The sequence below is a fragment of the Anomaloglossus baeobatrachus genome, chromosome 2 (assembly GCF_048569485.1).
Source record: "Anomaloglossus baeobatrachus isolate aAnoBae1 chromosome 2, aAnoBae1.hap1, whole genome shotgun sequence".
In the NCBI taxonomy this organism is placed as follows: Eukaryota; Metazoa; Chordata; class Amphibia; order Anura; family Aromobatidae; genus Anomaloglossus; species Anomaloglossus baeobatrachus.
This window is the reverse complement of record NC_134354.1, coordinates 460,648,301-460,720,389: the sequence shown is the minus strand read 5'-3', so window position 1 is coordinate 460,720,389 and position 72,089 is coordinate 460,648,301. Positions and strand designations below refer to the sequence as shown.

Genomic DNA, 72,089 nt, shown 5'->3' with positions numbered 1-72,089 from the left:
TTAACTCATGTGGAATGAAATACTTAACAAAAAAGTGAAACAACTGAAAATATGTATTATATTCTAGGTTCTTCAAAGTAGCTACCTTTTGCTTTGATTACTGCTTTGCACACTCTTGGCATTCTCTTCATGAGCTTCAAGAGGTAGTCACCGGAAATGGTTTTCACTTCACAGGTGTGCCCTGTCAGGTTTAATAAGTGGGATTTTTTGCCTTATAAATGGGGTTGGGACCATCAGTTGTGTTGTGCAGAAGTCTGGTGGATACACAGCTGATAGTCTTACTGAATAGACTGTTAGAATTTGTATTATGGCAAGAAAAAAGCCGCTAAGCAAAGAAAAACGAGTTGCCATCATTACTTTAAGAAATGAAGATCAGTCAGTCCGAAAAATTGGGAAAACTTTGAAAGTGTCCCCAAGTGCAGTGGCAAAAACCATCAAATGCTACAAAGAAACTGGCTCACATTAGGACCGTCCCAGGAAAGGAAGACCAAAAGTCACCTCTGCTGTGGAGGATAAGTTTATCTGAGTCGCCAACCTCAGAAATCGTAGGTTAACAGCAGCTCAGATTAGAGACCAGGTCAATGCCACACAGAGTTCTAGCAGCAGACCCATCTCTAGAACAACTGTTAAGAAAAGACTTTGTGCAGCAGGCCTTCATGGTAAAACAGCTGCTAGGAAACCACTGCTAAGCACAGGCAACAAGCAGAACAGACTTGTTTGGTCTAAAGAACACAAGGAATAGACATTAGACCAGTGGAATTCTGTGCTTTGGTCTGAGGAGTCCAAATTTGAGATCTTTGGATCCAACCACCGTTTCTTTGTGCAACGCAGAAAAGGTGAACGGATGGACTCTACATACCTGGTTCCCACAGTAAAGCATGGAGGATGAGATGTGATGGTGTGGGGGTGCTTTGCTGGTGAAACTGTTGGGGATTTATTCAAAATTGAAGGCATACTGAACCAGCATGGCTACCACAGCATCTTGCAGCGGCATGCTATTCCATCCGGTTTGCGTTTAGTTGGACCATCATTTATTTTTTAACAGGACAATGACCCCAAACACACCTCCAGGCTGTGTAAGGTCTATTTGACTAAGAAGGAGAGTGATCGGGTGCTACGCCAGATGATCTGGTCTCCACAGCCACCAGACCTGAACCCAATCGAGATGGTAAGGGGTGAGCTAGACCGCAGAGTGAACGCAAAAGGGCCAACAAGTGCTAAGCATCTCTGGGAACTCCTTCAAGACTGTTGGAAGACCATTTCCGGTGACTACCTCTTGAAGCTCATCAAGAGAATGCCAAGAGTGTGCTAATCAAAGCAAAAGGTGGCTACTTTGAAGAACCTAGAATATAAGACATTTTCAGTTGTTTCACACTTTTTTGTTAAGTATTTCATTCCACATGTGTTAATTCATAGTTGTGATGCCTTCAATGTGAATCTACAATTTTTAGACTCATGAAAATAAAGAAAACTCTTTGAATGAGAAGGTGTGTCCAAACTTTTGGTCTGTACTGTACATTAGGAATTGTTTTTTTTCCAATATGTTGCAATGGCATTATTGACTACTAAAAAGACATGTATCAAAATTGCTCTAAATTGTGGATTTATAGTTTCTAATTATAAGGAAACAAAAGCCATTTTGTGGAGAGATAGTAATTTTGCTTTGAATAATTTGAATAAATTAAGGGTGTCTTTCCAAAGATTCTACATTTTTGGACAGTGCCAGAAAATATGTCCTAAGTCTCCTTTATAACTGCAACCTTTCCAGCCTAATGAGGATTGGTTTGTGAATTCTGTAACAAGTTTGCTTGGAGTAAAGTGCCATCTAGTAATCATCATTTTGTAAAAAGATTAATGGATTGTTGCTCATAAATTGGAGGCATATGTTAGTGACAAAGACTTCTGCCAGTGTTTAATTATGAAAGATGTTTTTTTTTTTCTCCCAATTAACCATATAGGATTTTTTTCAAACATAAAATCTTGAATACATTTTTTTTAAAAATACTTTTTATTTTTCAAATTCTTTTATTATTGGCGTTGCATAATAATTGGACCCTATAGCTATAGCTTCAGGTGGAGGATGTATGGAGCTAAGTAAATTCCTTACAATTTTCCTTAAAGTGGTATTCCCATCTCCAGGATCTTATCCCAATATGTAGTAGGTGTAATAATATTAATATTAGAAAAAAACAATTAAAAACGTAGTATAGTTCTCTTGATGTAGCTATGTCTCTTGCCTCATTTGCAGGGCATTGCAGGTTAGTTATTCATGATTATGACCACGACAATTAGTTAGTTGCTCGAGGTCGTAACTATGAATATCGAAGCTGCAATGCCCTGCACATGAGGTAAGAGACATGGCTACATCAGAACAACTACACTGCATTTCTAAATGGAGTTATTTTCTAAATATTATTACAACATATTGGAATAGGATCTTGGAGATGGGAATAACCCTTTAAGTGTATCAAGTAAACAAGTTTCATGAATTTAATGTTTCAGTTTGAATTGAAGAAATGGAATAATATTAACTCCATCATGAATATTTTTAATTTGTACCAAGAGGTAAATATATTTTGGTTGGAGATTAAATCCACAATTTTCAACGTAATATTTTTAATCTACTCGTTCTTAGGGATTATTTTTGAAAGTTCTGCTAATTTTTCCCAAGCTGCAAACGAAGCCATAAGAGTCTGATAATCAGCAGTAGAAGTAATCGGATTCATTATGTTTTAATAAGAGACTGTAATTGGACTTTATGTAAGATTCCATATCATCCCAAAGCAGACGAATAATTGATTTTTAAACCAATTTTGACATTGTTTAAGAGAGTTAGAGTAATAGCAGGAAATTAAATTAGGGCGTACAAATACCTCTTTTTTATTTTATTTTACAGTACTCTTAGATATTCTGGCTTTACCATGGTTTCATATGTGCTGTTCCTACCTGTTTTCTTTAAAACTGTTACCTTTAACCCCTTAACGACCGCCGATACGCCTTTTAACGGCGACAAATTGGGGTACTTCTTCCGATCCGCCGCTTTTTAACGGCGGACGGAAAAAAGGGTCTAGCGCCCCCCAGAGTCAGAACATTTCCGGGGTCTCAGCTGCCGGGGGTAGCTGAGACCCTGGAGATCATGATTCTGGCTGGTTTTTCCGGTCCCCGCTCACCTGATGACCGGTATACACCGTTTACCGATGATCAGGTTACAGTAAATGACCGCGCCGGTAAAAAATCATTTATCTCCCATCTGGCATAAACAAACATGCCAGATGGGAGATAAATCTTTTTCCCGGTTCCCTCCGGTCCCCTCGGTATCCCCAAAGTGCCCCCTCCGACCCCCAACCCCCTCCCGAAAATCCAAGATGGCCGCGCGCACCGGCGAGCACAGCAGCGCGCCGGCCGCATTTACACTTTTCTTATGGTTTCTGTCATATGTGCCATAACACATGCGACAGAAACCTGCTCCCTAGGCCCTGCCGGATCCCCCCCGGTGTTCCCCGGTGTCATACATACCTGTCGGAGTGCTGATCCCCTGCGGCCCCCTCCTCCGGCTCCTTCACAGCAGACGCCGGTCACATGTGCAGAGCGCGGCTGTCAGCTTCCTGTGTTCAGGACGCTGGCTGCTGCTGCTGCTCGGCACACTGCAGCTGTGACCCAGGGAGGGTGGGTGCAGATTCTTTGCACCCACTCTCCTCAAATGGAGGGTCTGCAATACTAGAAAATGGGGGATACGTTCCCTGAACGTGTCCCCCATATTCTAGAAGGTCCAGAGTCGACGTGGGACGTCCAAATGGATTACAGCGGATTTTTTTTTTCTTTTCTTTTCAATAAATTGGTCAATCAGGGAATGTTTTGGGGAGTGTTTTTTCAAATAAATTTTTTTTTTGTTGTCAATTTTTTTTTTTATTACTGTCAATTAGTTATGTCGGGTATCTGATAGACGCCGTGGCATAACTAATTGCTGGGCTTGATGCCAGGTGACATTACACACCTGGTATCAACCCCATTTATTACCCCGTTTGCCAACGCACCAAGGCGCGGGATGAGCGGGGGCGAAGCGCCAGAATTGGCGCATCGATTGGATGCGCCACTTCTGGGGCGGCTGCGGCCTGCTATTTTTAGGTTGGGAAGAGTCCAATAACCATGGCTCTTCCCACCCTGAGAATACCAGACCCCAGCTGTCAGCTTCACCTTGGCTGGTGATCTAATTTGGGGGGACCCTACGTTTGTTTATTTTTTTTAATTATTTATTTATAAATAATTAAAAAAAAAAAAAACAGCTTGGGGAGCCCTCCAAATTGATCACCAGCCAAGGTGAAGCTGTCAGCTGTGGTTTGCAGGCTACAGCTGTCTGCTTTACCCTAGCTGGCTATCAAAAATAGGGGGGACCCCACGTCATTTATTTTAATTATTTTTTTTCTTTTTGGGCTAAATACAAGGCTAGGCACCCTTTAGTGCCACATGAAAGGCACTAAAGGGCGCCAGCTTAGAATATGCAGGGGGGTGGGACGTTATATATGTTTGACATCTATCCATTCATCCATTGTAGCATTTTAGGCTGTGTGCCCACAATCAGGGTTTGCAGCGTTTTAGGCGCAGAGTGTTTGCCCTGCGTCCATAACGCTGCGTTTTGCAGTAGAAGCACAGTTGAAGGATTTTTAGAAATCCCGTGCCCACTGTGCTTCTTTTTTCCGCAGCATAAACCGACCTGTGGCGCAGCTTCCCGAGCCTCAGCATGTCAATTTATGCTGCGGAGATGAGTGTGCTCTGCAGGTAGCATAGAGCTCCACAGCAGCCTGAACCCAAATCGTGGGCATGGGCAGCTGCGTTCTCCTGTGGACAACACTCACATCTCTGCAGGAAGGCTGACACTGTGTACTGGACGCCGTGTCGCTGGATCATGGCCACATAGCCTAAAAGAGAGAAATTTGTTGCTACAGCAACATTTTTGTGAAGTACCTGTGGATTCAAAATGCTTACTATACTCCTGAATAAAATCCTTGAGGGGTCCAGTTTCCAAAATGGAGTCACTTGTGGGGGGTTTCTAATGTATAGGTACCCAAGAGGCCCTGCTAATGTGACATGGTGCGCTCAATTTATTTCAACTTTTCCAAAATTCAAATGGTGCTCCTTCCATTCCAAGCCCTCCCATATATCCAAACAGAGGTTTTTGGCCACATATGGGGTATCCCTGCACTCACAAGAAATTGGATAACAACCTGTGGGGTCCACGTTTTGTTGTTGCCTCTTGAAAAAGTGAGAAATGTGATACTAAAGAAACATTTTTGTGAAAAAAATGAAAATTTTCAATATGGCAACCTAAGCTTATCAAATTCTGTGAAGTATTCGTGGATTCAAAATGCTCAATATACACCTAGATAAAAGCCTTGAGGTTTCTTGATTCCAGAATGGGGTCACTTGTGGGGGGCCTCCACTGTTTAGGCACTTTAGGGGCTTTCCAAATGCGACATAGTGTCCACTAATTATTCCAGCCAAATGTTCAGTCAAATTGCACTCCTTCCCTTTCAAGACCTGCCGTGTGCCCAAACAGTTGATTTCCACCACATATAAGATATCACCAAACTCAGGAGAAATTGCAGAATACATTTCATGGTGATTTTTTTCCTGTTACCCTTGTCAAAAAAAAGCTACCTGGTTGAAGTAACAATTTTGTGGGAAAATTTTATTTTTTTATTTTCATGGTTCAACGTTATAAACTTCTGTGAAGCACCTGGGGGTTCAGGGTACTCACCAAACATCTAGATAAATTCCTTGAGAGGCCTAGTTTCCAATATGGGGTCACTTGTGGTGGTTTTTTGCTGTTTACATACCTTAGGGGTCCTCCAAATGCAACATGGTGCCCGCAATCTTTTTCAGCCAAATTTCCTTTCCAAAATTCAAATATTGCTCCTTTCGTTCCAAGCCCTCCCATTTGTCCAAACAAAGGTTTCAGACCACATGTGAGGTATCACCGCGCTCATAAAAAAGTGGGTAACAAACATTTGGGTCAAAGTTTTGGAATTACCTCTTGAAAAAGTGAGAGAATTGATGCTAAAGCAACATTTTTGAGAAAAAAATTACAATTTTCAATATGACAAAGTAACGTTATCAAAATCTGTGAAGTACCTGTGGGTCCAAAATGCTCAGTATACCCCTCGATAGAAGCCTTAAGGGGTCTAGTTTCCAAAATGGGGTCACTTGAGGGGGGTTCCTGCTGTTTAGGTACCTTAGGGGATCTGTAAAAGCAACATGGTGCCCGCAATCTGTTTCAGCCAACTTTGCTTTCCAAAATTCAAATATTGCTCCTTTCATTCCGAGCTCTCCCATTTACCCAAACAAAGTTTTCTGACCACATGTGGGGTATCGGCGCGCTCATAAGAAAGTGCGGAACAAAGTGTGAGGTCCAATTTTTGGTGTTACCTCTTGAAAAAGTAAGAAAATTAGTGCTAAAGTAACATTTTTAGGTAAAATGTTAATTTTTATTTTTTTTCATTCCATATTACTTTAGTTCCTGTGAAGCACCTGAAGGGTTAATAAACTTCTTGAATGTGGTTTTGAGTACCTTGAGGGGTGCAGGTTTTAGAATGGTGTCACTTTTGGGTATTTTCTGTCACCTAGGCCTCTCAAAGTCACATCAAATGGGATGTGGTCCCTAAAAAAATGGTTTTGTAAATTTTGTTGAAAAAATGGGAAATTGCTGATGAACTTTGAACCCTTCTAACTTCCTAACCCCAAAAAATTTTGTTTCAAAAATTGCGCTGATCTAAAGTAGACAAGTGGGAAATGTTATTTATTAACTATTTTGTGTGACATAACTCTCCGGTTTATGGGAATAAAAATTAAAAGTTTGAAACTTGCAAAATTTTTAATTTTTTTGTCAAATTTCAGATTTTTTCAGAAATAAAATAAAAAAATATCATCCTAAATTTACCTCTAACATGAAGCCCAATATGTCACGAAAAAACAATCTCAGAATCACCGGGATCCATTGAAGCGTTCCAGAGTTATAACCTTATAAAGTGACACTGGTCAAAATTGCAAAAAATGGCCTGGGCATTAAGTACAAATCTGGGTTCGTCCTTAAGGGGTTAATGTTCATATCCACTGTTATTTAATGTATGTTATTCATGCTTGTCCTCTGCTGCCACCTACTGGACAGGCTCTTCAGTTCCACTGGTTTTTTTCTTGTCCAGCCCATGGGAGTGTCTATTGCCCTGTTTGCACCTCTCTTCCTGGCATCCATTTTAGTTTTGCCAGTGTTTGTGAGAATCATATCTTCCTCATTTGGGCTACAGAAGTCAAAGTCTTTTGACCTTAGAGGCTCCAGAGAAAAGCATCAAAAGATAACCACAATGCCAGACACTTGGACCACTGTACCAATACATGTCTTCAACTTATGGAGGAAAATAAACCACCGTTGCTTTATCTCAGCGTGTGCACGTTTAGGCTATGTGTCCACGCTGCGGAAAATGCGCGGATTTTGCCGCGGATTTCTCGCGGAAAAGCCGCGGATTTTCCGAAAATCTGCAGCACCGGCACTTCCCAGCCATTTCAATGGCATTTTGGAAATGCTGTGTCCATGCTGCGGATTTTTCCGCGGCGGATTTGCCGCGGATTTTGATCTGGAAAAATCTGCAACATGTCAATTATTGTTGCGGATTTTGATCCGGATTTTGGCTATAGAATTGGGAAAAAAAAAATCTGCACCAAAATCCGCGGCAATTCCGCGGTAAATCCGCGGCAAATCCGCACCTTTGAAAAGGTGCGGATTTGCCGGGAAAGTCGCGGATTTTCATGCAGAAAAATCCGCAGCAACATTCTACCGTGGACACATAGCCTTAATCCCTCAACTCTGGAGCACTCTGGTCCTGTTTGCCTCACCAATTGGAAAACGAAGGTAAGGTTCTCACACCATCGCACAACTACATAACTTCAATTGCCTTTAAGTGGGGAAAGAACACCATATGTATTTGTACTACTGGACATATTTACTATTGGAAATAGAAAGCGCTAGACAGATGGTTATGAGTATGATTTTTGGTCCTTGGATAAAAGTATAGCGTCATAATTGTTTTAAACATTTATTAATTGAATCCAAATTTACTTAATGTTTTCTTCTGAAACTATAAATTCTGCTGAATGCTTTATCAGCATCCAGTGACAAGAAAGGATCGTTTTGACCTCCCCAAGTATTCAATAAAATATAAAGATCTCCTGGTACCATCAACTATTTGGCTGCCTTCAGAAAAAAACATCTGATCATTGTGTATAATGTGGGAGGAGTATTGTTTTAGTCTATCAGCAATTATTTTACAGTAAATTTTAATTTTCATATTAATTAATGCTATTGGCCTGTAATTAGTGACAAGATCTAAGTCAGTTTTCGGTTTTGGGATCAGTTTTAGCATCTCTGGAGGGAATTTGCCTTTTAAAGAGGCATAGTTGAAAACCTTAACTAGATCTTCTTCTTTAAATCTTTATTTTTTTATATAGTGCCAACATATTCCGCAGCGCTTTACATACATCAGGAACACTGTCCCCATTGGGGATCACGATCTAAATTCCCTATCAGTATGTTTTTAAACTGTGGGAGGAAATCGGAGAACCCGGAGGAAACCCACGCAAACACGGGAAGAACATACAAGCTCCTTGGTGGGATTCGAAACCAGGACCCCAGCGCTGCAAGGCTGCAGTGCTAACCACTGAGCCACCGTCCCACCCAACTAGATGTGGAGTGAGTAATAAAGCAAAGGTTTTGTAAAATCATTTCGAAAAACCATCTGGTCCAGGAGATTTGTTGGTTTTAAAGGGAACCAATCATCAGGATTTTCATATATAAGGTAAAGCCAGTGCTATACTGGCACCATCAGGCTGCTTATCTACATACCTGTAGTGGTCAGCTCGGATGTTGAGGCTTTCAAATACAAAGAAAGTGAAGTTTATAAATTCAGCAGCTTCTTGAGTGACAGTTGCATCTGACCAGATAATCTCTGGGTGGGTATTCATATGGATTTCCGCCCCCCCTGCTGCCTGCTCCTACTTCTATGGTAAGTATTATACAAACGATTTACTTTTTTGAAGGACCTGTGTGAGGTCATAACCATGTGATCTGGTATACAGCTTTGTTGGCTGAGGCCCGGCTCCTTCTGGTCACATGGGTATGACCTCACCACAGGTCCTTCAAAAAAGTGAATTGTTTGTATAATACTTACCATAGAGGGAGGAACAGACAGCAGGGGGGCGGGAATCCATATGAATACCCACCCAGAGATGATCTGCTCAGATGCAACTGTCACTCAAGAAGCTACTGAATATATAAACTTCACATTCTTGGATTTGAAAAACCTCTGAGCTGACCACTAAAGGTATGTAGAGAATCAGCCTGATAGTGCCAGTATAGCACTGGCTTTAGCTTATATACGAAAATCCTGATGGTTAGTTCCCTTTAAGATTCTTAATTATTTGTAAAACTTAACATTCAGAGAAAAGTGGATTTAATAAGTCTAACTGTTGTTGTTTTTTTCATTTTGATAAAATTGATTTTTTTCTAAGAAGATTTCTATTGCATTTGGATTTGGTTGGGGTGTTGATGAATCTTTATTTATATTATAAAGATTGCTATAATGTTTGGCAAAGGCTTCTGCTCTAACTTTGGGATGAGTACTATATAAACGTATAAACGATCTAACTTTTTAATTCTGTTAATTTTGTTTTTACTTGCTTGACTCTTTGAGCATGCTTGGTAGGTTTGTTGATTGACAAATAATAATTAGATATCAGTATTCTAATATATTTATCATATTCAGAAAATAAATCTCTTAGCTCTATTCTTAACTTAAGAATTTCAAGGTGAATACTTTGGGATTGAATTGGGAAGCCTTGTAGCATTTCTTATTTTGCCCTTATTTAGTCTGAGTAGTAACTATTGCCTCCTTAGCTTGTTGTTTTTACTCTCGATGAAATTTTTTTTTTTTTAAGCAAGAGAACAAGAGTCAAAAAAGTGCAGAAAAAGTATATTTTTATTTGATATAATTTTCTATATATAGTTAGGTCCAGAAATATTTGGACAGTGACACAATTTTTGCGAGTTGGGCTCTGCATGCCACCACATTGGATTTGAAATTAAACCTCTACAACAGAATTCAAGTGCAGATTGTAACGTTTAATTTGAAGGTTTGAACAAAAATATCTGATAGAAATTGTAGGAATTGTACACATTTCTTTACAAACACTCCACATTTTAGGAGGTCAAAAGTAATTGGACAAATAAACCAAACCCAAACAAAATATTTTTATTTTCAATATTTTGTTGCGAATCCTTTGGAGGCAATCACTGCCTTAAGTCTGGAACCCATGGACATCACCAAACGCTGGGTTTCCTCTTTCTTAATGCTTTGCCAGGCCTTTACAGCCGCAGCCTTCAGGTCTTGCTTGTTTGTGGGTCTTTCCGTCTTAAGTCTGGATTTGAGCAAGTGAAATGCATGCTCAATTGGGTTAAGATCTGGTGATTGACTTGGCCATTGCAGAATGTTCCACTTTTTTGCACTCATGAACTCCTGGGTAGCTTTGGCTGTATGCTTGGGGTCATTGTCCATCTGTACTATGAAGCGCCGTCCGATCAACTTTGCGGCATTTGGCTGAATCTGGGCTGAAAATATATCCCTGTACACTTCAGAATTCATCCGGCTACTCTTGTCTGCTGTTATGTCATCAATAAACACAAGTGACCCAGTGCCATTGAAATCCATGCATGCCCATGCCATCACGTTGCCTCCACCATGTTTTACAGAGGATGTGGTGTGCCTTGGATCATGTGCCGTTCCCTTTCTTCTCCAAACTTTTTTCTTCCCATCATTCTGGTACAGGTTGATCTTTGTCTCATCTGTCCATAGAATACTTTTCCAGAACTGAGCTGGCTTCATGAGGTGTTTTTCAGCAAATTTAACTCTGGCCTGTCTATTTTTGGAATTGATGAATGGTTTGCATCTAGATGTGAACCCTTTGTATTTACTTTCATGGAGTCTTCTCTTTACTGTTGACTTAGAGACAGATACACCTACTTCACTGTGAGTGTTCTGGACTTCAGTTGATGTTGTGAACGGGTTCTTCTTAACCAAAGAAAGTATGCGGCGATCATCCACCACTGTTGTCATCCGTGGACGACCAGGCCTTTTTGAGTTCCCAAGCTCACCAGTCAATTCCTTTTTTCTCAGAATGTACCCGACTGTTGATTTTGCTACTCCAAGCATGTCTGCTATCTCTCTGATGGATTTTTTTCTTTTTTTTCAGCCTCAGGATGTTCTGCTTCACCTCAATTGAGAGTTCCTTAGACCGCATGTTGTCTGGTCACAGCAACAGCTTCCAAATGCAAAACCACACACCTGTAATCAACCCCAGACCTTTTAACTACTTCATTCATTACAGGTTAACGAGGGAGACGCCTTCAGAGTTAATTGCAGCCCTTAGAGTCCCTTGTCCAATTACTTTTGGTCCCTTGAAAAAGAGGAGGCTATGCATTACAGAGCTATGATTCCTAAACCCTTTCTCCGATTTGGATGTGAAAACTCTCATATTGCAGCTGGGAGTGTGCACTTTCAGCCCATATTATATATATAATTGTATTTCTGAACATGTTTTTGTAAACAGCTAAAATAACAAAACTTGTGTCACTGTCCAAATATTTCTGGCCCTGACTGTAAGTGCAAACAGCAAAACAGGAAGATAACAACACAAGGGAGTGTGAGTCACATAAACAGGACAGCCAGAGCAGGTAGTACAGAGAAATGACCGGTCACAGTAGCATGACAATGGTGGATAACAAGGATAATACAGGCAATAAATGCATTATAAAGTGCAAGTGCATAAGCAGTAACTATCCGCATAAGCCAATCCAGGCACCCCCAATAGGTAAAAAATACCAAGTCAGATCAGTGAATCAAGCAGTTTGCTAATTCAAGATGAAGTGGCCAGTGCATTGAAAGTGACCACTGCATTTAAAGTGGCCAGTGCATAGTCCTGAGAATGTGAAAGAGGAGCTTCCCCATACCCCACCAACGTACAATTCGCCTGCTTAGGGCAAAATGCCCAAGTTCGGCTTCCTCAGGGAGGGAGAAGGCAGCGCCTATGCACTTGCCATTCCAAATTGTGAATGGGATCAAATCCTCAGATGAATTTTTTAAGAAGCACGGTAATTCTTAATAGAGGATTCTATTTCTTTTTTGAATCTTGGGGACTGAACTATGGAAGAATTACATATAAAGCTTGAGTTATCAGTAGTTCCTATATTAATTACACCAAGGACCAGTGAATGGTCTGAAAAAGATTTATCTCCTAATGTGACGCTTACAAATTTTGAAATAGTAAAGGAATCTGTAAGAATAAGATCTATATTCAAAAATGTATTATGTAAGGCTGAGTGGAGTATAAATTTTGATAGAAGAGGTATTGATGTACCTTAAAGAAACTACTAACTCCTGTTTGATTAACCAATTTTTCAGCCTGGGAAGAATTGTCTGGTTGGGGTGATAAAATCTAAAATCCCAGTTGGCACTATGTTAAAGTCGCCTAGTAGAATAAGGTTCCTTTGCTTGCATTCTTGAATGATTTTTTTTATCAAATTATTAAAAAAAAATGCATCTGTCCTTTGTTGGGGGCATACACATTTACCACCATGTATAATTGGTGATTAATATAGAAAATCAAAATATGGAATCTTCTGTCATCATCATCTTGAAGTTCAGAGACAAATTTAAATGCACATTTGGTATTAATAACATAGTTAAGCAAAATTTGTGTTTATGAAAATTCTTTCAAATCCAATGACTGATCCTTACATTTTCTTATTCATTGATTTGAAAAAAAAAACACTTCTATTTTTAACCATCAAAAATGGATTTTGCACAAAACAGACATGAAATTACATAAAAGGGAGATGAACAAGAAAAATCTTAATTGTAGCTAAAATTTACACAATATTATATATATTAATTCTTGCGCCTTTTCCTTTTCTCTTCTAAGGTTCCATAGATACCTTTTTTCTTATAGAAGGCCTGCGGATCTTCTCTGTGAAACATCCAGCAGTAGTCCCACATCATGCTTATGTTCCAAATACCTTGGAATCATCGTTCCATCTGCTTGATATCTGATGAAATATTTCTTCTTGCTCTTTGCTAACAGCACCAAGGTTTTCAGGAAAGTAGTCCAAAGTAGTGTTCAAGTTCGGTTCGGTTCGTCAAACGGCTGCTCAGTTCGGCGAACACCTTCCAACCCCATTGAAAACAATGAGAGGCAAACACAAACACATACAAAACACATGGAAAACACCTTCTAAGGTGTCCAAAAGGTGACAACTCACAAGACACCATAAACACATAAAAAAGTGACAAGGACATATACTCATGCGAAAACAAAAGAGCTGGACGAGTAAAAAGAGGAGGAGACACAGATATAGGCATGTCATGCCCTTCTAAAATCATGTAAAACACAGCAAGGGGACTCCAACCAGAATCTCCCTTTTTTCCAAAAATTGGGCCACAGACACCACTTAAGTGGCATCAGTTGTCCCCCAGTTGCAAACTTGACAGGTTGATTTGCATGAAGCACATTCAAAAATCCACAAGTATTTACCCCCCCCTCAGGATGACACAGGGGTAGAACAGTCCTTGCGGATCCATGACTTGTTCATCTTGATGAACGTTAGTCTGTCCACAATGTCACTGGACAGACACGTGCGCTTATCTGAAAGCACACACCCAGCAGCACTGAAGACACGTTCCGAAAGAACGCTGGCTACAGGACACAACAAGATCTCCAAGGCGTAAGTGGCGAGCTCAGGCCATTTTTCAAGATTGGAAGCCCAAAATGAGCAAGGCTCCAGTTGCAGAGTCATGGCATCTATATTCACTTGGAGATACTCCTGTATCATCCTCTCCAGCCGTTGAATATGTGTCAGACTTCTTGTCTCTTGTGGCCTTGCAAAGGATGGTCTAAAAAAAAATCATGAAACGATTCCATAAAATTGGTGTTACCACCAGATACGGTGTTGCTGGTACGGTTTGACTGATGATGACGACTCGACAGTCCAATGGTTGGCAAGTTATAACTGTGAAATTCACTCTGTGCACCACTGGTGTTTAGTGGAAAAGTCGAGCTAAGATTGCATAACAGATTCTGCTGATACTCCTGCATACGTGCGTCCCTTTCTACAGCTGGAATTATTTCGGCAAATTTTGACTTGTACCGGGGATCTAAAGGGTACTTTATACGCTGCGACATGTCAAGCGCGATAGCACCCGCCCCCGTCGTATGGCCGATATGTGGTGATCGCTGCCGTAGTGAACATTATCGCTACGTCAGTGTCACATGCACATACCTGCTCTGCAACGTCGCTGTGACCGGAGAACCGCCTCCTCTTTAAGGGGGCGGTTCGTTCAGCGTTACAGCGACGTCACAGCAGCGTCACTGAACCGCGCCCAATTGAAAAGGAGGGGAGGAGATGAGCGTCCGGAACATTCCGCCTACCTCCTTCCTTCCTCCTTTTCGGGTGGACGGAGGTAAGGTGATGGTGGTCGCTCCTGCGGTGTCACACACAGCAATGTGTGGTGCCGCAGAAGCGATGAACCACATCGCTACTGAGCAGAAAACGATATTTCGTTTTATGACGACCTCTCCATGACCACTGATTTTTCCCTCTTTTGCGATCGTTTATGGTCGCTCAGTGGAGTCACACACTGATCTCGCTAACGAGGCCGGATGTGCGTCACAACCACCGTGACCCCGACGATATCTCCTTAGCGATATCGCAGCGTGTAAAGCACCCTTAAGAGTGTGGCAACCCAGTAGTCAGCATTACTTCTAATTCGGACAATCCGAGGGTCATGTTGTAGGCAGTGCAGCAAGAAGGCGCTCTTGTGTCTTGTGCATCCATCTGGACCAAGTCCTTGCTGTGTTTGTGTCGGCAAGGCAATAACCGTGCTTCCTTCCTCTGACATCTCCCCCCAACCCCGAACAACCTAAATTTGACCAAGGTCTCCCTCATCTGTTGAGTCTTCCATGTCCATCGCCAGTTCATCCTCCATTTGGCTGCTACCATGCGCCCTTGTTAATCTCTCTCCCCCACTGTCCCATGCCTGCCGCCTTGATGATGCTGAACGTCTGGACCATGTAGATCTTGGTATCCCTTCCACATATGAATCCTCCTGTACTTCCTCCCCTTCCTCTTGTCCCACCACCTGACTCCGAATACTGTTTAGACTGTGCTCCACCATGTAAATGACTGGAATTGTCATACTGATAATGGCATTGTCAGCGCTAAACATATTCGTCGCCATGTCGAAACTGTGCAGAAGGGTGCATAGGTCCTTGATCTAAGACCACTCCATCAGCATAATCTGCCCCACCTCTGCATCTCGTTGGCCCAGGCTATACGTCATAACGTATTGCACCAGGGCTCTGCGGTGCTGCCACAATCGCTGCAATATGTGGAGAGTCGAATTCCAGCGTGTCGACACATCGCATTTCAGGCGGTGAACCGGCAGGCCGAAAGACTTCTGTAGCGATGCAAGTCGGTCAGCTGCGAAGTTTGAACGGCGGAAGTGAGCAGATAGTGATCGTCCTGTTCCTGATCGTTCCTGTTCAGAAGCCCATCTAGACCAGGATATTGGGTTAAAAATTGCTGGACAACAAGGTTCAACACGTGAGCCATACAAGCCATGTGTGTCACCTTGCCCCGGCAAAGGGCCGCACCCAGGTTTGCAGCATTGTCGCACACGGCCTTCCTTGGCTGCAGGTTGAGTGGAGACAACCATTTACGAAACTCGGTCTCCACAGCTGACCACAACTCCTGAGCTGTGTGACTCTTATTTCCCAGACATTTCAACGTAAAGACCGCCTGATACCGTTGAGCTCTGCTGCCAGCATAGTAAGGAGGTGTGCGGGATTCCTTGTGCGCAGTTACAACGCGGGTGGCCTCACTAGACAGGCTTGGGGCGGAGGTGGAGGACCCAGACAAGGTTGAAGAGGCAAAAGCAGTGAAGGAACTTCTACATACAGAGGATTGACGCACAACTCGTGGGGACGGCAAGACTTGTACAACAGACCCTTCTCCATCTCTCACCATAGTTACCCAGTGGCCAGTCAGCGACATGTAATGCCCCTGTCCATGCTTACTGGTCCAAGTATCGGTGGTGAAATGCACCCTGTTGCACACAGAGTTTCTCAAGGAAGTAGTGATATTGTGTGCGACATGCTGGTGTAGCGCAGGCACACCTTTCTTGGAGTAGTGGCGACTGGGCATCTGGTACTGGGGCACTGTGACTGACATAAGGTCTCGAAAATCCTCTGTGTCCGCCAGGCGGAAAAGCAGCATTTCTGTAGCCAACAGCTTGCAGAGGGTGAAAGTCAACCTCTTAGCTTTGTCATGGCTAGGAGGAAATGGTCTTTTATTTATCCACATCTGAGGGACCGAGGGCTGGCTGCTGTGCTGAGACGGCATTGAGTAGGGTGTCCATGGAAATTGCTGGTCTGTGAGGACAGTGCAGGCGGAGACATAATGTTGCCTTCATCCAAAGTTGGTACTCTCGATGTCTGAGAGAGCTCAACACCAGCAGCTGTTTCCACTTCCAAAATAACTGATGACCTGCCAATCACACTGCCTGTTGCGGTTAAAGAGGTGGAAGGTCTACGTCGCAAAGCATGTGTGACTGCTGTCCCCACAGTCATAGAGGATGAAGAGCGCGCGGATGCACTTGAAGGGGAAGACGGTGGTTGGCCCGCTCTGCTAGGCCGCATTGTAGCACAGTGAGCTTCCCACTGAGACTTATGCTTGATATCCATCTGACGATTCATGGTCGAAGTAGTCAAACTAGTGAGGTTTTGGCCTCTACTTAGAGATTGGCGACAAATCTTGCAGATAGCATGAGTTGGGAGATCCTTTGCGATGTCAAAAAAGGACCAGGCTAGGCAAGGCTTAGAGCCCATGCGACCTGCAGAGCCACCCCTACTTGTGCTCAGAGGCAGAGTTGTGCCTGAGGATGCAGTTGTTGACATGCTTACAATACTCCGTCTCTGTCCAGGAAGTCATAAGCTAACCTTGTCGTCAGTCGCATCATCCTCCACCACCTCTGCTGACATCATCGAGTGCCTGACTGTGGCTTGACAGAAAGTGGGATCTACAACCTCATCATCATCCTGTGTGTTTGCACTCCCCTCGTCCTCAGAGCTAACCTCTTCCTGCCGTGACAGAATATTTAAGTTGTCATTCCAATCAGGTATCTGAGTCTCATCGTCATCAGAATGTTCCTCATTGTCTCCACCAAGAGGAGTTACAGTTTGGGAATGAGGGTCTACATTATGCTCAGAAACTTCTTCATCAGGGCCTGAATCTGACTCACAAAGCTTCTAGTCATCACTGCAGATCATTTCCTGGTCTGGACTAACTGTAGCTTTGGAGCAGACCTCTGATTCCCAGGCTATAGTGTGACTTAACAGCTCTGCAAACTCAACCATCTCTGTTACCCCATACTCTGCAGGGCGGGTGGAGACTTGAGAGCTGTTAGAAAGCAATTGGGGTGACAACTCAGAGGACCGGATTCTTTGGGATGTTGAAGTTGAGGTGGAGGAGAGGCCACTTGATGGAGCACTTGAGATCCATTCAAGCATGTGCTTTTTTTGTGCATCATCTACCTTTGGTAGAGTTGTTCGGTTCCGTAAAAAAGGGATCACATCAGATTGTCCACGGAAAGTAGTAGACATCTTACTTTTGATGGAAGATGGCCTTTCCTCAGCAGATGTTACTGTTGCTTTACCATCTACCCCACGGACACAAACTTTTTTTTCCCTTTCCAACACGCCTGTTCCCCTTTCCACCAGCATCTGTCCTTTTGCCATTTTGTTTGTGAACAAATTGAACACTTAAAATGTCCTAGCAAAAATGGAGAGGCGGTGTAGATTGCAGAGGTGGTCTATTTTTATTGACAGCTGAAGAACCAACACTGACTATCACAGAAAATGAAACTATGGCCCAAAAACTGGCTGCACTTTTTGCAATTCAAATTGCGTAGCAAAAATAGACAGGTGCTGTACAATACAGAGGTGGTATAGCAAAATTGTCAGCAGAGGAACCCTAACGTAGTATCCCAGACAATGAAAGTATGGCCCTAAAAGTGGCAGCACTTTTTGCAATTAAAATTGCGTAGCAAAAATGGAGATGTGGTGTACAATGTAGAGGTGGTATAGCAAAATTGTCAGCAGCGGAACCCTAACGTAGTATCCCAGACAATGAAACTAGGCCCCTAAAACTGCCTGCACTTTTTGCAATTAAAATTGCGTAGCAAAAATGGACAAGTGCTGTACAATGCAGAGGTGGTATAGCAAAATTGGCAGCAGAGGAACCCTAACGTAATATCCCAGACAATTAAACTAGGCCCCTAAAACTGCCTGCACTTTTTGCAATAAAAATTGCGTAGCAAAAATAGACAGGTGCTGTACACTGCACAGGTGCTGTAGCTTGCTTGTCAGCAGAGCAAGCCTCACTTTCTATCCCTGACAATGAAACTTTGCCCCAAGGAAGTGCCTGAGCTGATGTAGCCAGACGCTGTGACATAAACCCCTGCACAGCGCTGGCACAGACCTGCCTAGCAACAATGGCTATGAACGGCTGTAATGTAGCCCTGAAAAGGGCTGAAATTACAAGTAGTCCCTAATCCCTAAAGCGATGTGTAGATTGCACTGTATGTCTATAACGCACACAGCAGCAGCAGGAGCGGGAGCGGTAACTGCAACAGAGAGATAATGGCGGCGATGGGGAAAATGGCCGGGTCTTATAGGGCAAAGACATGCACAGCCTATGACACATTTCCTTGCTTGTCTGGCAAAAATCCACTTTGCTGTGTGTGTGTGTGTCTGTGATTTGCTAACAGCCTGGCCCGCCCAACTGTACGCGCGGTTTGAAAAAAAAAGATGGTGATCGCCATTCTTTCAGCATTCAGCAGCAGCACTGATCTAAACCCCGTCCACCCCGCACACTATACGGTGAATTTTGATAATATCAATATTAACCCCTTCAGCCCCCGGGCACTTTCCGTTTTTGCGTTTTTGTTTTTTGCTCCCCTTCTTCCGAGAGGCGTAACTTTTTTATTTTTCCATCAATCTTGCCATATGAGGGCTTATTTTTTGCGGGACGAGTTGTACTTTTAAATAAAACTATAAGTTTTACCATATAGTGTACTGGAAAATGGCAAAAAAATTCCAAGTGCGGAAAAATTGCAAAAAAAGTGTGATCGTACAATAGTTTTTGCGATATTTTATTCACTGTGTTCACTATATGGTAAAACTGAGGTATCTATGTGATGCCTCAGGTCAGTGCGAGTTTGTAGACACCAAACATGTTTAGGTTTCCTTGTATCTAAGGGGTTAAAAAAATTCACAAGCTTGTCCAAAAAACGTGGCGCACGTTTTGTGCCATTTTAAAAAACCCGTAGCGTTCTCATTTTTCAGGATCTGAGGCTCAGTGATGGCTTATTTTTTGCGTCTCGACCTGACGTTTTTAACGGTACCATTTTTGCGCAGATGCTACGTTTTGATCGCCTGTTATTGCATTTTGCGCAAAATTTGCGGCCACCAATAAACGTAATTTTGGCGTTTGGAATTTTTTTGCTGCTACGCCGTTTACTGATCAGATTCATTGATTTTATATTTTGATAGATCGGGCATTTCTGAACGTGGCAATACCAAATATGTGTGTATTTTTTATTTTTTTAACCCTTTAATTTTCAATGGGGTGAAAGGGGGGTGATTTGAACTTTTAGGTTTTTTTAATTTTTTTAAAACTTTTTTTTTTACTTTTTTTTTATTTTACTAGTCCCCCTAGGGGGCTATAGCAATCAGCAATCCGATCGCTCTGCACTATCTGCAGATCTCAGCTACAGAGCTGAGAACTGCAGATTTGCTGCTTCACTTTCAATGCCGGCTGTATTCCGGTATTGAGAGGAAGTGAGTCATGTTAGCTACAGGCGTCATCACATGACCCTGTGCTACCATGGCAACCGCCGAAAGTCACGTGATCATGTCACGTGACTTCCGGTGGGGGCGGGGTAAGAGACTGTCATGGCGGCGCCCATATACATATCGCTGCCAAGATTTTGGCAGCGAAATGTAAGGGGTTAATGGCCGCGGGTGGAAGCGATTCCACCCGCGGCTAGCAGGCACACATGTCAGCTGTTGATAACAGCTAATATGTGCGCGGATCGCCGCCGCCTGCCGGCGGCAGGGGGCGGGGCTTACCGGCACACGATCCATGACGTACTCAGTACATCATGGGTCGTTAAGGGGTTAACAGTCACTCACAGTATTACAGTGAAAAGCCAGCTACTAACTAAATACGCTTTTTGGTGATCGAGCAGTTATCGAACGGCAACTCGAACTGCCGAACTTGAAGCAAATCGTTCGAGGTCTTCAAACGACTCGAACACCGACCAAAATCACTCAAATTTGAAATTGGCGAACCGTTCGAATTGAACATCGCTCAACTCTACATAGGAGACATACTGTATATATGACAACTGACATTTGAAAAAGGGCGAGCAGTTGCTGGACCGGTCACCTGATCAGCATATAATAAAAAATAAAAGACTTGTTTGCACTGACAGTGTATCTTAAGGCCACTTCACACATAACGAGATCGTAAACGAGATCGTTACTACGTCACAGTTTCTGTGACGCAAGAACGACTTCAATTGCGATCTCGTCACGTTTGACACGTACCAACGATTCACCCCCTGCTGCGAAATCGCTGATCGATGCCGAACAGCTTGGGCCATTTCTGGCTCGTTGGAGTCCTGCTGGGCTGCATGAATCTGTATGTTTGACACCCTATTAACGATTTCGTTGACGACCTAGATGAGATGCACGAAGGCGTGTTGTTGCGTCCCCGTTTCCGCGCCCCTCTCTGCACCGATTGGTTAGCTCCAGGTGCAGGTGCGGCTTCGATCCGAAAAACACACCAACAAAGCGACCGGGTACAATGGACGAAGGAATCAGGGTGGAGACGCAGGTTCTATCTCAAAGCAAAGCGCAAAAGAAGTGACAAAGGGTGACGCGATCCAAAATTTAACCGCTAGATACGCCCCCAATCAGAACGCAGTATTGGCCGCCAATGAAAGCGGAGGGGGGGTATGGAAAAGGCGACGCAAATGCACGCCTACGTGACTCACTGCATTTTACTACGCCCCTAATGGGATTAGAATCGTTAACATAGTTGCTGTGTGACAGGGTCCCAGCGATTTGAAAGATCGTTATACGGGACGCATGCTCGTTCATAAACTCGTTATGTGTGACACCCAACATGCGATTTCAACAACGACTCATAAACGATCCAGAAAGTGTGACGTAGTAGCGATCTCGTTCACGATCTCGTTATGTGTGACTGGACCTTTAGCACTGCAGTGTGTGGGGATAATGACATTATTGGGATGTAAAGAAGGTAGTAAAAACTTTAAATTGTTAAGGTCCAGTCACACTAAGCAACTTACCAGCGATCCCAACAACGATAGGGATCGCTGGTAAGTTGCTAGGAGGTTGCTGGTGAGATGTCACACTGCGACGCTCCAGCGATCCCACCAGCAACCTGACCTGGCAGGGATCGCTGGAGCGTGGCTACACAAGTTGCTGGTGAGCTCACCAGCAACCAGTGACAAGCCCCCAGCGCCGCGTGGAAGCTGCTGCGCTTGGTAACTAAGGTAAATATCGGGTAACCAACCCGATATTTACCTTGGTTACCACCGCACGGAGCTACACGTGCAGAGAGCAGGGAGCAGCGCACACTGAGCGCTGGCTCCCTGCTCTCGTAGTTACAGCACACATCAGGTTAATTACACGATGTGTGCTGCAGCTAAATGTGCACAGAGCAGGGAGCAGCGCACACCGCTTAGCGCTGGCTCCTTGCTCTCCTAGTTACAGCACACATGGGGTTAATTAACCCGATGTGTGCTGCAGCTACATGTGCACAGAGCAGGGAGCAGCGCACACTGAGCGCTGGCTCCCTGCTCTCCTAGTTACAGCACACATGGGGTTAATTTCCCGATGTGTGCTGCAGCTAAATGTGCACAGAGCAGGGAGCAGCGCACACTGCTTAGCGCTGGCTCCTTGCTCTCCTAGTTACAGCACACATCGGGTTAATTAACCCGATGTGTCCTGCAGCTACATGTGCACACAGCAGGAGCCGGCAGCACAGGCAGTGAAAGCGGCGGAGGCTGGTATCAAAGGTAAATATCGGGTAACCAAGGACAGGGCTTCTTGGTTACCCGATGTTTACATTGGTTACCAGCCTCCACAGAAGCCGGCTCCTGCTGCCTGCACATTTAGTTGTTGCTGTCTCGCTGTCACACACAGCGATCTGTGCTTCACAGCGGGAGAGCAACAACTAAAAAATGGCCCAGGACATTCAGCAACAACCAACGACCTCACAGCAGGGGCCAGGTTGTTGCTGGATGTCACACACAGCAACATCGCTAGCAACGTCACAAAAGTTGTTCGTTAGCAGCGATGTTGCTAGCGATGTTGCTTAGTGTGACGGGGCCTTTAGAATGGTAGTGCCATTTTTTTGCAGACAATTACAGATTAAAGTAGAGTGTCAATATATACTAAAAATTTAACGGATCACTAGAATGATACTCTGTCTGTTTTACCGTATAAAACCACTTTGAAACGTGGTGCTGCGGGTGACAAAAAAGGGGATTATTAATATGCAGACCATGAGAGGCCAAAGAAGAAGCAAGTCTATGGTTAAAAGGGTATATTTAAGTATAGAATAAAAGGAAGACAAAGAGTTAATCAGACTAGAGTGTTATACTGTATATACGATATATAACTACCCTGTTTCCTCGAAAATAAGACACTGCCTTATATTTTTTTTTGCCAAGAAAAAAGCACCAGGTCTTATTTTCAGGGGGTTTCTTATTCTCGAGGAGACATGGTTGGGGTAAGTTTACCCCTCACAAAACACAAAAAGCAGACCCCCTTCCCAGGATCGTCATACTTACCAGCCCCGGATGTCTGTATGGCTCCCAGATCCTACTGTGATCTCCCAGAAGGTGGGCTCCCCTGCGTCTGGTCGATACTCACACATCAGAACACAGTCACACATCAGACAGCATACGCACACACACGCACACACACACATACACCCACAGATTTCATATCATTCCTCCCTGTGCTCTCTGGTGGGTGCTCCCAGCAACTGTGCTGCATGCCGTCCTCCTCTGCCTCCTGCCGACACTCACAGATCCGATCGCATACACTCACACACACTCATGATATCGCACATACCGAAACAATCGCGCGCGCACACTCACAACATCCGGAAATACCACACGCTTCCGGCCACGTGATCCTCTGGCAGGTCCTGGAAGGTCACTGCACTGCACAGTATCGCCGCCGGCAAGCAAGCGATATTGCTGGATGTGGTGAGTGTGTGGATGCGATCTGATGTGTGTGTTCCGCTGCAGGACCTGATGCGCTCACCTGCTCCGGCATCTGCTCCGGCATCTGGCGAGTATGATCACGGGGTCTTCTCTCTTCTGTCTTCTGGGGGTGAACGCTGTCTATAATGAGGTGTCCTGCAGTGTCTTTAACTTTTTTACCGCTGCATGATACTTCATTATTGACCGCAGCTAGGTCTTATTTTCAGGGGATGTCTTATATTTAAGCATCCCTGAAAACTCCTGCTAGGTCTTATTTTCGGGGAAACACGGTATATGAAAAAAAAAAAATGTAAGAGAAAAATTGTAATTTGCTTTCTTGCTTCCCAGAAAGTAAACATGTTAGGAGATTCATTATTTAAAGGGAATCTGTCTCCAGGTTTTTACTACCCCATCTGAGAGCAGCATAATGTAGGGACAGAGACCCGTATTCCAGTGATGTGTCACTTACTGAACTGTTTGCTGTCGTTTTGATAAAATCAATGTTTCCCTGCTGCAGATCTAGCAGTTATACAGAGCTCATGCATATGCTGGACTACCTGGCAGCACGCCAAGTAGTTTGTAATGATAATATTTTGCTGATTACTCAGTGATTTTATCAAAACTACACTAAGCAGCTCAGTAAGTGACACGTTGCTGGAATCAGGATCTCTGCCTCTACGTTATGCTGCTCTTATGCCGGCATCACAGGTACGATATATCGGGCGATATGTCGGCGGGGTCATGTCGTAAGTGACGCACATCCGGTATCGTTTGATATATCGTAGCGTGTGACAGCTACGAGCGACGGTGAACGAGCAAAAATACTCACCTTTTCGTTGCTCGTTGACACGTCGCTCATTTTCAAAAAGTCATTTCTTCTTCTGTTCGCCGGTTGTTCATCATTCCCGAGGCAGCACACATCGCTCCGTGTGACACCCCGGGAACGATGAACACAGCTTACCTGTGTCCCACCGGCAATGCGGAAGGAAGAAGGTGGGTGGGATGTTTACGTCCCACTCATCTCCGCCCCACCGCTTCTATTGGCTGGCCGCTGTGTGACGTCGCTGTGACGCTGAACGTCCCTCCCCCTTCAGGAAGAGGATGTTCGCCGCCCACAGCGACGTCGCTCAGCAGGTAAGTGCGTGTGACGAGGGTTTAAAGACTTTGTGCGTCACGGGCAACTAATTGCCCGTCACGCACAAACGACGGGGGCGGGTACGATCGCTCGTGCGATCGCACGATAGATCGTACCGTGTGACACCGGCATTAGATTAGGTGTTAAAAACTTGATGACAGATTCTCTTTAAGTTCAGTGTTTATCCATCTTGGTCTCTTGCTTCCAATTCTTCCTTCTTTAGGGATTGTTGCTGATTAAGCAGTGAAAATTTCATTTAGCAAAATTCCCATCCTTATTGGACATTTATGTCCAACCTTAAAGTCTGAGTCCTCCGAAGTCTTCCTCCTTTTGTAATCCAAAATTAGAGGATCGCTGCCTCCTAGGTTTTGAGTTACCTTTACTTTCTCAACCATTTCCTCCCTTTTGGCAAGAATTGGGCCCAAGATAGCAAATGCTCTTGTTCTCTCTTCTACGTTTTGAAAGATAAAGTTGTCAGCGAGAAAAGATAAGAATCTTCTGGAGCAATTACTTTTGCCTGATAAAGATTCTTAACGAATATCTGGAAAGGTAAAATCTCCTATGATCACTATGCCATGCTTTTTTTAGAACAAAGACATTTACTGTCAAGAGTTAATCCATATTTTCAGTCTGTTCATACCTGCAATAGTGTCCTTTCTGTTCTTCTCTCCTTGTATTCTTACCCAGCTTCTACAGCGCTACCATTCTCTGAAGTTTGGAGGTCTGTGGAGATAGATGCTTTCCTAGCGTACAATGCAACACATTCTTCTCCCCTCTTGTTAATCCGGCTTCTGATAAATGAAATGCAACCTTCAAGGTCATGTGAGGTCTAAATTTTTGCATGATGAGCTGATGTTTTTATTGGTACCATTATCAGGCACATGTTTATTGATCCTTTCTAATCCGGTTTTTAAGAGGCAGAATGAACATAACACGGCTAATCAGGAATTTGTTGTTTTTTTTTCCATGTTGTTCACCGTGTTTTAAAATTAAAACGTCAGCTTTATTCTACGAGTCAGTACAATTACAGCAGAACCACAATTATGTGATTTTTTATGTTTTGCTGCTCTTACGCAATAAATTTTATTTATAGAAAATAATAATTAGTTTTACATCTCTATATTTTGACAGCATTACTGGGGATGAAGCTGTGTTCGGGCTTATTTATTGGGGGACAAGATATACCATTTTAATTTACATGCAACTTTCCATTGTGTTTTTTTTCCTTTTTTGGTGGTATGATGAAAAAGCATCATTTTTTTGCGGTGTTCACTAAAGGGGTTAACTAGCGTGATAGTTTTATAGTGTGGGTTTGTTTTGAACACAGCCATACCAAATATGTGTAATTTATCGTTTATTTGTTTTTACATAAATATATACATTTGTAATATTTTTTTTACATTTTTTTGTATTTTTTTTATTTTGTGATTTTTTTTGATTATTTTTTTAAAAATGTTTTTATCTAGTCCTAGGATGGGACATGAATTTTCCATGCCGTGACTACTAATTAAATGCTGTGCAATCGTTGTACATTGGTGAGCACTAAATCAGTAATTTGCACACAGTCAGGATGCGCGTCAGGTGCTGCTCAGAGCAGGCCCTCACAGGCCTTTTTACCTGGGTTTCTCAGCAGCCATTATTCGACTAGGGGTCACCATGCAGACTATAGGCAAAAAGCGATCCACTCCCTCTACAAGCAGATCGATGCTGGTGTCGTTATTTATAGCGACATCAGAAAGGTTAAACACCTGTGACCGATGCTGGCACCAATCATGGCCATAACAGCGGGATATCAGCTATGATACATAACTGACACCTGCTTATGATTTTGCCACCAATATACTTGAGCTAGCGTGATCGTCCCACTGTACTGTCCCTGACATAAGTTCTGTCGCTTATCCATGTTATGTAAATAAAAGCTTATAACCTGACTTTAAATTCATCCATTGGTTTCATAAATTACTCTTTTGAAAGCTGAAACCCTCCCAAATTTGGTTTAGGTTATGAAAATTAAGTTGCTGCAAAGCTGAAATATTGATCATTTAATGAACAAAGTAAGGTCAGATTATGGCAAGTCAAAAGTTTTGTTGCCTTGTCATATAATGCACCCTATCCTAGTTTACATCCTCACCTGTGCTCACTAAATGATCGGTTAATTAGTGGGTGTGTATAAAAAGAAACCCAGCACCCCAGACCTTCACTTGAACTGCAACTTGACCTCTGACAACATGCTAAAAACCCACCCTGCGACCAAAGCCTTGATTATCAAGAGGCTGAAGACCAGATCCACTGCAGAGGTTGTTGGCACCATTAATGTGTCTCAGCGTCAATTACAAAGAATTAAGAAAAGATTTGAAGAGACTGGAGATGTTTTTGACAAGCCCAGATCCGGCAGACCCCGCAAGACAAGTGCTCAGGAGAAACGTTTGTTAGTAAGAAAATCCAAAGCCAGCCCCTCTTCCACTGCAGTAGAGCTCTAAATGGCCTGGTCACCTCAAGTCCCTGTGCCAACTAGAACAGTTTGTAGGATTCTGTCTCGAAATGGCCTCCATTGTCGAGTCAGTGCCTAGAAGCCAGCACTAAACAAAAGGCAATTAAAAAACTGTGTGGCATTTGCCAAGTCCCACAGCATGCTAAACAGATAGATGCTGGAAAAGTGTCAGAAGGTGGATTTCTCTGATGACTCTTCAGTTGAATTACACCACAGCTGCCGCAAATACTGCAGGAGACCTACTGGAGCCTGTATGGATCCAGAAAACAGTTAAGTTTGGTGGTGGAAAGATCATGGTCTGGGGTTACATTCACTATGGGGGTGTGCGAAACATTTGCAAGGTGGAAGGCAATATCAATAGCCTAAAATATCAAGAAGTATTAGCTACCTCTTACATCCCCAGTCGTAAAAGGGGTCAAATTCTACAGCAGGATGGTGCTCCATCTCATACATCCATCTCTACAACAAAATTCCTCCTGGCAAAGAAGATCAAGGTGCTCAAGGACTGGTCAGCCCAGTCACCAGACCTGAACATCATTGAGCATGTTTGTGGTATGATGAAAGAGGAAGCTTGGAAGACAAAACTAAAGAATCTAGATGAACTGTGAGAGGCATGTAAGACTACATTCTTTGCAATTCCTGATGACTTCATTAATACATTGTATGAATCATTGTTGAACTGCATGGATGCAGTCCTTGAAGCTCATGGAAGTCACACAAAATGTTAAATATGGCTCTAATAGCAGTACAACTTCATTCACCAATGTTATGCAACATATCTTTGTATTAGAAGTTAAATATTTGTTTGAATTTCACATTACTTTCTGTGGGCGACAAAACTTTTTATTTTGCCAAAATCTGACCTTTCTGTGTTTATTAAATGATCAATATTTCAGCTTTGCAGCAACTTTATTTTCATAACCTAAACCAAATTTGGGAGGGTTTCAGCTTTCAAAAGAGTAATTTATAAAAATAGTGAATGAATTTAAAGTCAGGTTATAAGCTTTTATTTACATAACATGGATAAGCGACAGAACTTCTGTCAGGGACTGTACATTTATAGCAATTTGCGGAAACACACCTCATGCTGCTCCGTACACATACCGTATTTTTCGGACTATAAGACGCACCTGACCATAAGATGCACCCTGGTTTTAGAGGAGGAAAATAGGAAAATAAAATTTTAAGCAAAAAATGTGGTCATGACACACTGTTATGGGGCGAGAATCTGCTGCTGACACTATTATGGGGGTAATATCCCAAAATTCTCTAAGGTACCCCATCCTGGTAATGATCCTCCTGCCTTGTGTATATATTTATGTCCCTCATCCTGGTATAGCCCCATCTTGCTATATACTGCATCCTGGTATGTGCTCCTATCCTGCTATATACGCCATCATCCTGCTCATATACGCCATCATCCTGCTGATATACGCCATCATCCTGCTCATATACCCCCATCATCCTGCTCATATACCCCCATCATCCTGCTCATATACCCCCATCATCCTGCTATATGCCATCATCCTATTCATATACTCCTATCATCCTGGTATATGGCCCCATCATCCTGCTCATATACCCCCATCATCCTGCCCATATACCCCCATCATCCTGCTCATATACCCCCATCATCCTGCTCATATATCCCCATCATCCTGCCCATATACCCCCATCATCCTGCTCATATACCCCCATCATCCTGCTCATATACCCCCGTCATCCTGCTATATGCCATCATCCTGTTCATATACTCCCATCATCCTGGTATATGGCCCCATCCTGCTCATATACCCCCATCATCCTGTTATATGCCATCATCCTGTTCATATACCCCAATCCTGCTCATATACCCCCATCCTGCGGCACACACAAAAAATAAATAAACGTTTACACTCACCTTTCTCGTTCCACGCAGCGTCGCTCCTCCTCCTGTCTGTGTCGGCAGCGCTGTGTTGAGCCAGCCACGTTCCCTGCAGCACTGCGATGTCCTGCAGTCTGCTGGCGCAGCGGTGAGGACACACGTGCGCACAGCAATGACGTCATCGCTGTGAGTCCCACTAGTTTCCAGTCCACACAGCGCGGCCGGCAGATTGGAGGACATCGTGGTGCTGCAGGGGAACGGTGAGACCATTGATTCACTGCACCCCGCGCTGATGATGATGCGTGGTGGGCAGTGAATACAGCCGAGCATGATCACTCCAGGCTTTAGTTGCCAGGGGTGATCACGGCCGGCTGTTAATTATGCACGCGTCCCCGCCCATCATCCCGCCCACCTATCAGCCCCGGCTTCAGCGCTGAGAGATGGGCGGGATGATGGGCGTGCATATGTAATGAGCGAGCCCACATGGTCACGGCAGGCGCTGCTACAGCCTGCTCGTGCCCCGATGACCCGCTCCACCGCAGCACCCTCATTCCCCGCACCCATGCCCTACATTCAGACCATTAGATGCACCCCCCACTTTCCCCCAACATTTGGGGGAAAAAAGTGCGTCTTATGGTCCGAAAAATACGGTACATCGGATATCGTGAAGGCATTACTAATTCTTAGAAACAAACTCTTTCTTTAGTTGGGGTGATACTTATAAAACAGTCAGTAGATTACAATATTTTTTAGACTTCTATATGCAAGCGCAAATGAAAGCATGCTAAATATTCATTGCAGGTTTTTAGAATCTAGTACAAAATCTGTATTTATGCTGGTTGATTTATCTTGGACTATTATTGCAGATTTTCTTTGAATTTAACCTTTTCTGATGGCCCTGTAAATGTCAAATAGAAGGTTCAACAATGGAGAGCGAGTTCTCAGTTTAAGCAAGTACGGTCTTGCCTCGTTAAATACCAAGTGAGTAGATAAAATAACAGTAGATTGATTGTTACAATCTTGTGGATCCCTGCTGGTGCTCTAGAGGTAGAGGTGTTGGCAAAAAGTGGCAGCAAAGAATCTTTGTGGGTCAACTCCTTTAACTTTTATAAAGGGGTAATAGAGTTGTTAAAGGCTCATTGAAAAGTGAAAATTATTCTGCATTCTGCTATAAGGCCATTTCATATCTATGTACACCCCTTATCTATTTTTATTTCTAGGAAGACTTTTTCAAGGACTTTTTGAACATTTCCAGAGAACCTGCAGAAAGTTACAGAGAAGTTATAAAGTATGATTTAGTCACTTAGTTACATGTAGTGCTTATTTTTCTCCTTTCAAGTGCTTGTATTTAATACAGAACTGTGCTTATTATTATTTTTCTCTTTTTAAGTGCTTACATTTAATATAGAATTATGTATATTTTATGTTACTCATGTTATGTGCTCACAGTTAATCTATGACTATGCTTATTTTCTTTTTTTTTTTTTTTTTTAGGAGCTTGCATTTAATCTATTACTTTTTTTTTTCTCCTTAAGTGCATACATTTAATAGTATGCTTATTTTTCCTTTATAAGTACCTGTATTAATACATGACTTTGCTTATTTTTTGCTTTATAAGTACCTTCATTTAATGTTAGACCATGCTAATTTTTCTCTTTAAGTGCTTACATTTAATACATGACTATTCTTACAGGGTATGCTTCATGGGCTGATTCTCTGCATCACAGCACAGAAGTATAAAAGAACTAGTGATTACTGTAGTTTCTCCAGCGATCAATAAGCGCAGCTAATGAAAAGATGCTCGCTGCTGGCTCATTCTGTGTAAACCTAATATGTGCAGTGGGACATAACAGTCCAGTACGTTGACTTGTTCAGTTCCTGCTGTACAGCATTTTGGAAGAATCCGTGTTTTTCACAGGTGGAGAGAAAGAGAAGCTAAAAAATCCTCAATCACATGGAGTACTGAAAATGGGTTCATTATGTAATGTCCAACTTACACCATCATGCTGGTTCTATGCTAGAACTCTGTGGAAAAAAGCTAGCCACTTTCTTTCATGGCTTGTAGACTACCAGGCTGGACGAATCTATCTATCCATGTATCTATGTATCCATCTATCCATTATCTCTCTATCCATCTATCTATCCCTCTATCTATCTATCTATCTATCTATCTGATCCCCTGATAATAAGACCTAGTAGAGATTTTGTTGAATTGCTAAATATAAGGCCTTCCCTGAAAGTTAGACCTAGCAAAGTTTTTGTTTGGAAATATGCCCGTCGAACAGAACACCAGGGCATGTTGTACATGGAAATAATGGTAGTAACAAGAAATTCTTGATCGGATTCACAGTTTGTCTGTTTATGCTGTTTTGTAATGACAACTACTGTACAGTATATAATAAATGGTCATTTTTTATGTTCAACAATAAATGTGAATTCTTCTGCATGGAAAAATAAGACATCTCCTGAAAATAAGACCTAGCGCATCTTTGGGAGCAAAAATTAATATAAGACAGTATTATTTTCGGGGAAACAGGGTGTGGGTGTGTGTGTCTGTGTATCTGTGTATATATATATATATTGCATGTTGTGGTTTTTGTCTCCTGCCAGGATGTACTGGACTACCTGCAGAAGGGACATTCCGACCGTGACCTGCACACGGGTGACGTGGTCACATACACCCGACATCATGGGGAGAGGGGCTGGTATGCCTTGGATGTGCAGAAGGTTGCCATACTGCCAACCCCCGCTTCATCCACTCCTGCTCCATTTTCAAGTGCCCCTGCACTGTGGTAGCTGAACCAGGTTACCAGGTTTTTGTTGTTCAGTTAAAAATGTTTGCATAACCCTGCATAGTTTGATATAAAAATGGACCACTGGTCATTGGACTGGTAATGACCCGAACTCTCGCAGTCTAAATAATTGCACCAGTTGTGCCAATACCAGAGTACAACCTTCCACAAGGGCACTCATTAACACCACCAACAGGAGAGGAAAAGGTAGCAGGAAGGGTCTGCGGTAGAGTCGGCCGAGACCCGGTCACCATGGAAACCGGTGACCTTCCTCCTGGGGGTCTTGGGGACCAGGACCTTTGGTTGGTGGTTGATGGGGGAGGGGTACTCCAGTTTGCAACGGTTAAAGAAATGCCTCCCCTGCATGGGAAGAATGTTGATAATATTAAATGTTTTAACAAAGTAAACAAAATGTTAACCTGTATTACTCTTTTGCAGTCCGAGGACGTACTGTGTTTAACTAAGGGGGAATGTAGCGCCCCTGAACCCCTCAAGGCACTACTAGGTACTGAATCCTGACAAAGATGCAGGGCCTACCCCCAGGGACCTGGAATACCAGTGCTAGTACCACCAAAACACATAACATCCCCAGTTACCACTCCTCATTGGGGATGACTGACTAGTTCGGGACCCAATGGATGGCCGCCCAGAGATGGAGCAAGTCCAGTCCACTAGAAGGCAACCCGGTGGGAGGGGACAGACACTAAGTCAGTAAGTGGAGTCCGGTAGTGACAGTTGAAGGGGACAAACGTATCTCCAGATAGGGTCGTGTAACAGTGACCTAGGTGGCAAAGGAGAGTGGTTGCCAGGGAGGAAACAGCCAGGTTCCTCTGGAACCGGAGTATCGATGGGGGACAGGGCCCTGGGTCAGGCGACAGCTTCAGGCAACCTGACAAATACCTGCACAGTGAGGGGACCTTCATGGACCTCACTGACTTAAGAATCCGGGGTCACCAGCAGTAAAGATTGAGCCAGGGACCGGAACAGAACACCGACCCTATAGGGTTCGCACTGCCCGCCGTACGGACAAGAGACTGCCGTCAGACAGTAAGGGACCCACAACCGCTCCAAGCTACAGGGTCCCACCAACCGGTGAGAGATACTGAGGAAAGAGACTACCAGGTCACCACGCCGGAACTGGGACAAAAAGGACCAGGGGTTTGAACCAGCCATACTCAGTGGTGGAACTCAATATCATCGTGAGTAAACAGAAGTTGCACTGCATCCCCATTGTGTGGTCTCTCTTCTTTCTGCACCCACCATTCACTCCCTGGGGCCCGGCCCTACTTGCGAAGGTCCTACTATCCAAGCTGCCCAAACCATCAGTCCCAGTGGAAACCGACTGTGCAGCGGCGGTTCCATCACCATAACTGCAACCTGCAAGTGGCGTCACAATACAAACTCTTTCATCTCCCCTGTACATAATCCCTTTTAAAAAGCGACCCCCCAAGGTCATGGAACCGGGCATCGGCCGTTACACAACCGTTACACAGCATCCCCATACATATACGGCCTGGGACCGAGTACTCCACAGCCCTGTGATGCTATATACTGTAAAAAGAATACACGGGGCACTTCTACAGGAACAACTCAGTGATATAGTAAGAAAATAAAGACAGCTAATAGTAGTGAACCGAACATTGTAAAGACAAAGTCATTACTGCAATACAGTTTCTGTAAAAAAAACAAAGCACCTGGATATGACAGTATTCCAATAGCGCTAATAAAGTCTTCTGAAGCAGTAGCTGATGTCATCACATGTCTGTGTCAACAGATATGTACAGCTGGTAATTGGCCCAAGTACTGGACAAGATTGGGGTATATTCCAATTCCACGGAAGAGAGATGTTCTGTGGAAACTTCTCACACTATTGTGCTCACACCAGCAAAATACTACTGAAGATCCTAAAAAGACAGCTACATCCTTACTTTTACAAAGAGGAGCAAGCAGGATTCGAAAAGGCAGAGGCACGAGAGATGCAATTGCTAACATTAGATGTATAATGTAAAAGGCCAAAAAATGTAAAAGGAACTAGTGAAGAGCGAACCCAAATACCTAGTGTCTGTGCATGGACCCCAAAAACTGACTTCTCAGGGAAGTCAGTGTTATTGTTCGGCTTCAGCCACCTGGATAATTAAAAAAAATAAAGGAAAAGGAAAATAAGAAATAAAGCAGGAGTGTTATACAAACCGAGTTCCCTGTGCGACTGTAACAATACTTCTGGATCCGCTCCTTAACCCTCATACATATTCACTGCTTCTGCCACCCACTGTCAGTCCTGGTATCTGGGATTGGTTGCAGTCAGACAGCGTCCCCAACCTGTGTAACAGCATCAGTAATTGGTTGGAATCCCACACACTGTCTGCGTCCCTATAGTGGTGTAAAAATAAATAAATAAATTGGCGTAGGGTTGCCCATATTGTGATAACAAGTGCAGATAAAGCATACGGCTACAGGCTGTAGCCCCCAGCCTTGTGCTTATTTTGGCTGTGTATTAAAAAATGATGTTCTTTTAAAAAATTGTTCAAATAAATAATTTTGCGGTCCCCCCTCACAATTTTGATAGTCAGCCATGATAAAGCTGACAGCTGTGGACTGGTATTATGAGGCTGGGGCAGCGCGCTGCGACTTCAGTATGTAGCCGAGCCGGGATCATCATTTGACCTTGTATGGGTTACGTGGGTTATGTTGGACCTGTGTGTTTGGGGTTAATAAATTGGAGAAAGAGGGTGGGTGTTTTTTTTTTTTACTTTATTTGAAATAAAAGATTTATTCTGTGTTGGTGTTTATTTCTTTTCACTTACAGGATTAATAATGGGGGGGGATCTCATAAATGCCTCCCATTCCTAATCTAGGGCTTAATGGAAGCTGTGAGCTGTCATTAACCCCATATATTACCTTAATTGTCACTGCACCAGGGCAATCGGGATGAGCCAGATAAAGTGACAGAATTGTCACACCTAATGGATGGGACAATTCTGGGTTGCTGCAAACTGCTATTTGTAGGCTCTCCAGAATTAGAATACTAGCAAACAGCAGGTGCTGCAGCCCCTAGCCGTATGCTTTATCTCTGTTGGGTATCACAATATCCGGGGACCCTACGGCAATTTATTTATTTTTACACCACTATAGGGACACAGAAAGTGTGTGTGATTCCAATCAATCACATACACTGTCATACAGGGTGGGGGCGCAGTCTGACTACAGTCAATCACAGATCCCAGGACTCTAATTCAAAACACTGCACTCTCATCAGCATGAGGTAGAGGTAAAAGAAAATCAACAGATTCGTTTTTATCGTGCAAAAATAAGTGTATTTATTTATGAACAATGTAGGTGGGAGGGACTAAGGGACGTTTCGGCCCAAACCTAGGCCTTCTTCATACCAAGTCACACTGGAAAAGGGTAAAGAAAAAAGTAATCACTATTTACATATATCACAAGAAAAAGGCATATTTACAGATCATATACATATGTACACAGTTACATGAACAATCATGTCATAATAAATTTAAGGATAAGACCAGTAATAACATATTGGTAGTTGAAATAACTCTCAAGACGTAGCAGAAGATGAAAATAGTAAAAACTTGAAAGGCAAGATATGACAATATATGAAAGATTAGCATACCTCCATTCATAGATGAGCTAGTTTCACAAGGGGAATTTTTTTCTCCTTTTTTAGAGGTTTTTTGGGTGCAAAGAAAGTGAGGAAATCCACCCAGGATAAAATGATTATAGTAGTCGCAGAATATAAGCCCTGCAGATAAAGGGTATGGTTATAAGGGGATAGTATCTCTGTATAGGGTTAACACTACGGGGGAGGGGAGCAAGTTACCTTGCTCGTATTAGCAAATAGATTACTCTTGCAGTTTGTCCTATGAGATTGGGAGAGTTTAATGACTCGTGGTCCCTAAAAGATGAGGAAGTCTGCGATCAGTAAGATAAAGCATGGTATATTGCATACCCACATAGTGGATCCCCTGTTAATCATTACCTTAAATTTGCAGTAGGTGAATAAGGTCACATACAGTGAGCATTTGCTTAGGATTATAAAGGGCTTATTATCATCTGGAATAATGAAGGAAAGGTTTTAGTAACAGTATTACATACAGGAGGAGAGTACATTGATATTTAGAGTTAGAGCTCATGAAGTGACACATACAGTTAGGTCCAGAAATATTTGGACAGTGACACAATTTTCGCGAGTTGGGCTCTGCATGCCACCACATTGGATTTGAAATGAAACCTCTACAACAGAATTCAAGTGCAGATTGTAACGTTTAATTTGAAGGTTTGAACAAAAATATCTGATAGAAATTGTAGGAATTGTACACATTTCTTTACAAACACTCCACATTTTAGGAGGTCAAAAGTAATTGGACAAATAAACCAAACCCAAACAAAATATTTTTATTTTCAATATTTTGTTGCGAATCCTTTGGAGGCAATCACTGCCTTAAGTCTGGAACCCATGGACATCACCAAACGCTGGGTTTCCTCCTTCTTAATGCTTTGCCAGGCCTTTACAGCCGCAGCCTTCAGGTCTTGCTTGTTTGTGGGTCTTTCCGTCTTAAGTCTGGATTTGAGCAAGTGAAATGCATGCTCAATTGGGTTAAGATCTGGTGATTGACTTGGCCATTGCAGAATGTTCCACTTTTTTGCACTCATGAACTCCTGGGTAGCTTTGGCTGTTTGCTTGGGGTCATTGTCCATCTGTACTATGAAGCGCCGTCCGATCAACTTTGCGGCATTTGGCTGAATCTGGGCTGAAAGTATATCCCGGTACACTTCAGAATTCATCCGGCTACTCTTGTCTGCTGTTATGTCATCAATAAACACAAGTGACCCAGTGCCATTGAAAGCCATGCATGCCCATGCCATCACGTTGCCTCCACCATGTTTTACAGAGGATATGGTGTGCCTTGGATCATGTGCCGTTCCCTTTCTTCTCCAAACTTTTTCTTCCCATCATTCTGGTACAGGTTGATCTTTGTCTCATCTGTCCATAGAATACTTTTCCAGAACTGAGCTGGCTTCATGAGGTGTTTTTCAGCAAATTTAACTCTGGCCTGTCTATTTTTGGAATTGATGAATGGTTTGCATCTAGATGTGAACCCTTTGTATTTACTTTCATGGAGTCTTCTCTTTACTGTTGACTTAGAGACAGATACACCTACTTCACTGAGAGTGTTCTGGACTTCAGTTGATGTTGTGAACGGGTTCTTCTTCACCAAAGAAAGTATGCGGCGATCATCCACCACTGTTGTCCTCCGTGGACGCCCAGGCCTTTTTGAGTTCCCAAGCTCACCAGTCAATTCCTTTTTTCTCAGAATGTACCTGACTGTTGATTTTGCTACTCCAAGCATGTCTGCTATCTCTCTGATGGATTTTTTCTTTTTTTCAGCCTCAGGATGTTCTGCTTCACCTCAATTGAGAGTTCCTTAGACCGCATGTTGTCTGGTCACAGCAACAGCTTCCAAATGCAAAACCACACACCTGTAATCAACCCCAGACCTTTTAACTACTTCATTGATTACAGGTTAACGAGGGAGACGCCTTCAGAGTTAATTGCAGCCCTTAGAGTCCCTTGTCCAATTACTTTTGGTCCCTTGAAAAAGAGGAGGCTATGCATTACAGAGCTATGATTCCTAAACCCTTTCTCCGATTTGGATGTGAAAACTCTCATATTGCAGCTGGGAGTGTGCACTTTCAGCCCATATTATATATATAATTGTATTTCTGAACATGTTTTTGTAAACAGCTAAAATAACAAAACTTGTGTCACTGTCCAAATATTTCTGGACCTAACTGTATTACCTGTAGGCTTTAGGGCATGAGTGTAACAGTGGGTGGTGGAATCCTCTGAAAAGCAGAAGGAGGAATGTAGAGTTATGCGATTAGAAGTAAAGGAGATTAGGGACAGATAAGATTGTTGCATACCTTTGCGGCCGTCTTCCCAGACTGTGGCTTAGAGCAGTGTGTTGTCAAGTTTGTGGGCTATTTAACTCCACAACCCGGAAGTGTGTGGAGACGCCAGCGCATGCGCATTGGCGATCGGCGTTTATACTAGTGTATCGGCGGTACCGCTAAGCCTTGAATAGAAGCGCCCGCGCATGCGCGGTACGGTAAAATTCATACTTAGACGTGGGAAGAGGTTTATCGTGAACGCGCCGTTGTAGATTCATATAGGCATAGGAAGTTTTGAGAAGAGGACACTAAACATGTCAGTCTGCAGGTAGGAAATGGCAGTTAGCACCAGAGGGAGGACACAGTGTTATCTATATAGTTAATGTATACGGTAGTGTAGTATTACATGGAGTACATGGAGGTATAGGGACATATAAGGCAAATGCAATACAAAACAAAGTCATATACTCAATGATTTCATCTTTCTGTCAAAGTACACTAGTGTTTAGTGTACATACAATCATTTTGAGGTATAGGAGGAGAGCATGACCTAGAATAAGAATTTTTAAGGATTAATGCACACAAAGAAAGGAAGGGTCCCAATATACTATCAGAGTGAATTAACATTACCATATATAATTGACTAAATAGAAGGTGCTGATTTATACGTTACCACCTATCAGTGAGTGTACGATGGAAGAAGGAAAGGTGAGGATGATGTTTCTCAAGTTTTCTGCAAAAAATATATCATAACATGGTTAGTACGGTTCAGGGCAAATCAATAAGGTTATTGTTATGATTATGTTAGCCAATCTATCTCTCTATTTAGACCTTTAGGTGTTAGAGTTTGTAGTTTGTGGATCCAAAAGCTCTCTCTTTTCTTGAGGAGCGCAATGTGATTTCCTCCGCGTCTGGGTCTATATACTTTATCAATGACTTGATACCGTAATTGCGCTACATTATGTTTAGCTTCGTGAAAATGGTGTGGAATAGGTAGCCATAATTTTCCGCACCTAATTGGTAGACTTATGGCTTGCAATGCGGTCACCAACATGTTGAATTGTTTCCCCGACATACAATAGTCCACAGGGGCATTTAATTATGTATACTACAAAATTACTCTCGCATGTAAAGTATTCTTTTATTCGAAAGCTTTTGCCGGACCTTGGGTGTGTAAAATGGTCCCCTTTTATCACATTCGAACAAGATGGACAGTTTAAACAAGGGAAAGTCCCAGTACGTTTTGGTGCTAGGAAGGTTTGTGCATTTATCTTGTCGCTGCCAATATCCGCTTTGACCAGGGAATCCTTTATGTTTTGGGGTCTTTTCTTGCACATGATAAGGGGAAGTATAAATGGCCCTATCTCCGGGTATGCTTTTTTTAGTAACGGCCAGTGGCGGTTGATGATATTGTATATTTTAGGCATAGACAGGTGATACGTGTGTACAAATGGTACCCTCTCTAATGTTGTTGTGTCTTTCTCTGAGGGGGTGGTAGTAGATACCCTTTCTCTTTCTGTCTTGAGTAGTGTTATTGGATAATTACGTTCCAGGAACCGATTGGACATTGTCATCCTAAATCGACTAAGAACAGTCTACCTAGATCTCAATTTACAAGAATCACGAGGATAGTATCAGACGAAAACACAAAAGAACAGAGACTAGAAGAAATGTCCAATCGGTTCCTGGAAAGTAATTATCCAATAACACTACTCAAGACAGAAAGAGAAAGGGTATCTACTACCACCCCCTCAGAGAAAGACACAACAACATTAGAGAGGGTACCATTTGTACACACGTCTATGCCTAAAATATACAATATCATCAACCGCCACTGGCCGTTACTAAAAAAAGCATACCCGGAGATAGGGCCATTTATACTTCCCCTTATCATGTGCAAGAAAAGACCCCAAAACATAAAGGATTCCCTGGTCAAAGCGGATATTGGCAGCGACAAGAAAAATGCACAAACCTTCCTAGCACCAAAACGTACTGGGACTTTCCCTTGTTTAAACTGTCCATCTTGTTCGAATGTGATAAAAGGGGACCATTTTACACACCCCAGGTCCGGCAAAAGCTTTCGAATAAAAGAATACTTTACATGCGAGAGTAATTTTGTAGTATACATAATTAAATGCCCCTGTGGACTATTGTATGTCAGGGAAACAATTCAACATGTTGGTGACCGCATTGCAAGCCATAAGTCTACCAATTAGGTGCGGAAAATTATGGCTACCCATTCCACACCATTTTCACGAAGCTAAACATAATGTAGCGCAATTACGGTATCAAGTCATTGATAAAGTATATAGACCCAGACGCGGAGGAAATCACATTGAGCTCCTCAAGAAAAGAGAGAGCTTTTGGATCCACAAACTACAAACTCTAACACCTAAAGGTCTAAATAGAGAGATAGATTGGCTAACATAATCATAACAATAACCTTATTGATTTGCCCTGAACCGTACTAACCATGTTATGATATATTTTTTGCAGAAAACTTGAGAAACATCATCCTCACCTTTCCTTCTTCCATCGTACACTCACTGATAGGTGGTAACGTATAAATCAGCACCTTCTATTTAGTCAATTATATATGGTAATGTTAATTCACTCTGATAGTATATTGGGACCCTTCCTTTCTTTGTGTGCATTAATCCTTAAAAATTCTTATTCTAGGTCATGCTCTCCTCCTATACCTCAAAATGATTGTATGTACACTAAACACTAGTGTACTTTGACAGAAAGATGAAATCATTGTGTATATGACTTTGTTTTGTATTGCATTTGCCTTATATGTCCCTATACCTCCATGTACTCCATGTAATACTACACTACCGTATACATTAACTATATAGATAACACTGTGTCCTCCCTCTGGTGCTAACTGCCATTTCCTACCTGCAGACTGACATGTTTAGTGTCCTCTTCTCAAAACTTCCTATGCCTATATGAATCTACAACGGCGCGTTCACGATAAACCTCTTCCCACGTCTAAGTATGAATTTTACCGTACCGCGCATGCGCGGGCGCTTCTATTCAAGGCTTAGCGGTACCGCCGATACACTAGTATAAACGCCGATCGCCAATGCGCATGCGCTGGCGTCTCCACACACTTCCGGGTTGTGGAGTTAAATAGCCCACAAACCTGACAACACACTGCTCTAAGCCACAGTCTGGGAAGACGGCCGCAAAGGTATGCAACAATCTTATCTGTCCCTAATCTCCTTTACTTCTAATCGCATAACTCTACATTCCTCCTTCTGCTTTTCAGAGGATTCCACCACCCACTGTTACACTCATGCCCTAAAGCCTACAGGTAATACAGTTAGGTCCAGAAATATTTGGACAGTGACACAAGTTTTGTTATTTTAGCTGTTTACAAAAACATGTTCAGAAATACAATTATATATATAATATGGGCTGAAAGTGCACACTCCCAGCTGCAATATGAGAGTTTTCACATCCAAATCGGAGAAAGGGTTTAGGAATCATAGCTCTGTAATGCATAGCCTCCTCTTTTTCAAGGGACCAAAAGTAATTGGACAAGGGACTCTAAGGGCTGCAATTAACTCTGAAGGCGTCTCCCTCGTTAACCTGTAATCAATGAAGTAGTTAAAAGGTCTGGGGTTGATTACAGGTGTGTGGTTTTGCATTTGGAAGCTGTTGCTGTGACCAGACAACATGCGGTCTAAGGAACTCTCAATTGAGGTGAAGCAGAACATCCTGAGGCTGAAAAAAAGAAAAAATCCATCAGAGAGATAGCAGACATGCTTGGAGTAGCAAAATCAACAGTCAGGTACATTCTGAGAAAAAAGGAATTGACTGGTGAGCTTGGGAACTCAAAAAGGCCTGGGCGTCCACGGAGGACAACAGTGGTGGATGATCGCCGCATACTTTCTTTGGTGAAGAAGAACCCGTTCACAACATCAACTGAAGTCCAGAACACTCTCAGTGAAGTAGGTGTATCTGTCTCTAAGTCAACAGTAAAGAGAAGACTCCATGAAAGTAAATACAAAGGGTTCACATCTAGATGCAAACCATTCATCAATTCCAAAAATAGACAGGCCAGAGTTAAATTTGCTGAAAAACACCTCATGAAGCCAGCTCAGTTCTGGAAAAGTATTCTATGGACAGATGAGACAAAGATCAACCTGTACCAGAATGATGGGAAGAAAAAGTTTGGAGAAGAAAGGGAACGGCACATGATCCAAGGCACACCATATCCTCTGTAAAACATGGTGGAGGCAACGTGATGGCATGGGCATGCATGGCTTTCAATGGCACTGGGTCACTTGTGTTTATTGATGACATAACAGCAGACAAGAGTAGCCGGATGAATTCTGAAGTGTACCGGGATATACTTTCAGCCCAGATTCAGCCAAATGCCGCAAAGTTGATCGGACGGCGCTTCATAGTACAGATGGACAATGACCCCAAGCAAACAGCCAAAGCTACCCAGGAGTTCATGAGTGCAAAAAAGTGGAACATTCTGCAATGGCCAAGTCAATCACCAGATCTTAACCCAATTGAGCATGCATTTCACTTGCTCAAATCCAGACTTAAGACGGAAAGACCCACAAACAAGCAAGACCTGAAGGCTGCGGCTGTAAAGGCCTGGCAAAGCATTAAGAAGGAGGAAACCCAGCGTTTGGTGATGTCCATGGGTTCCAGACTTAAGGCAGTGATTGCCTCCAAAGGATTCGCAACAAAATATTGAAAATAAAAATATTTTGTTTGGGTTTGGTTTATTTGTCCAATTACTTTTGACCTCCTAAAATGTGGAGTGTTTGTAAAGAAATGTGTACAATTCCTACAATTTCTATCAGATATTTTTGTTCAAACCTTCAAATTAAACGTTACAATCTGCACTTGAATTCTGTTGTAGAGGTTTCATTTCAAATCCAATGTGGTGGCATGCAGAGCCCAACTCGCGAAAATTGTGTCACTGTCCAAATATTTCTGGACCTAACTGTATGTGTCACTTCATGAGCTCTAACTCTAAATATCAATGTACTCTCCTCCTGTATGTAATACTGTTACTAAAACCTTTCCTTCATTATTCCAGATGATAATAAGCTCTTTATAATCCTAAGCAAATGCTCACTGTATGTGACCTTATTCACCTACTGCAAATTTAAGGTAATGATTAACAGGGGATCCACTATGTGGGTATGCAATATACCATGCTTTATCTTACTGATCGCAGACTTCCTCATCTTTTAGGGACCACGAGTCATTAAACTCTCCCAATCTCATAGGACAAACTGCAAGAGTAATCTATTTGCTAATACGAGCAAGGTAACTTGCTCCCCTCCCCCGTAGTGTTAACCCTATACAGAGATACTATCCCCTTATAACCATACCCTTTATCTGCAGGGCTTATATTCTGCGACTACTATAATCATTTTATCCTGGGTGGATTTCCTCACTTTCTTTGCACCCAAAAAACCTCTAAAAAAGGAGAAAAAAATTCCCCTTGTGAAACTAGCTCATCTATGAATGGAGGTATGCTAATCTTTCATATATTGTCATATCTTGCCTTTCAAGTTTTTACTATTTTCATCTTCTGCTACGTCTTGAGAGTTATTTCAACTACCAATATGTTATTACTGGTCTTATCCTTAAATTTATTATGACATGATTGTTCATGTAACTGTGTACATATGTATATGATCTGTAAATATGCCTTTTTCTTGTGATATATGTAAATAGTGATTACTTTTTTCTTTACCCTTTTCCAGTGTGACTTGGTATGAAGAAGGCCTAGGTTTGGGCCGAAACGTCCCTTAGTCCCTCCCACCTACATTGTTCATAAATAAATACACTTATTTTTGCACGATAAAAACTAATCTGTTGATTTTCTTTTACCTCTACCTCATGCTGATGAGAGTGCAGTGTTTTGAATTAGAATTCTATAGTTTGGACCTTGGTCCCCTCACTAGCACCTCAAAACCACCTTTATAGTGACAGTGTTCACACCATATATACCTTTTACAGATCCCAGGACTGACAGTGGGCAGGGGAAGCACTAAATATGTATGAGGGTTAATAAGCAGACCCACAAGAAGTAATATAGCTGCACAGGAAACTCGATAAGTATAACTGTCCTGCTCTAATCCCCCTAGCCCTCTCTGCCATAATTTTTCAGCACAATGTTCGTGAACTATAGACTTATATTGTGTTCGGCGTCTGGGCAGATGTTCAGGTTCAAGTCCAATCCCAAACTGGATTTTTTTTTTTTAAACGTCCGGCAGGACCTGCTGAAGCTGAACATCAGCGGGTTTGCCCATCTCTACAAGGAGCTCTATTTTTGCTTCATCGACTACAGAAAAGCCTTTGATTGTGTTGATCACTAGAAACTTTAGAATACCATGAAGGATATGAGTGTGCTGAATCATCTCATCAGCCCCATTAGGAACCTTTACATCAGCCAAAAAGTAACAGTCCAAATGGAACATGATGACATGGCATGGTTCAAAGTGGAGTGTCAGACAAGGGTGCATCCTGCCACCATTTCTCTTCAATTTACATGCAGAAGCTATTTTCAAGGCTGGACATGCTGAAAAAGAAAAAGAATATAAATTGCAGGACCAATCATCAACAATCTTAAATATGCAGACAGTACAACATTGATAGCAACAAGCATAGTTGGCATGAAGGACTTATTATGGAGTGTCAGTATGGAAAGCTCAATCATGGGACTCCTACTCAGTACAAAGAAGAGAAAGATATTGACTACTGGTAGGTATTACCAGGGCACATTTGAGAAGGATGGCGATGGACTGGAAGTTGTAAAGGACTTCAACCTACTTGGATCAATGATCACTCAAGATGCAGTGACGAGATCGGAAGTCAGTAAAAGAAAAGCTATGGGCAAATCAACAATGAAGTCACTGGGCAAAGTCCTCAAATTGAGGAACATTTAACTGGTGACAAAGACATGGCTTGTAAATGGTCTGGTCTTTTCCGTACTTCATATATGGCTGTGAAATCTTGACAATAAAGAAAGAAGACAGAAGACAAGTTAATACCTGCTATATGTGGTACTGGAGAAGGATGTTATCAATACCATGGATGGCAAGAAGAACAAACAAATCAATTTTGGAACAAATCAAGTCTGACATCTCACTCGAAGGAAGGATCACCAAGATACGACTTGCCTATATTTGGAAACATCATGTAAAGAGAGCAATCACTGGAGAAGGACATAATGGTTGGAAGAATAAAACGAAAAAGGAACACCAGCAAACCGATGGCTTCATACAATCAAGAAAATAGCAGAGAAGACCCTGGTGGACCTATCTAAGCTTGCACATGATCAATCCTCCTACAGAGTGTTCATCCATCAAGTCGCTATGGCTTGAGATCAAGCTGAAGGCCATTAAAAGAAAAAACCCTTAATTAACATGTACAAATATAGTGTATTAGTATTTGTGTTAATTTGCTTAACTAATTAAACAAACAAAGTTTTGTTCTTTACTTTATTATAATAACAGCTGTTTGTGGCTATAGTTTGATTTGACAGATTCACTTTAGTATTTCTAAATTAATCCACAAATAATTAATGCTACTTTATGCTCATCAATGAAAGTATTATCTATGGTGTAAGGGAGGAAATGCCATTTTCTCCATAGTCACGATATATCTCTAGTCATATGTTTCTCTAGATAGAAATGATTATACATAAGAACATCATAGATATGTAGTATGTTCCAAATCACTATTCGGGTAATATGAGCATCATTATTTCAGCCTAATGATTCTTCCTGTTATTCTCTATGTTCACATTCAGGATGTATCTCAAAGTATACATGCTTTAAAAGCTAGAATACCTATTGAACAAAAAAAAAAATAAAAATTGTGCGATATGTAATATATATATATATATAATATATATATGTGTATATATATATGTATATATATGTGTATATATATATATATATATATATATATATATATACACACATGCACACATATATATATATATATATATATATATATATATATACTAGAAGGTGGCCCGATTCTACGCATCGGGTATTCTAGAATTTACGTATTGTGTAGTTCATGTATGATTTTTGTTATATATATATATATAGAGAGAGATGTTGTTGTCTGTAGTTACCAAGTGTTTGTGTAGGGCGCTGTACATGTTCTGGGTGTTGTCTGGGTGTGACGGGGGGTGAGAGCGGTGTTGTATGTGTGTTGCGTGTGTTGCGTTGTTTGTGGAGCGCTGTGTGTCTGTAGCGTTGTGTGTGTGTTGCGCGGTTTGTGTGTGTGTGGTGTGTTTTGGGGGGAGGTATGTTTTGTGCAATGTGTGTGTTGTGCGGTATGTGCGTATATTTGTGTGTGCCGCGGTGTTTGTGTGTTGGGTGTTGTGTGTGTGCAGCGTTGTCTGTGTGTGTGGGTGTCTGTGTAGGGCAGTTGTTTGTGGTTCCCAGTGTGTGTGTGTGTGTGTGTGGTGTGTTGTGCAGTGCGCGCGCGTGTGTGTGTGTATCAGCCTCTCTTCTCTCAGCCTACCTCTCCCAGCCTCCCTCCTCCCAGCCTCCCTCAGCATCAGCCTCCCTCTCCCAGCCTCCCCAGCATCAGCCTCCGCCAGCATCAGCCTCTCTCCTTCCAGCCTCCTCCAGCATCAGCCTCCCTCTCCCAGCCTTCCCCAGGATCAGCCTCTCTCCTCCCAGCCTCCGTCCTCCCAGCCTTCCCCAGCATCAGCTTTCCCCTCCCAGCCTCCCTCAGCATCAGCCTTCCCCAGCATCAGCCTCCCGTTCCCAGCCTTCCCCAGGATCAGCCTCTCTCCTCCCAGCCTCCTTCCTCCCAGCCTTCCCCAGCATCAGCTTTCCCCTCCCAGCCTCCCTCAGCATCAGCCTCCCTCAGCATCAGCCTCCCGTTCCCAGCCTTCCCCAGGATCAGCCTCTCTCCTCCCAGCCTCCTTCCTCCCAGCCTCCCTCAGCATCAGCCTTCCCCTCCCAGTCTCCCCCAGCATCAGCCTCCCCAAGCATCAGCCTCCACCAGCATTAGCCTCTCTCCTTCCAGCCTCCTCCAGCATCAGCCTCCCTCTCCCAGCCTTCCCCAGGATCAGCCTCTCTCCTCCCAGCCTCCGTCCTCCCAGCCTTCCCCAGCATCAGCTTTCCCCTCCCAGCCTCCCTCAGCATCAGCCTTCCCCAGCATCAGCCTCCCGTTCCCAGCCTTCCCCAGGATCAGCCTCTCTCCTCCCAGCCTCCGTCCTCCCAGCCTTCCCCAGCATCAGCTTTCCCCTCCCAGCCTCCCTCAGCATCAGCCTCCCTCAGCATCAGCCTCCCGTTCCCAGCCTTCCCCAGGATCAGCCTCTCTCCTCCCAGCCTCCTTCCTCCCAGCCTCCCTCAGCATCAGCCTTCCCCTCCCAGTCTCCCCCAGCATCAGCCTCCCCAAGCATCAGCCTCCACCAGCATTAGCCTCTCTCCTTCCAGCCTCCCCCAGCATCAGCCTCCCCAAGCATCAGCCTCCACCAGCATCAGCCTCCCTCGTCCCAGCCTCCCCCTCCCAGCCTCCCCCAGCATCAGCCTCTCTCCTCCCAGCCTTCCCCATGATCAGCCTCTCTGCTCCCAGCCTCCTCCAGCACGCCGTGCTCCTCTGCCGACACTCACACACCCGATCGCATCCACTCACACACACCCGATCGCATCCACTCACACACACCCGATCGCATCCACTCACACACACCCGATCGCATCCACTCACACACACCCGATCGCATACACTCACACACACAGACACTGACGATATCGCACATACGCGCTTATACTCACAACATCCGGGGATATCACATGCTTCTGGCCATGTGATCCTCCGGCATTTCCTGGAAGATCACAACAGCACAGTATCGAGGCCGAGAAGCAAGCGATATCCCAGGATGTTGTGAGTATTTGGATGCGATGTGATGTGTGAGGTGTGTGTGAGTGTGATCTGATTTGTGTGTGTATGTGTGTGTGTGTGTGCTGTTATGTGTCTGTATTTCCCGCAGCTGCAGGACCTTGATGTGTGGATGCGATGTGATGTGTGTGTGAGGTGTGTATGAGAGTGAGTGTGAGCCGGTGTACACTGGTAACTATGATACACATCGGGTAACTAAGGGACCTTAGTTACCCAATGTGTATAATGGTTACCAGCTTTCACGGCCTCCGTGAAGATCCCAGCATCGCAAGGTTATGTGTGGCGCTGCCGGGATCCTGACGGAGCCGGTGTAGAAGCAAGAGATATCCCAGCATGTTGTGATGTGTGAGGTGTGTGTGAGAGTGAGTGTGAGAGTGAGTGTGATGTGATGTGTGTGTGTACTCACCTGGGAATCGGGGCTCCGTGTCAGTTGGGCCAGAGCGAGCGTGGATTGCGTGAGGGGGGCGGGGCCTGCAGAGAGCCGGGGCGAGAGGCCAATCCGTGTGGGGGGGCGGGGCCATGGCGAGCCCAGCGGCCAATCAGCTTTGTGTCACCGTAAGGACACAATTTCGGAGCATGACAGACAGACAGACAGACAGACAGACAGAATAAGGCAATTATATATATAGATATATATATATACACACACACATATATATGTATATATATATATATATATATATATATATATATATAGAGAGAGAGAGAGAGCGAGAGATAGAGATATATATATATATATATATATATATACACACACACACACACACACACATATATATATATACACACATATATATATATACATATATATATACACACGCACACATACATATACATATACACACACACACACATATATATTATATATATATATATATATATATATATATATATATTGTGACGATGCACATCGTAATCTAGGGGTTTCACTCACTTTTCCTGCGGTGCGAGGTAGCACAGGAACACACAGTAACATTAAAAGTCCAAATGGTTTATTATATCCTTCATAAACCGCAGCTCAAAAACATAGCACATTAGTAACTGACTCGGTCAGTATACACGCATGGCTTTTCCAGCAGTTACCTTCAGCACAGATTTCCACCAGCCTCTCAGGAGCTTGAGCAGGGCTCCCACGGATCCTTATCAAGGCTGCCTCTCTGGGACCACCAACCGGGAACTGTGCCTTGCTCTCAACCACAGATGCTGTGGATAGTCCAGATCCCCAGGAGAACTCGAGCTCCCTAAGCACAGAGCGACCCTAGGTTCCATACACCTGGCCTCTTAGCCAGTGAAATCAGGCGAAATTGCGGCCGACTCTAATTCACATGGACTCCTTACAGGGTGCCTCTAGGAAGTGAAGTCCTTCCAAGCACCCAGAGACCATGTGACCAAACAAACAGTCTCTTAAATCAGACCAGACACACCCACAGGTGGAGGTATGTGATTCTTTAGACCTGTCCATCACATTGGCCATTGTTAAAGGGAACCTGACCCTTAAATACAATACCCAAATCTTGTGAAACTACAGGTCCCATTGTAACATTTTCAGTTTAATATTGCAGGGGACCCTCCCCACTGCGACACATTCAACCATTTACAATACTGGTGGTAGCTACCTCACAATATATATTTTTTAAGAATTAAGAATGCAAAGAAAAGCAAAGTGTTGCTAGTTTATTTTTATCACTTAACAAATACATTATTTTTTTTTCACACAGTTTATGATGACAGGGAGGTTGTTCCAAACATTTTTGAGAAGTAACCACAGATCTGTGGATATAGCCTTGTGAAAATACATCTGTCTCTTTATGTACCATATTTTTCGCTTTATAAGACGCACCTGATTATAAGACGCACCCCCAAATTTGGTGAAGTAAAAGAGAATTATTTTTTTTTAATGTTAAATGGGGTCCATCTTATAATGCCAGTGTCCGTCTACAAATCATATAGGGTATATGTCCCTCATAGCCCCCCATCCTAAAATTAGCCACCCTTAATCTGGATATGGCCCCCTTATATTGAATATAACCCCCTTGTGCTGGGACACGTCCCCCTGTGCTGCCCATGGCCCCTATAGATGGTACACCTCCCCTGTTTGATATGGCCCCCATGTGTGCTGCCCATGGCCACTATAGATGACACATCTCCCCTGTGTTAGATATGGCCCCCATGTGTGCTGCCCATGGCCACTATAGATGACACATCTCCCCTGTGTTTGATATGCCCCCCATGCTGCTGCCCATGGCCACTATAGATGACACATCTCCCCTGTTATATATGGCCCCCATACTGCTGCCCATGGCCACTATAGATGGCACATCTCCCCTGTGTTAGATATGCCCCCAGGCTGCTGCCCATAATAAAATAAAACACTCTTTCCTTACCTTCTCAGCGCTGTCCCTCCTCGCAGTTGAGCTCTGGCTTCCTTACTTCCTCGTTGTTGCTGCCGGTCATGTGATCGGCACGGCAGAGTGATATCATCTCTGCATGCCTGATCACAGACAGCAGCAGCAGGAGACCGGAGATCAGCGCTGGAGGTAAGTAAAGCTTTTTTTATTTTACTATGGGCAGCAGCACGGGGGCCATATCTAACACAGGGGGGATCATGTGCGAACAAAGGAGGGCGCAGGCAGATATAATATGCCCCGCTGCCCCAGCCCCTCAGCGTGATGCAGTTTCAGCACCACACTGCTGGACAGCGGCTGTGCATATTATATGAGCGGGAGCAGGAGATCAAACGCTTCAGCTCGCGGCTGTAACCTGCCCCCAGCACCGCTCCAGATCGGACCATGCAGTAATTATATATAAAATATATATATATACATATACAGTTAGGTCCAGAAATATTTGGACAGTGACACAAGTTTTCTTATTTTAGCTGTTTACAAAAACATGTTCAGAAATACAATTATATATATAATATGGGCTGAAAGTGCACACTCCCAGCTGCAATATGAGAGTTTTCACATCCAAATCGGAGACAGGGTTTAGGAATCATAGCTCTGTAATGCATAGCCTCCTCTTTTTAAAGGGACCAAAAGTAATTGGACAAGGGACTCTAAGGGCTGCAATTAACTCTGAAGGTGTCTCCCTCGTTAACCTGTAATCAATGAAGTAGTTAAAAGGTCTGGGGTTGATTACAGGTGTGTGGTTTTGCATTTGGAAGCTGTTGCTGTGACCAGACAACATGCGGTCTAAGGAACTCTCAATTGAGGTGAAGCAGAACATCCTGAGGCTGAAAAAAAAGAAAAAATCCATCAGAGAGATAGCAGACATGCTTGGAGTAGCAAAATCAACAGTCGGGTACATTCTGAGAAAAAAGGAATTGACTGGTGAGCTTGGGAACTCAAAAAGGCCTGGGCGTCCACGGAGGACAACAGTGGTGGATGATCGCCGCATACTTTCTTTGGTGAAGAAGAACCCGTTCACAACATCAACTGAAGTCCAGAACACTCTCAGTGAAGTAGGTGTATCTGTCTCTAAGTCAACAGTAAAGAGAAGACTCCATGAAAGTAAATACAAAGGGTTCACATCTAGATGCAAACCATTCATCAATTCCAAAAATAGACAGGCCAGAGTTAAATTTGCTGAAAAACACCTCATGAAGCCAGCTCAGTTCTGGAAAAGTATTCTATGGACAGATGAGACAAAGATCAACCTGTACCAGAATGATGGGAAGAAAAAAGTTTGGAGAAGAAAGGGAACGGCACATGATCCAAGGCACGCCACATCCTCTGTAAAACATGGTGGAGGCAACGTGATGGCATGGGCATGCATGGCTTTCAATGGCACTGGGTCACTTGTGTTTATTGATGACATAACAGCAGACAATTGTAGCCGGATGAATTCTGAAGTGTACCGGGATATACTTTCAGCCCAGATTCAGCCAAATGCCGCAAAGTTGATCGGACGGCGCTTCATAGTACAGATGGACAATGACCCCAAGCATACAGCCAAAGCTACCCAGGAGTTCATGAGTGCAAAAAAGTGGAACATTCTGCAATGGCCAAGTCAATCACCAGATCTTAACCTAATTGAGCATGCATTTCACTTGCTCAAATCCAGACTTAAGACGGAAAGACCCACAAACAAGCAAGACCTGAAGGCTGCGGCTGTAAAGGCCTGGCAAAGCATTAAGAAGGAGGAAACCCAGCGTTTGGTGATGTCCATGGGTTCCAGACTTAAGGCAGTGATTGCCTCCAAAGGATTCGCAACAAAATATTGAAAATAAAAATATTTTGTTTGGGTTTGGTTTATTTGTCCAATTACTTTTGACCTCCTAAAATGTGGAGTGTTTGAAACGAAATGTGTACAATTTCTACAATTTCTATCAGATATTTTTGTTCAAACCTTCAAATTAAACGTTACCATCTGCACTTGAATTCTGTTGTAGAGGTTTCATTTCAAATCCAATGTGGTGGCATGCAGAGCCCAACTCGCGAAAATTGTGTCACTGTCCAAATATTTCTGGACCTAACTGTATATGTACCCTCCCCCGTATATTCGGTTTATAAGACGCACCCCTACTTTCCCCCAAAATTTGGGGGAACAAAATTGCGTCTTATAAAGCGAAAAATACGGTAATCCCGGACAGACTAGAGGATGCTAAATGTAGGGCTATATGGGGGCTATTACGTGACTTCCAGTTGCAGATAATGGCAAAAGATAGTTTTGAAATATCTGTTGTAAAGCAATTCAGTTTGTTTGCGAAAGGGCTGGAGAGGGGTCCAATAATGAGTATCTGCAGGAAACAATCAAGCACGGTGGAGTCTCATTGCAAGTTTGGTGCTGCATTTCAGCAAGTGGAGTTAGGGATTTGGTTAGGAATAATTGTGTCCACAATGCTGTAAAATATATGCAGGTACTTATTTATCATGCAATGCCATCCAAGAGGCATCTGATAAGTACCAAATTTATTGCTGCAGGAAAGATATACTAAACATACAGCCAACGTCAATAAGAACCATCTTCAGAGTAAACAAGAACATGGAGATCTAGAAGAGATGATATGGCCATCACAGAGCTATAATGGCAATATCATTGAGTCCGTTTGGGATCGATCACACGATCAAACAAAAGGAAGGTGCAAGCCTACATTGACAGATCTGTAGTTCTCCAAAATGTTTGAAACAACAACAAAATGTTTCTTCCTTTATTTCTTTCAGTGTATTAGGCCCCTTTCACACGTCAGTGATTCTGGTACGTTTGTGCTTTTTTTTAAACGTACCAGAATCACGGACATACGCAGACCCATTCTAATGAATGGCTCTGCTCACACGTCAGTGATTTTTCACTGCACGTGTCTCCGTGCAGCGTACCCGCGTGTGCGTGATTGCCGCACGGAGACATGTCCATTTTTTTCTGGCATCACTGATGTTCCACGGACCACGCAGTGGTGTGATCCGTGAAACACGTGCCAGAAAAAAAAGTGCTTTTAAAATAAAAAAACATTTGAACTCACCCGGCGTCCAGCGATGTCCTCTGCAGCCCGTTCTCCCTGCTGCTTCTGAGCCGGCTCATTATTGTCGCGCATATTCATATTCCGGATTGCTCTTAGACAACCCACGTGTGCCGTGAATCACGGCACACGCAGGGACATGTGCGTGTTTTACACGCCAGTGAAAAACGTCACTGTTTTTCATTGACGTGTGAAACGGGCCTAAATCTTTCTTTATGTAGTCTACTTTCAGTTATGTCCATCTGACTTCTCCAGGAAACCATTCTAGAGTTTGGGCCTGGTACTAACAACTTGGGAACAGAGGTGACCTTTTACCCGTTCCCGACTGGAGTCCTACCCATACGCTCTGTTCTTGTTTTCGCCCTGAAAGTCAGATCACAGCTGCCACAGACACACTTTCTTCAGCTTAAGGCTACATGCGCACGCTGCTTCTTTTTCGTGTTCACAAACTGCAGCCAAAACTGCACCTTGCCAGAGAGAGCCTGGAAATGTCCCAAAAAATGTAGGTGCTTTTTTGGTGCATGTTTGGCTGCAGTTTTGTCAACAATTGTTTCATGTATTTTTCAGTTCAAACAAGCCCATAATGCTTGTCTTGATCCGGCAAAATTTGCTTGTCCGGCGGCCGGATGGAACGTTGAGGGGAACGTTTTTGTACCCGGCAAAAATACGGATCTGGTGGGGTGTTTTATAATGATAGCCTATGGACGCCAGATCATATGCCGGAAGCTGGCGCCGGTTTCGTTTTTGGGCATGCCGAGACTGTGTGTAAATAGTCTCTCTGTCGGTCAGTCTCTCCCTCCCTCCCTCCTTTATACTCATCAATCACGGGCGCGGCGCTGCACGGTTGTCACACTGCTCTGGCGGCTTCTCCTCTTTTGAAAATGCCGTATGCTCATTATGCCATCACATTTTCCCTGCTTCCCCTGCCCACCGGCGCCTATGATTGGTTGCAGTGAGACACGCCCCCCCCTGAGTGACAGGTGTCTCACTGCACCCAATCACAGCAGCCGGTGGGCGTGTCACTATGGCGCATAGAAATAAATAAATAATTTAAAAAACCGGCGTGCGGTCCCCCCCAATTTCAATGCCAGCCAGATAAAGCCATACTGCTGAAGCCTGGTATTCTCAGGATGGGGAGCTCCACGTTATGGGGAGCCCCCCAGCCTAACAATATCAGTCAGCAGCCGCCCAGGATGGCCGCATCCATTAGATGCTGCTGTTCTGGGACAGTACCCGGCTCTTCCCGATTTGCCCTGGTGCGTTGGCAAATCGGGGTAATAAGGAGTTATTGGCAGCCCATAGCTGCCAATAAGTCCTAGATTAATCATGTCAGGCGTCTCCCCGAGATACCTTCCATGATTAATCTGTAAGTTACAGTAAATAAACACACACTTGAATAAATCCTTTATTAGAAATAAAAAACACTAACAAATTCCCTCGTTCTCCCATTTAATAAGCCCGACAAAGCCCTCCATGTCCGGCGTAATCCAGGATGGTCCGGCGTCGCTTCCAGCTCTGCTGCATGGAGGTGACCGGAGCAGCAGCAGACACCGCCGCTCCTGTCAGCTCTACGCAGCAAATGAAGACAGCAGCGCGATCAGCTGATGAGGTCACTGAGGTTACCCGCGGCCACCGCTGAATCCAGCGGTGGCCGCGAGTAACCTCAGTGACAGCTCATCTGATCGCGCGGCTCACCTCATTTGGTGGCTCTGGCAGCTGAAAACATTGATTTTCCCCTCTCGCTGCTGCCGCCGCTGATAGTCACGTCCTCCACATCATCTCCCCTGTGCGTGCACGCTGGGGACAGCGGTACTTCGGGGAACACGTGGAGGACGGGACTATCAGCGGCGGTGGCAGCGAGAGGGGTCCATCATCTCCCCTGTGCGTGCACGCTGGGGACACGGTACTTCGGGGATCACGTGGAGGACGGGACTATCAGCGGCAGCGAGAGGGGGATGGACATTGGCAGCTGAAAACATTGATTTTTCCCCTCTCGCTGCCGCCGCCGCTGATAGTCCCGTCCTCCACATCATCTCCCCTGTGCGTGCACGCTGGGGACAGTGGTACTTCAGGGAACACGTGGAGGACGGGACTATCAGTGGAAATTTTGGAAATATACTTACCAATTCAATCAGCTTCCTTACATTAATCTACATACGTTGATACCAGGTCATGTCTTCTGCTGCACTCCAAAGTACTGCTCCTACACTATTTAGCATGGAACAATGGGGTTTCCACTTGCCTGTTACCTCACTTCCTGACAAATCACCTGCGTTTTTGGTATCAAAAACGCAGGTAAAAGGCAGGTAAAATGCACCACTTTTGATTAGCATGCATTTTTCCTGTGTTTTTGATGCCCTCATTGATTTCAATGGGTGACAAATGTTGACAAAAACGCAGGAAGAATGAACATGCTGCATTTTTTTTGTCACAAACTTTTGACAAAAAAAACGCTGACAAATAAACTGCAATGTGCGCATGACAAATCTGACTTCTCATAGACTTTGCTGGGAAGTCAGATGTCAGAAAGGTCAGCTGACAAAACTGCAGCCAAAAAAGCAGCAAAAAAAGCAGCGTGCGCATGTAGCCTTAGCTATCTGACAGACTTGCACACTTCTACTCGCTATACTGTCCACTAGTACAGTTTTTTAACTACTCCTTCTCGACTGACTAAACTCGGACAGAGTCAGGAGGTATCCCGCAGCTGGCTGCTGTGGGTGATCCATAGAACTTAACTGTTTCCTGTCTAAGTGCTCCTTCACTAGGTAGAACCTATTCTCTTTACCAGGGAGTAGTACTTAACCCGGCCACTTGCTGGCCACACTAAAGGCTGCTTTACACCAGACAATCTATCGTGCGATAGATCGTCGGGGTCACGGTTTTTGTGACGCACATCCGGCATCGCTGGCGATGCCGGCCTGTGTGACACCTCCTAGCGACGCAGTATCGCTCACAAATCGTGAGTCGGGTACTGCTCGCTAGGTTCCATAATATCGTTTAATTTAGTTGACCATCGTTTCCGTGGTAGCACACGCCGCTCCGTGTGACACCACGGGAACGATGAACAGCAGCTCACCTGCCTCCCGCGGCCGCCGCCGGCTCTATGTGGAAGGAAGGAGGTGGGCGGGATGTTTACGTCCCGCTCATCTCCGCCCCTCCGCTTCTATTGGCCGGCGGCCGTGTGACGTCGCTGTGACGCCGAACGTCCCTCCCACTCCAGGAAGTGGACGTTCGCCGCCCACAGCGAGGTCGCACGAGAGATACGGTAAGTATGTGTGACGGGGGTTACTAACTTTGTGCGACACGGGCAGCGATTTGCCCGTGACGCAAAAAGGACGGGGGCGGGTACGATCGATTGTGAAATCGCACAATCGGTCGTACCGTGTAAAGCAGGCTTTACACTTTATGCATAAACACATAGCATACATAAATGCAGTTCACATTATTATGATTCAATGATGATTGGCAGGGGCTGGCTGGCACAATTTAGCCTGGGGGCAATCACAAAGCAGTGGCCCTCAAGTTGCGGCAGCTCGCCATTGGACTGTTCATCTCTGGCCGCTGCTTTAAAGCAGCTTCTACATAGAAACAGCAACAGAACCAAGCCTCCTACATACATATGGGAACAGAACAAGCTTACTGCATACACATAGTACCAGAACAAAGCTTACTACTTAAATATGGTACCATAACTGAGCTTACTATATAGATATGGGAGCAAAACCATGTTTACTACATAGTTACAGTACCATAACCCAGCTAACTACTTGTTGCTTCTCCTATGTTTTCAATGTTAAACATGCACAGCAAACTGATGGTACACGGACTATACACTGATGCCATCTGTGTGCTGTGCGTATTGACCATAGTCATGTGTGCTGCAGGAAAAAAACAGACATCACTATGTGGATCACATGAACACATGGTCTGTGTAAATACACAGACATGCGAGTAACACCATAGGATATAATGAGTATATGCGGTAAAAAAAAACCGGATATAACACGTACCAGAAACATGGACATGTGAAGGAGGCATTAAGGTGATAGTTACGTCATAGTGCAGGAAGGGGTTAATTTACTCGTCTTTTCATGAACACAGAAAGACAAATTAAATTCTCTAACACATATGTGAGCCATTAGGGCCCGTGCCCACCATCAGTGTCAGCAGCGTCTTGGACGCAAAGTGTTTTCACCGAGTCCAAAATGCTGTGTTGTACAGCACACGCACAGTGGATGGATTTATAGAAATCTCCGTCCCCCTTGGCTTCTTTTAGACTCTCCATAAACTGACCTGTGGGGCGAGTTTCTCAGCTGCAGCTTGTGAATTTATTCTAAGAGATGCTAGAGCTCTGAGCAGGAAAATACAGCAAAAATCCACTGTCATTGACCCTGATCGTATACACGGACAGTGCACCTCCGCTAGAGAAAGTACCCTGCGTCCAGACCGTGAGGAAGCCTGACAGTGGGCACTCACCCTTAAAGATAAGATATAAATGTTTCACACATACACCACAACACTATAAGGGTATGTGGCCACGGTCCAGACATGCTGCGTCCTGGAGGCAGTATGTCCTCTCCTGCCGGGCCGCGAGTACTCTCCGAAGGGACTGCAGCTGCTTGTGCCCACAGTCAGGGTTCAGGCCACTGCGGTCGTTTTCCTTTTCTCTCTGCGGAAAACACTCGCATCTCCGCAGCAATAAAGTGACACGCTGTGGCTCGGGGATCCACGCCACAGGTCAGCTTTTGCTGTGGGACGAGCAGTACATGCGCAGTGGGCATGGGATTTTTAGAAATCCATCCACCGTGCTTGTACTGTACAACACAGCGTTTTGGATGCAGCGAAAACACTCTACATCGAAAACACTGAACCCTGATCATGGTCACGTACCCTTACATACACACATCATACACACATACATAGAACCCCACAAACACGGACATGCAAACATACAGTACAGACACGTACACCCACACGGCGTACAGGCACGTACACAGATTTATTCACATTAAGCAGATACATATTTGAAGACAATCACAAACATATAAACATACACACACATAAATAGACACAATCTTATACACACAGACTGGTGGGCTTTTACTTTTGATGATTGAGGACAACACTTCTCTTGCCTCCTGTGTGGCCCACAGACTTGTTTGATGCTCCTCTTCGGTGGGGAGGCAGCGCACGCTGCATGACGCAGGACCAGGATTTTCAGGGCCCCATACTAGCAAAATTTTCAGGCCCCTTTGAGACTCTCCCCAGGCTCCACCCCAGCTCCGCCTCCACCACTCAAGCCTTCCATAGTACCAACGCCATTCTTGGCAAAACTCCACTTCTGCAAACCGTCCTCACAAACCAAACATTACCCGCTGGTCGGCTCAGCTATGCAGCACAGTCGTCATTTTGACAGCCTGAAAAAAGCATGCACCATGTTTTTGGGTTATCAAAATGACAAGCCCCAGACAGAATCTTCAGCCATATGTGTGTATAGCTAATATATAAAACTCAGTGTGTGTGTGTGTGTGTGTGTGTGTGTGTGTGTGTGTACACTAAAGGAATTTGCACAGTCGCAGTTACAATCACAAAATTTTGCACGGACGCCTCATGTGACTAAGGGAATGTCATAGACTATGTTTTGACGGGAAAATGTAACCCCGCGCTTTACAGTTACTCTCCAAAATCCTGCCTCCATTAAACTGAATGGAGGTGGGAGCAGCAACAGGCTATAAATAGCAACTGTCAGTGGTTGCTATAGGAACAAAATAAACTGTTAGTATAAGAAACTTATGTGTGAGATAATAAGATGTCAGTGAGGAGACGGATAGACAGAGACAGGCCGGGAAAGAGACAGGCCGGGAAAGAGACAGGCCGGGAAAGAGACAGGCCGAGAGATAGAAACAGACAGACAGCGACACACAGACTGGGGGAGAGACAGTTACTATCCCGGGCAACGCCCGGGTACTACAGCTAATGTATGTACATATATATAAAAATAATGTATATATATATATATATATATATATATATATATATATATATATATATATATATATATATACAGCCAGCAGACTCTAGATAGATAGAGATTTTATATATATATATATATATATATATATATATATATATATATATATATATATACAGTTAGGTCCAGAAATATTTGGACAGTGACACAATTTTCGCGAGTTGGGCTCTGCATGCCACCACATTGGATTTGAAATGAAACCTCTACAACAGAATTCAAGTGCAGATTGTAACGTTTAATTTGAAGGTTTGAACAAAAATATCTGATAGAAATTGTAGGAATTGTACACATTTCTTTACAAACACTCCACATTTTAGGAGGTCAAAAGTAATTGGACAAATAAACCAAACCCAAACAAAATATTTTTATTTTCAATATTTTGTTGCGAATCCTTTGGAGGCAATCACTGCCTTAAGTCTGGAACCCATGGACATCACCAAACGCTGGGTTTCCTCCTTCTTAATGCTTTGCCAGGCCTTTACAGCCGCAGCCTTCAGGTCTTGCTTGTTTGTGGGTCTTTCCGTTTTAAGTCTGGATTTGAGCAAGTGAAATGCATGCTCAATTGGGTTAAGATCTGATGATTGACTTGGCCATTGCAGAATGTTCCACTTTTTTGCACTCATGAACTCCTGGGTAGCTTTGGCTGTATGCTTGGGGTCATTGTCCATCTGTACTATGAAGCGCCGTCCGATCAACTTTGTGGCATTTGGCTGAAAGTATATCCCGGTACACTTCAGAATTCATCCGGCTACTCTTGTCTGCTGTTATGTCATCAATAAACACAAGTAACAAAGTGCCATTGAAAGCCATGCATGCCCATGCCATCACGTTGCCTCCACCATGTTTTACAGAGGATGTGGTGTGCCTTGGATCATGTGTCGTTCCCTTTCCTCTCCAAACTTTTTTCTTCCCATCATTCTGGTACAGGTTGATCTTTGTCTCATCTGTCCATAGAATACTTTTCCAGAACTGAGCTGGCTTCATGAGGTGTTTTTCAGCAAATTTAACTCTGGCCTGTCTATTTTTGGAATTGATAAATGGTTTGCATCTAGATGTGAACCCTTTGTATTTACTTTCATGGAGTCTTCTCTTTACTGTTGACTTAGAGACAGATACACCTACTTCACTGAGAGTGTTCTGGACTTCAGTTGATGTTGTGAACGGGTTCTTCTTCACCAAAGAAAGTATGCGGCGATCATCCACCACTGTTGTCATCCGTGGACGCCCAGGCCTTTTTGAGTTCCCAAGCTCACCAGTCAATTCCTTTTTTCTCAGAATGTACCCGACTGTTGATTTTGCTACTCCAAGCATGTCAGCTATCTCTCTGATGGATTTTTTCTTTTTTTTCAGCCTCAGGATGTTCTGCTTCACCTCAATTGAGAGTTCCTTAGACCGCATGTTGTCTGGTCACAGCAACAGCTTCCAAATGCAAAACCACACACCTGTAATCAACCCCAGACCTTTTAACTACTTCATTGATTACAGGTTAACGAGGGAGACGCCTTCAGAGTTAATTGCAGCCCTTAGAGTCCCTTGTCCAATTACTTTTGGTCCCTTGAAAAAGAGGAGGCTATGCATTACAGAGCTATGATTCCTAAACCCTTTCTCCGATTTGGATGTGAAAACTCTCATATTGCAGCTGGGAGTGTGCACTTTCAGCCCATATTATATATATAATTGTATTTCTGAACATGTTTTTGTAAACAGCTAAAATAACAAAACTTGTGTCACTGTCCAAATATTTCTGGACCTAACTGTATATATATATATATATATATATATATATATATATATATATATATATATATATATATCTAGAGTCTGCTGGCTGCATATACAGTGGGTACGGACGGAAAGTGTTCTTGTTTAATAAATTCGCAAAACTTTCTAAATTTCTGTTTTCTTCTGTCCAGATGAGGGATGGGGAGCAGAGTGTACAACAAGGAGAATAAAAAGAACTTTTTTGAATTTATTAAATGGCTGCAATGAAACAGAGTGAAAAATTTAAAGGGGTCTGAATACTTTCTGTACTCACTGTATATAATATAGAGGCTGGGGGCTGCATATAGTGTATACACAGAACTATACTGTACACACACCCCCACACTAAATACATATAGTATATACAGACATAATGCAGACTGTAGTGTGCTCCTGTATATACAGTATGATGCTGTGTATGAGCCGAGAGACAGACAGGCCCACAGATGCACACTTCTCCGCTCCATGCCCACAGAAGCACACGGCTCAGCTCCATGCCCACAGGCGCACACCGCTCCATGCCCACAGGCGCACACGGCTCCGCTCCATGCCCACAGGCGCACACGGCTCCGCTCCATGCCCACAGGCGCACACGGCTCCGCTCCATGCCCACAGGCGCACACGGCTCCGCTCCATGCCCACAGGCGCACACGGCTCCGCTCCATGCCCACAGGCGCACACGGCTCCGCTCCATGCCCACAGGCGCACACGGCTCCGCTACATGCCCACAGGCGCACACGGCTCCGATCCATGCCCACAGGCGCACACGGCTCCGATCCATGCCCACAGGCGCACACGGCTCCGATCCATGCCCACAGACGCACACGGCTCCGATCCATGCCCACAGACGCACACGGCTCCGATCCATGCCCACAAACGCACACGGCTCCGATCCATGCCCACAGACGCACACGGCTCCGATCCATGCCCACAGACGCACACGGCTCCGATCCATGCCCACAGACGCACACGGCTCCGATCCATGCCCACAGACGCACACGGCTCCGATCCATGCCCACAGACGCACACGGCTCCGATCCATGCCCACAGGCACACACGGCTCCGATCCATGCCCACAGGCACACACGGCTCCGATCCATGCCCACAGGCACACACGGCTCCGATCCATGCCCACAGGCGCACACGGCTCCGATCCATGCCCACAGGCGCACACGGCTCCGATCCATGCCCACAGGCACACACGGCTCCGATCCATGCCCACAGGCGCACACGGCTCCGATCCATGCCCACAGGCGCACACGGCTCCGATCCATGCCCACAGGCGCACACGGCTCCGATCCATGCCCACAGGCGCACACGGCTCCGATCCATGCCCACAGGCGCACACGGCTCCGATCCATGCCCACAGGCGCACACGGCTCCGATCCATGCCCACAGGCGCACACGGCTCCGATCCATGCCCACAGGCGCACACGGCTCCGATCCATGCCCACAGGCACACACGGCTCCGATCCATGCCCACAGGCGCACACGGCTCCGATCCATGCCCACAGGCGCACACGGCTCCGATCCATGCCCACAGGCGCACACGGCTCCGATCCATGCCCACAGGCGCACACGGCTCCGATCCATGCCCACAGGCGCACACGGCTCCGATCCATGCCCACAGGCGCACACGGCTCCGATCCATGCCCACAGGCGCACACGGCTCCGATCCATGCCCACAGGCGCACAAGGCTCCGATCCATGCCCACAGGCGCACACGGCTCCGATCCATGCCCACAGGCGCACAAGGCTCCAATCCATGCCCACAGGCGCACAAGGCTCCAATCCATGCCCACAGGCGCACACGGCTCCGATCCATGCCCACAGGCGCACACGGCTCCGATCCATGCCCACAGGCGCACACGGCTCCGATCCATGCCCACAGGCGCACACGGCTCCGATCCATGCCCACAGGCGCACACGGCTCCGATCCATGCCCACAGGCGCACAAGGCTCCGATCCATGCCCACAGGCGCACAAGGCTCCGATCCATGCCCACAGGCGCACAAGGCTTTGCTTTATTCAAATAGACACACACAGCTTACATGCAAATATACAAACACATTGCCCTACTGCATGCACCTACATACACAGCTCGAGTCTAATACATGCACCTATTAAATACAACTGTTAAAATTTACTGCACATATAAACACAGCATTACAAGCACATTTACTTACAAACACACATTACCTCATGTTGCCGTTCCTGATCAGTGCAGACCAGGAGATGAGACGCTGGGAGCTGCATGGAGGCTGCAGCAGCTACAGGACCTGCCGGGTCATGTGATCAGGCACATGACCTGATGTAAGTAATTTCAGGACCTTTCTCCTGCTGCCGCTCCAACAGCCTCCGTTCATCTCCCGGTAGCTTCCTCCCCTGCACCGATCACATCGTTTAGTGCAGAGCAGCAGGGGGAGGGCAGCTTTCGGTGAGCGGCCGGTTCTCGCGGCCGTGTCTCCTGTACTATAATGCCGCCGGCTGACACTGTCTACGCCTGTAATGTGTCATGGTCGGCCCGCGGCATCACAGTACAGGAGACACGGCCGTGCGCAGTTCACTGTGCGCGGCCATGTGTGTGTTATAATGACATTATGCAGCAGGCGGCCGGCCCTGTATAGCGGTTGGGAGGGCGGCCCGGGGGGCAATTGCCCGCCTGGGCCAGCCCGCCCCTGATGATTGGTGTTTTCAGCGCTGGGGCACAAGGGCCTAGCCACCCCGTTACGTAATTTTCATTCTGTAAAGTCCGCTTTACACGCAGCAACATTGTTAAAGCGATTCGTGACGCACATCCGGCCTCTTTAGCGATGTCACTGCGTGTGACACGTGCGATCGCAAATCGTCGCAAAAACGTGCAAAATCGTTAATCGTTGACATGCTCCCCTATTCCCAAAAATCGCTGCTGCAGGTACGATGTTGTTCCTCGTTCCTGCGGCAGCACACATCTCTATGTGTGACACTGCAGGAACGAGAAACCTCACCTTACCTGCGGCCGCCGGTGTCGCGGGCGGAGGAGGGGACGCCGCGCTCTCCCTACTGCTCGGGTCCGGCTGCCGCTGCTGCGGCCTCTGCTGCTCGGTGGCTCGAGCGATGGGCCGGATCCCGGGGACTCGAGCGGCGCTCCTCGCCCGTGAGTGAAAAGGGGATTGGGTGTTTTGGGATAGTTTATTGTCCGTGACGCCACCCACGGTTGTGGTGATTTGTTAACACCACCGCTGCTCTGTATGGGGAGCCCGGGAGTGATGGTATGGAGCAGCCAGTTGTTGATGTGCCCCTCCGTGGGTAGGGGTTGTGGTGCTCCCGGGGCCCGGTGATGGGATTGGAATGGTGGACAGGCGGGTCTGGGGCCTGTGGAGGTGCAGGGGTGCAGGGGCAGCGCTGTGCCGCACGGCACGGAGGTACTCACTCAGCCAGTAAACACGACACAGTTCTCGGTAAACAAACGGCTGGTTGGACGGGTCCCTCGGACGGTTCACGGTGCTGATGTTCCCTGCAGTTAGCGGTGACGGTCTCTTCCCTGCACCTATGAAAGTCTCTTTGGTAGCGATGGGTCCCCACCGGTTACCCACTCCTCGGCTTCAAGCTGGGCCGAAGGAGCCCTACTTTGCCCGCAGGCGCTGGCCCTGGGAAACTGGTGCCTTGGCGGTGGCGGTGTCTCCCCTTCACGGTCGGGCTGTTGCCTTCAATCGGGACTTGGTTGTTAGGAAACAGACGTCCCCTTCACTGACGGATTTGGCAAATTATGGCGACTCCTAGCCTTGCCGGGATCCGAAAGGCCCCTGCCCTGGTGCTGACTGTTCTTCGTATACTGCTCCGGTACCGCCGGGTCACCACCCGTCCGCGGTCCTTCCAGCAACCTCCGAGCAGTCCCCCTGCAGACTATCACCGCCGTCTGCTGACCTTGCTGTCACAGTCCGGGGCACACACCCGGACCAGCTTCAGGCTTTACTACTGTTTCTTTTCACTTCTTTACTCCTCTTACAAGCTCCTCTCCTTTGCTCCACTACCACTTCACTTCCTTCTACTTTCACCTCCTTAACTGTTCTGCCTGGTTCTTCCCGCCTCCAGGGCTGTGAACTCCTCGGTGGGCGGAGCCAACCGCTTGGCCCACCCCCTGGTGTGGACATCAGCCCCTGGAGGAAGGCAGCAAGGATTTTGGGTTAGCTAGGTGTACCTGCAGGGAATGTGGGGTGTGTGTGATGTTGTGACCTGTGACCCCTGGCTTGCCCAGGGCGTCACATTGGCAATGAGGAAGGAAGGAGGTGGGCAGGATGTTCGTCCCGCTCATCCCCGCCCCTCCGCTTCGATTGGGCGGCCGCTTAGTGACGTCGCTGTGATGCCGAATGAACCGCCCCCTTAGAAAGCAGGCAGTTTGCCGGTCACAGCGACGTCGCAGGGGGCGGGTACGCACGCTAGCAATCTCGCTAGCGAGATCGCAGCGTGTAAAGCGGCCTTAAGCCTCTGTGTGGTACTATCTATTGCTGACAGCAAAATGAGTTAGATATTTCAGATTTCCTAAGTGGACTTGTTCTGGTGAAGAGGTAATAATTAGGCATGAGCGAATGTATTTGCCACTATTCAGTATCCGACGGATAATGGTATCCGAGATATCCGCTATCCGACGGCTAATATGGTATTCGCTCCGCTACTTTCATTTTAATTTCTGTACTTCCTGGCGCCATTTTCCAGCAATGAACATATCTGACGTTGCTTGCCCTCACAGTAACGCTGCAGCCATCTTTGTTATGGTGTTACTGTGATTGGCTTGGCCGCACGGCGCCATAGGGGCTATATAAGCCAGTGGCCATTATGGTCAGTCAGTCTCTCCCTCTCTTTTTCTTACTCACCAATAACTGGCGCTGCTCGGCTCTCACACTGTGGCGGGTTCTCCAGCTTTTCAAAACGCTGGCCGCACATTAATTAGTCTTGGATTCCCTGCTTTCCCTGCCCACCGGCGCCTATGATTGGTTGCAGTTACACACGCCCCCATGCTGAGTGACAGCTGTCTTACTGCAACCAATCACAGCCGCCGGTGGGCGGGTCTATATTGTGTAGTAAAATAAATAAATAATATAAAACAATGACGTGCATTCCCCCCCCCAAATGATACCCAGCCGAGGCAAGCACACAGCAGTGGGCCGGTATTCTCAGGCTGGGGAGGGAGAGGGCCATGGTTATGGCCCCCCCCTCTCGCAGCCAAGAATATCAGGCCGCTGCTGCCCCGAGAATGTCGCATCCATTAGATGCGACAGTCCCGGCGTGTCACCGGGCCTTCCTGATTGCCGTGATGCAGTAGCCATCAGGGTAATAATAATAATTAATTTTATTCATTTATACAGTGCTATTAATTCCACAGCGCTTTACATACAGTACATTGGCAACACTGTCCCCATTGGGGCTCACAATCTAGAGTCCCTATCTGTATGTCTTTGGAGTGTGGGAGGAAACCGGAGTACCCGGAGGAAACACACGCAAACACGGGGAGAACATACAAACTCCTTGCAGATAGTGTCTTTGGTGGGATTTGAACCCAGGACCCCAGCACTAGCAAGGCTGCAGTGCTAACCACTGAGCCACCGTGCCACCCAATAAGGAGTTTATAGCAGCGCATCGCTGCCACTAAATCCAAGATTAGTAATGGCAGTGTCTATGACACGCCATCACTAATCTGTAAGTAAAGCAAATAAACACACACTGAAAAATCCTTTATTTGAAATAAAACACCAAAAAGCCCCTCTTTAACCACTTTATTAAGCCCCCAAATATCCAGGTCCGGCGTAATTCACACTCGGCAACGTCTGTGAGCAAGTGCCCAATGCAGCCTCATTCCGTGAACTGCTCCGATTTTAGAGGTGTGTCCCGCGGCTCACAGCTGATGTCCGGCTCCTCCCCTCAGTGCATAATTAAATAAAATTATAATTCTAAATAAATAATAATTATAATTTAAAATTATAAATAAATTAAATTAAATTCTTTACCGGTACAGCCAGGACTCAAACTCGTGAACTAATTCTCCTTAGGCAGCAACTCTACCCATTTAGCCACTCTGCCTGTAATGAAAAGCATAGGAAGATTTAGTAATCTTGATCTCTGTATTACAGCAGAGAAACCAGAAGGAGATTATTCAGCTACAAAGGTGAGAGAGAGAGCGATGAGAGAGTAGAGGGTAGAGGGTAGAGGGTAGAGAGTAGAGAGTGCAGTGGCTCGAGGGGTCTCCGGATCCGAGGCGGCGTCGCGCGGCACCCTCGGAAATAAAGGGGGGAAAGTTTGTGGTTTTGGGATAATGTTCATGACGCCACCCACGGTGTGTGGTAACGTGAAGGATCACCGCTGCTGGTTTGGGGAGCCCGGGGATGCTGGTGTGTGGCAGCTTAAGTTGTTAACCCCTCTGTGGGCAGGGGAGTGGTGTCCCGGGGTCCGGTGATGGATGGCGTGGGGAACCCGTCGGGTGCAAGGGGGGTAACGTGTACTCACACAGTCCAAAGTCACTGACGCTGACACCAGGTAAACCAAACTCTTGAGCACTCTGTGGTCCTTGGATGGGCACGCTGGGTCCATGTCCTCTTGGTGTTGCCTGTTGACCTGAAGCCTTGTCCCTTGGCACTGTGTGTCCTACGTGTGGATCCCTTACACTTGAAGCGTTGTGGGTCCTGCTTACCTGCGTGGCTAGCAGGGTGAGCTTGCTCTCAGGGTTCACGCTTGGGATTTTCTGGATGGTTGTGGGAAGTCCTATCCCCCTCGTTGCACTAGTACCCCGATTCTGGAGCGGGTGGGGAACGGTTCCTGAAGATACCAACCCGTCGGGTGAATTACTGGGCTCTATCCTCGTCGGGTAAATTACCAGGACGCCTGAAGCTACTTCCCAGCCTAGGGTCCGCGTACCCCGTCGTGCTCTGGTCCCTGCCCGGTTGTAGCACAAGGCAGCCGGCCTGCTCTCTGTAGCAGCACCGTGCTCCCTGCCACTACCCCCTGCAACCGGGGTTCCAGCTCCTTCTGGTCAGGCCAACGTCTGGCACCTGGGACAGGTACAGGAGCCCAGCTCCACAGCGTGACCTGGACTGTCATCGCTGTCTCTCTCTCCTCCAACTCCAACTCTACAACTCTCAACTCTACAACTGCACTGACACTTCTGTCCTCCTTCTACCAGCCCTCCATCTGGGTGGCCCTATTCCCCTCAGGCTGCCCAATGGGTGTTTGGTGGGTGTGGTGCAGAGTGTTCCTCAGGATTTGTGTATACCTGTTGGTAGCAACACCAAAGCGACAGGACCCGTTACCAAGGAGGAGCGGGTACCATGCAGAAGGGCAGATTGCACGACACCCTTCTGACAACCTGATAGGCCACGGTGTCACACATGCGCATAGCGTTCATTGTGAATGAGGAGGGACGCGGGGGATCAGCGCTGCAAAAAAGTAAAAACAGCGAGGGATCACCGGGAGACACGAGGGGGTGTGGGGGGGGGCTTAGCTGGACCCAGGGAGTAGTTTTCTGTCGCATGTGTCATGGCACGTGCGACAGAAATCAGAGGAAGAGGGTGAATGGGGCGGCGCGTTTTTGTGCGTCCTGTCACCGTGGATGAATCGGGAAGGGGCAGAAATGCAGTGAGGCACCTTCTACAGGCTGTGCCTATACTGTTTCAGCCTTTTCCCATCCATTTCAGCCTTTTCCTCAGTCACCACAGGTCACCCACGGGTCCAACATAAAATTATTCGAGTTTCCCATAGACTTGCATTGGGGTTCGGATATTCGCGTATACTCGAATAGCTGTGAGTTATTCGTTGGATATTCGGTGGAGCGAATAATAGGGTATTCGATCATCCCTAGTAATAACCATCTAACCTGTTCTGAGCTCCTCTAAACTCATTTAGTAGAACTAAGATAAATGTCATAAACTGTCTTGTCAGAATGAGCTTGCTGACAAATTCTCATGTAACTTATTCTGCAGTCAGCAATACACAGTATAAGGGTTCAGTTCCACTTGGGTTTTGCACAGATGAGTGCAATCCGATAAAACATCAGTTTGCAGTAGGGCAGTGTCCATCTGCATTTAATTTCTCATGCCATATCGGCTTGAGAAATTAATTGCAACATGCTGCATTTGGCAGCAATTCTCGGCTCACGCACCCCTAGACAAGTCTACGGGAGCGTCTGAAACATCGCACTGCACTCCCATGTCATGCGACCGCAGAGACAGGCAGCAGAGAAGAAGAAAGTGCTCCCCCCGTTCTCCGCAGGTGTGATAGATCTCTAGATCGCATCAGTCGCATGACCCTTAGCTGACGCTCACAGTAGAGGGTCATTAGCATATTGCTTCCAATGCTCTCGCTATGGAAGCTATGCACAAGTGGAACCGTACCCTAACACAGAGGCTGTAAAGGCAGTAGCATAGCTACTGGGGGGGCAGAAGGGGCAATTTTCCCGGGCCCATGACCTAGAGAGGCCCACCAGGATCTACTGCCACCCAGGGCCATGTTAAACACCAGTTTTTTGTTTTGTTTTAAAACCCCATTCCTCTTTGCTGGGCCAACTAGCAAATCCAGCGGGTTTTTTTTTAAAGGGGGAGGGGAGCGCTGATTTAATTCATGAGCATATTGAGGAGTCAGGGAAGCTCTAATCTGCGCCCGGCTCAGACGGAAGAAAATGCCTGCCAGTTGTTTAGGACATGCGATGATGTCATGCCCATGTGACCCGTGTGGGAAGAGCCAGAAGACAAAGCAGAAGCTGTAGAATATGAGGGCAAATGACAGGTAATGAGGGAAGAGGAGGACACAGGGGGTACAGGCTGTGACAGGGGTGCAGGCTGAGGGGTGCAGACTGTGACAGGGGTGCAGACTGTGACAGGGGAGTGCAGGCTGTGACAGAGAGGGGCAGACTGGGGCAGAGAGGGGCAGACTGTGACAAAGGGGTGAAGCATGTGACAGGGGCAGAGTGTGATAGGGGTGCAGAGTGTGACAGAGGGGGGCACGGTGTGACAGAGGGGGGAAGACTGTGACAAAGGAGTGCAGATTGTGACAAAGAGGGGGAAGAGTGTGACAGAGGGAGCGGAGTGTGACAGAGGGGGCAGAGTGTGACAGAGGGGCAGAGTGTGACAGAGGAGACGGGCAGAGTGTGACAGAGGAGACGGGCAGAGTGTGACAGGGAGCGGAGTGTGACAGAGGGGGCAGAGTGTGACAGAGGGGCAGAGTGTGACAGAGGAGACGGGCAGAGTGTGACAGAGGAGACGGGCAGAGTGTGACAGAGGGGGCAGAGTGTGACAGAGGGGCAGAGTGTGACAGAGGAGACGGGCAGAGTGTGACAGAGGAGACGGGCAGAGTGTGACAGAGGGGGCAGGCTTGACAGAGGTGTAGGGTGCGACAGGGTTGCAGACTATGACAGATGGGTGCAGGCTGTGATAGGGGTGCAGAGTGTGTAAGAAGAGGGAAGGGTGTGACAGAGGGAACAGAGGGAGGCAGAGTGTGACAGAGAGGGCAGAGGGTGCAGGGTGTGACAGAAAGGTGCAGAGTGTGACAGGAGAGTGCAGAGTGTGACAAGAGTGCATGGTGTGGCAGAGGGGGTAGAGTGTGACAGAGGAGGCAAAGTGTGACAGATGGGGCAGAGTGTGACAGAGAGGAGGCAGAATGTGACAGGGGAGTGCAGGGTGTAACAGAGGGGGCAGGCTGTGACAGAGGGAGGTAGACCATGACAGAGAAGTGCAGGATGTGAGAGGGGTTTTGAAACACTCTGTAGACCTTACTCCGTTAAACCCTATAAACACTAACAAGGAACGATAGTAGTGTTTTTAGAACTCTTCCTTTTATATGGTGTATTGTTTGGGAGAGCAGATAATTTAATTCAATCAACCCTACCTAAATGGAATTTTTTAAACACTCTATAGACCTTACTCCATTAAACTTTAAAGGCACTAAGTAGTTGAGAGAGCAGCAATTTTAGAATTCTACCTTTAAAATGGCATTTTGTTTGGTGCAGCATGTAATTTAATGCAATCAACCCTACCTAAATGGATTTTTGTAAACACTCTGTATCCGATACTCCATTAAACGTATAAGCGGTGCACTTACCAGCTCAGAAAGCAACAATTTGAGATTTCTACTGTGTCACCCCCGCGTCAGCAGCCTGCCGCTGCTGCTCGCATCTGGATCCGCGGTGGCTGGAGGGGTCTCCGGACCCGAGGGTGGTGATGGTGTGGGCAGCTAGGTGTTGAACCCCTCCACGGGTAGGGGGAATGCCCCGGGACTCGGTGGTGGTGTCGGGGAGGTGCCGTCGAGCCGGTAAGGGTTAGTTGCGTACTTACTCAGTCCAATAATGCTGACACTGACAACTGTGGTAAACCAAAGTTCTTGATGCCACTGCAGCAGGGAGGGAGTACGCCTGGATCCCGTGCCCGTTGGTGTTGCTTGTTAGCCTGTGACCTTGACTTTGTCACCTCTTTTATGTAGTTGGTCCCTTTTAGCATAGAACTAAACGAGTCCCGCTCACCAGTATGGCTAACTGGGTGAGCTTGCTCTCAGGGTTCATGCTTGGGATTTTCTGGACTATGTAGTGGGAAAGTCCTGTCCCCCTTGTTGCGCTAGTACCCCAATTTAGGAGTCAGCGGAGAACAGATCTTGAAGGCTCTATCCTCGTCGGGTAAATTACCAGGACGCCTGAAGTTACTTCCTGGCCTAGGGTCCACGTACCCCGTCGTGCTATGGCCCCTGCCCGGTGATGGCACAAGGCCGCCGGCTGTCCTCCTTGACAGTCCGTGCCTCTTGTCACGATCCCCTGCATCTGGGGTCCAGCTCCTACCAGGCCCAGACCAACGTCTGCCACCTAGTAGTTCACGGAGCCCAGCTCCTGACCTCTCCTCCTGAGAGTCACCACTCAACTCACTTGTGACCTCTCCTCTTGAGAGTCACTTCACCACTGACTATCTCCTAACACTCCTGACCTCCGTTAACCAACCCCCCAAGTGGGCGGCCCTATTCCCATCAGGCTGTCCACTGCTGTGTCTGGTGGGTGTGGTGCAGAGTGTTCCTAGGATTTTGATTAGCTTGTTCTTAGCAACACCAAAGGACAGGGACCCGAATCCAAGGAGGAGGTGGATATAATGCAGAAGGGCAGATTGCACAATACCCTGTGACGACCTGATAGGCCACGGCATCACACTACCTTTAAAATGGCGTTTTCTTTGGTGCAGAATGTAATTTTAGAGAGTCAACCCTGCCTAAATACGTTTTTAAACAAACTGGACCCTAGTCCGAAATCTATACAAACTAGCTCTTATGGCAGCAGT

The 72,089-nt window shown here is 45.3% G+C and overlaps 1 long non-coding RNA gene across 1 annotated transcript; it reads right to left on the bottom strand.

Annotated features, from left to right (window-relative positions):
• Nucleotides 1-43,717: 43,717 nt before the first annotated feature.
• Nucleotides 43,718-63,071, bottom strand: LOC142290266 (uncharacterized). The gene is made up of 3 exons (XR_012750255.1): nucleotides 63,013-63,071; nucleotides 44,686-44,814; nucleotides 43,718-44,213 (listed from the first exon to the last, which is right to left on the bottom strand). It is a non-coding gene; the product is annotated as an uncharacterized LOC142290266 (long non-coding RNA).
• Nucleotides 63,072-72,089: the final 9,018 nt, after the last annotated feature.